Source organism: Sturnira hondurensis, unplaced genomic scaffold (genome assembly GCF_014824575.4).
Source record: "Sturnira hondurensis isolate 20B ecotype Veracruz unplaced genomic scaffold, ASM1482457v3 Scaffold0010448, whole genome shotgun sequence".
In the NCBI taxonomy this organism is placed as follows: domain Eukaryota; kingdom Metazoa; phylum Chordata; class Mammalia; order Chiroptera; family Phyllostomidae; genus Sturnira; species Sturnira hondurensis.
The window spans coordinates 6,854,342-6,925,488 of NW_028083079.1; the positions used below are offsets into that span (position 1 = coordinate 6,854,342).

Here is a 71,147-nt window from a genome sequence, read left to right on the forward strand (position 1 = left end):
CACCCCTCAGCTTTATTGTAGCCCGAGTCCTCATTCTATCTGTAAAAAGTCTCCTATCTCTTGGCTGCCTTACTTCCCCCACCTGGTTCAAGCCTGAAACAATGTCAAAGAGAGGTGCTTCCCTGTGCCAGAATGGGGGTGGGGGGGCATCAAGCCTAAGAAAGAATGCATCAAGTCCTGTGAAACCTGCTTTGCTAAGAATGCCCTCAATTTAAATGTTAAGGCAGTGCCCTGGCAAAACAGCGCATATGCCCCGAGGGCTTCTAGCAGCCCTGCATGCACTACATAAAGGTAAGAGTGAACACGTATTGTTCTGTTCGCTTGATACATTTAACTAACTTAATGCATTTGGGGCAGGTTTAGCACATAAAGAGTGGGCAACGGTAGAGGCAGGAAACCTGTCTAGTTTTTAAAATATCCTTAGGGCAGAGATGGCCCTTTACAAGTCCTTTAAAGTTGCGTTTGCCTTGTTGTGAAATAAGTTCCTCTGAGTATTTATGGTGCCAACACATTTATCCCCGTCAGTCTGATTTCAGCTTCAGCTCAGCACCTCTCAGCTGGGTGGCTTAAACTTTCTGAACGTCACCCGTTCATCTGTAAAAGGGGAATCATCCTCTATTATGAAGACATTATGCCCTGTTGTATATCCAGTGCACCATACTCCATGAGATGGTCACCTTTCATCTGTTTATTACGAACACAGGTGCCTAGACTGCTGGAAATGCAGTCTTTCCTCAGGCTTCCTTGGCCAGATACATTCTCCAAAGGTCAGGACTAATAAGCCCAGACATAGTTAAGGCATTGTTTCTCCCTCTGCCCTGGTGCCCACCCTGGGCTTCAGGAACAAGCTATTTTCTACTGGGTCTCCCACTGGCAGGTCATTAACTACTTTGGCGTATCACTTTGGAAAGCTTTGAAGGAGCATTTGTTTTAAAAGTTTGCAAATAGCAACCATGTTCTATCTTTGTAATAGCAAGCACATTTTTAGAGGGACATGAGGGCTTTTTGTAGTCTAAGAATTTAAAATTCTAGAACTGACGATTCTAAACATCTCTGAGAGAAAACGCACAATCCATGACCAGACCAGACCAGAATATACTGAGAAAATAATTTATTCATTTGTAAGCCAGGACTTTTATTTTCTTTTAATGTTTAAGAATAACTATTCATGAGGTTCTTTGTATAATAAGAGAGGGGACAGGAGAGAAGGAGAGAAACAAGGATGCAAGAAACATCCCAGACTGGGGACAAACCTGCAACCCAGGCATGCACCCTGACCCAGAACCCAACCAGCAACCTTTTGGTTTGCAGGGTGATGCCCAACCCACTGAGCCACATGGCCCAGAGCCATTCATCAGATCTTGAGTTCATTCATTTGGGATTTCAATTTAAGTGAATAAATGAAAAAATCAAGATTCCTTCAAAAGTAAACATCATCCATTTAATCATTCAGGATAGATCACTTCTTTGGTTCAGGATTTAAACCATTAATTTTTCCTACTCCAAAATGTATTCCAGAAAATTTGAGATAAAGAGAAACAAGTCCTAAGTGACATGTGATTTTCTTTTCCTCTAACAAAGTCCACTTTTGGATTTTTGGTTGGTTTTGTTTTGTTGACTGCGGTATTTTTTGGCAAGAAGCGAAGCGTAGGAGGCACAGTGCAATGGCAGTCGAGACGTAGGTTTCCTTTGCTCAGAGAAGCCCTTTGTGCTGTACACCAAGCCAATGCAATGGTTCTTTAAATAAACTGCTTAAAAATGGAAACAAATGACTTAAACTGGAACACAAGAAAATTATAAATATGTAAATATTGCTTCCTAACTTCCTTTACATTGAATTGTGTTACTTTAAATAATATGTAGGATTTCATAACTTCTCTTAGAGAAGGGAATTCAATGGTAAGCTGTTCAGTCATGAGGAATAGGTCTCTTGTCACCATCCCCTCTGCTTCTGATATAAAATCAATTAACCATTTTATTAAATGTGTCTAGTTGTTGTTATACCTCAGTGGCACAGGGGAAAATGAGGTTACTTGATGGGAGGGTTTCTCGTCCAATCCACTCCTGATGTTAGCCCTCCAAGTGGGGCATGATTGGCTGAGGGACCCTGAAGGTTAGGGCAAGTGGCAGCAGGACTTGCTGAGACTGATTGTCGTGAAGCCCAAGTCTGGGAAAATGTAACTCCTTGCAAGCCTCTTCAGTCCACTGTGGGCCTTGGTCTTCTCTAACCCTGTCTTGTCTTCTGGCCAAGAATCCAAAGGTACAAGGTGCAGACTCTGGCAGACTGAATACGACCTGTGAAAACGAGAAGCATCTTCCATGCAAGTCCCCTCCGCTCTAGTTGTCGTGGGATGGGGGAAGCTGTAGACCACCCACACTGCCCCTCCCATCCAGCGCCTGGGCCCATGCAGGCTGTATTTACATGCCAACCAACACATGTCCTCTGCTCCTCTGAGGTGGCATCGCCCAACTGCAATCAGCCTCCCTCTCTTTCCACCCTCTCTTTGCTATTTCACAGCGAACTCACTTTGAGGCTTTGTTTTCACTTTCTTTGGATTCTCTGTGAGTCCAAACATCCACCACCGTGATATCCACTGGGAATCTCAACCAGTCTTTTCCACGGAAGCCAAATATCCTGAGAAAAGGAAAGCACTACAAATGGTCTGAAGCCACCTGCTATGGAACCATTTGAGGATTGCCAAGTAGACGGTGTCTGCACGTCAAGTTCTCCTGCAAAGCAACCTGTGTCACTTTGGGTTCAGCACCCTTTTCTACCGTACGTTATTTGGTACATGTAGAATGTTTCTGGCTTTTTCTTTGCCTATGACAATTTTTTTATTCAACTGGTGGTATTTTTCCCAAACCCAGAATAGGTAAGAAATCATTCAGAATTTACACCTGATTCTCCCATAATACAAAGCTCAAAGTTACAAGGACAAATAGTATGTACTTGCTGGGTTGGTGTTTTTGTTAGTATTTTTTAAAGTTAAAATTGTGTTACTTTTCTGAGGAAGTAGCCAGAATACTCTCCCCAATTCAGGAATCTACTGGCATGACTGAAAGTCAGTTATTATTTCTAACCAAATTATACTCTTTTGTCTGCCAAGAGATCTTGACGGTCTTAATATCTGCAGGCAGGCCTATATGATAATCCCAGCAATACTCTGGGGATAAGATTTTAGTTGGTTTGTTACGAAGGAAATACTTGTTGAGGTGGCTTTCATCATGCCACTTGGCTTCTATGTCGTTTTTCTTGTCCTGGAGGATTCCCCTGAAGCACTCCTGGGTGATGTTCAGGACCTGGATGGGCGTTCCTCCAAAAATGGCTGCATGGTAATAAAAATCCCCCTGGCCATACGGAATGAATGCTGAGGACTCCATCCGCCTCTCATAAGTAAACTCATCAGGATCCGCCTTATAAAACCAGGCCTGTAGCTGAGCCACTGACTGGCCAAGGGTCTCCACCCCAAAGGTGTCTTGGAAGACCTGGTCCACGTCCATGCAGAAGAGGAAGTCGACCTCGTGCTGGATGTGAGACACGATGTGCTCCCCGATGGTCTTCATGCGCATCATGCTGATGTCCTGCCACCTCTTCTCAGGCTTGACCTCAAACACTTTGAAGGAACGCAGAGGACCCAGCTCTATCAAAGGCAGCCTGGAGACATCATCCACCATGATGTAAAATATGACTCTGTGGCCAATCATGAAGTGCCTATTAGCAGATGTTAAGAACTCCTCCAAGTAATGCTCAATGTATCTGAAACAAAGAACGGGATAAATGTAACCTCTGGGACTCGACAGGAGCCTGTGTGCTGCTACTCTCGTCATTCTGTTTGTATTTTGAGGTTTAGGAGTCCTTCCTCATTCCAGAGGCAGTACTCCTGACCGCTGTCTGCTGTTCAGTCACACTACCTTGGGGCGGTGCAGCGACTCATCCAACTGCCGATTTGGGAGAGGCAAGTGTCCGTGAACAGCCCGACCCCTCCCCTCCTCCTGCTCTTAGAAGCTGACTGATTGGAGATAGTATGGGTGCTCTGGACCTAACAGTACATATAGTGGTACAGGCCCTACTCCCATGCCCAGAGCCCTGAAATTTCTAGTGCTATAGTTGCCTGGGTCCCCAAGTCTTTCTAATTCTGTGGTTCAATGTTAGGAGGCCTTGGGCCTGCAGATATAAGCCACACTCTCCAATACCAGCTTCAACTGTAATGAAGACTATGTTTACTATCATCTGCCTTAATTAGCCTTTGGGCAGGCAGAAGGGGTGAAGTTTTTTTTTTTCTCCCCAGCTCCATTGGTCTATAACTGACATATAACATTGTGTAAGTTTAAGGTGTACAAGTGTTGATTTGACACACTCATTATTTTACAAAATGATTCCACCATAGTGTTAGCTAACACCTCCACATGTCACACAATTACAATTTCTTTTTGTGGTAAGAATATTTAAGCTCTACTTTCTTAGCAACTTTCAAGTATATACAGTACAGTATTGTTAACTGTAGTCACCATGCTGTACATTCATTAGATCCCAGAACTCACACATCTTACAACAGGAGATTTATACCCTTTGACTAACCTCGGGGGGCACTAGTTCTTGAGCCTCCTTCAAAAACCCCAGCCTATGCCCCAATGTTGCTACTACCCTACCAGACGCAACCACGATGTGACTCTCGGGGCCTCTGGGGAAGCATTCAGCCTAACCGTCGCCACTCTGGGACCCCGAGAATGGGTAAAAGGACATGGATGCCCTCCTGTACTACAGATCCGCCCTGTGAGCCTCCCACCAGTCACCCCAAATCCCAATCCACTGAATTGGGATTTTGGGTGAAGCAAATAACTGAAGCAAATAACCTTGGATTTAGCCTTAACTACCTTTTCTTAAATTTTTTACAACATTTTTAGGTTCACAGAAAAACTGAGCCAAAAGCACAAAATTCCCATATACTCCCCTGGCTGCCCCTCCCTCCCACATCTTCCTCCACTTCCAACATCCACACCAGGACGGGACGTGTGTTGCAGTCACCGCTCTGAGCCCACAGTTTACATGAAGGTTCACTCTTGGGTTGTACATTCTGTGGGTTTGCACAAATGTATAACAATGTATCTATCATTATGTTATGTATGGCATTATAGAGAATATTACTGCCCCCCAAATCCTGTGTTCCACCAATTCACTCCTTCCCCCACCCCAGCTTCTGGCCACTACTGATCTTTTTACTGTCACCGTAGTTTTGCCTTTTCCAGAATGTCACAGTAAGGAATTATAGAGTAAGCAGCCTTTTCAGACTGGTTTCTTTCACTTAGTACATGAATGTAAGACTCCTCCAAGTCTTGTCATAGCTTAGCTCTTTCCCTTTTGGAATACTGATACTACTGATAATATATCCCTGTCTGGATGAACCACAGTTTATTTATCCATTCACCTACTGAAGGGCATCTTGGCTGCTTCCAACTTCTGGCAATTATGAATAACGCTGATGTAAATATCTGTGTGCAGGTTTTTATGTGGACATGGTTTTCAACTCCTCTGGGTAAATACCAAGGAACACAGTCACTGGAGTGCATGCAAAGAGTACGTGTAGTTTTGTCAGAAACTGCCAAACTGACTTCCAAAGTCTCTGTGCCATTGTGCAGTCCCACAAGCAATGAATGAGAAATCTGGCTACTCCCCAGCACTTAGTGTTGCCACTGTTTTGGGATTTGGGCCATAGTAATAGGGTGTTCAGTGGTTTTTTAGCTATTAGTCTACTAGTCTACTCATTTAAAAAATATCATGTTGATGCCTTCCATAACCCAGCTACGCTCTCTCTTGTGAAGCCATGAAGATCAGAGAGAAGAGGAAGGAGCAGGAAGATGGCTAACCCAGCTCATGCACACCTCGGACTCATGCTCCATGAATGTGGACTGAATTTAATGGGTTGGCACAGCACCAGCCAATCACGATGTCTTGTGAATAGTAGTAACTGGCACTTTTCAGTGTGGTTGCTGCTTTAATTCCCTTTCTTTGCTGCCTAATTAAAGGGGTTTTTAATGGTGGTCCTTGGAAACCTAAAGGTTCACAGTATTGAGTCTTTAAATGGAGAGCAGAGCCTGTATCTGAGCACTATAAAGAAGGGCTTTGATATGACTCTGGCTGATGGCGGGGAAATTCTTTGGTGCTCTGCACCTTTAAGAAGAATCTATAGTGCTTTGAGGCTGAGAGATAATCCTAAGGGGAGGAAGTGAACTACTGTGTGGTTTTTAACATTGTTTAGGGATTAAAGCGCTGAGGTTGCATTGTTATTTGACAGTAAACCAAACGTCCCACCTCCTAGAAAGTCCAAATCCACTCTCCTGAGGATTTATTGCTGCTGATTACAGTCCTCCCCTTCAGAATGCAAAGGGCTTTCACCAGGATATGCCATTTATCCTTTAGTTTTGCAGAGCTGCAACTGTGGACAAAAAAGGGGGTTCTGTGGAATGTAAGCAAGGTGATCTGATCATAAATTCCTAACCAGACAGGTCACGGTGGGCAGTCAGGCCCCAGACACGTAACTTCCTTAGTGAAAGGTTTACTTTCCACTTAAGCTAGTCCTGCCCATTGTTGCTATGCACGTAGGTTGAATACTACCTTTGAAATATGAGAACTACCCTCAAGGGAGCACAAAGTCCTAACTCTCCTGCTCCTTGCCTTCTTCCACAATCTTACACCATATATTGCTGTGTATATGGGCATTTTTTGCCCAATTTTTTGAGGGGAGAAACAAGGATGTGCATTATACATGGGTAGTACAAATTCCGTATGTATATAAATGTTTTTAATTCTTTTATTTATGCTTATGTGTTAAAAGTGTAACTCTAAAAAACAATAACAATATCCATATGTAAAATAATACCCTGGAATATGATAATGGATTTTTGTTTCTAAAAATAAATAAATAACCAATCAAATGAAAAAATTAAAATGAAAGATTTTTATCCTGAAAGTTTGGGCCCAACACATGGGTGCACATCACACACGGGAGAACATGCACAGCAAAATACAGGTAATCTTTCTTATCTGCCCTCATTAATTTCAAATGCAAAAAAGAAAGTGAAAAATTGTCATTCTCCAGAGCATTTGAGGTCTTGCTTCTCAGCAACTGTCATCAGTTTGGGTCAAATAAATTCCTATAAAAATTCTTTGTAGGTTTGGATATTTCTTTCGCTGACATAACTGCTGGCTGAGGTCACTGCAGGACAGTGGCAACATTCGGTTCTCTGGGAAACATCAGGATCAAACCAGTTTGCATCGTGGCTGGCTTGTCCCCTCTCTTGCCAAAGGATCAGGGGAGCTGAGTGAGCACTGGCTCCCACCTCATAACAATATAGATTCTTCCAGTAAAAGTGTCAAAACTCCAGGGTTACCCTTTCCTATTACAGTTGCTTACACAGGTCCTCGGGCTTGGCACAGTTGATGACATTAGGACTGAATCGGTATGGTGCCAGCAATGGCTTCTGAGCCCTGGGTTGGAGGAGGACTTTGGGGAACTGTCAGATCCACACAGCGCTCTCCTTTGGGCCCTACGACGGCGGAGCTCAGATTGACCTTGACCTGCAACCCCTCTCTCTGTCCAAGGCAAAGGGGTCAGCTTCCACAGGGATAGAAGGGCCAGGATGGGGGCAGGGAAGGAATAGGAAAATTAAGCTTTTGCTTTTGTCTTGCAAAAAAAAATAATTCTCCAAAAGAGCAAAATGAGTTGTATTTTAAAACCAAAATTACAAGCTACTAATTTCAAATAAGAACCATTGTAGCTTGGGGAGAAACATTCTAAACAGGGACATGGACACTGAAAGAGGAACCCATCCAACCTCCAGAAGAGGAAGTCCTGGCCAGCCAAATCCCGGGGCCTGAGTCCTCCAGGACTCCGGAGGGCCCCAGGGAAGAGTGGCCAGCCATGCGCTGACGTGGAAACCGCCGCACTTGGGTCCGTCTGGACCAAGCACTTGCTCCACGTCCTCCTGTCTTTGGTCCTGGGTCTTGGGAGTGTAGGAGGAAGGATGCTGCACACGTGGGCTGTCTAACTGCTGGCATTTGGGGAAATTTCCAGAGAAAGCCACAGGGGCAGGCAGTGGTGGCTGTGGGTGAGCTGCAGTCTCCAGGTTCTGTGGGTGTAGCAGACATTTTTACCTGTCCCCTGAGACCCTCCCTTGGAGGTGGGAAGGAGACTCACTGACTTTTGTTTTGTCCTGTTTCGGGGGCCTCAGCAGCAATGAGACTGAAATGGTACCATTGTAACATTCTCCTAATTGATAATTCAGATGAGTCATGAACAGCCTCCATTAGCCCAGGGGGACCCTCACCAACACTTGACAGTTGGAACAAGAAGTCAAGTTCAATTTTAACAGTGACACCTACCTTCCAATAGCAAACACTGTCAAACCCACAGTAATTTTCTGTCTGCCATAGTAGTTTTCTAAGATGGCTCTGTCGTAAGTGCCTTCCCACACAATTGGCGCCTTCCATCCAGTCACTGTCAGCACCTCTGGCCGCTTCCTGGTGACAAAACACAGAGCCCTGTAAGTGGGGACAGCTTTGCTAAGGCGGGGCAGAGCCTGGGGAAACCGGGGGGTCAGCTGGGATTTGTGGTCACTGTCCCTGAATCCCAACTGTAGCTTGATTGCAAACACAAACAGGGGGCTGGGTCCCCATTTGAGAGACGGCATGTTCTGGCAGTGGGACGGGCAGCCCTGGTGCCTCAGAGGGCTGTCTTGGGGGCCCTTCTGGGGATCTTCCCTGTGTATCTCATGCCCTCTTTCCTTTGTCCTACTTTTCTGTTCTCTTTCACCTCCTTTCCTAGCTCCCCAGCCTTTTCCTAAACTGCCAGTGGCATCCTGGGTGTTATTTATCCCTGTGGGTACCATCTGAGCCCAAGAAGGTCCTGACCCTTGGCATGGGGATGAGAGAGTGACACTGAATGGAAAGAGAGAAAATTGTTACAATGCGCCTTTTACCAGAGAAGGATTTTGGAGTTAAGAATCTGGTTAGAGGCCAAAAAGGGCCCAGGACTAGGGGATTCTTGTGTTATCATTGATTTTACACGCAAAGAGTCAGAGTCCCCCAGAAAATACGGGACTCAGCAGAGGCCCCACAGCCAAGGCCAGAACACTCAGCACAGACCCCCTCCTCAGCCCATGGGGCCGCGTCACTAGGGCACAAAGGGAAGCGGGAAATCTTGTTTTCTGCACTCAGAACACTTGAAAGGAACTTGGCAAAGCCAACACAAACACAGGAAGCAACATCAGAGCTACGACAAACGTAAAGGATAATGCAGAGAAGCCGAGCAGCAGCTGGGGCCCAGCACAAGGGGGTGTGTGACTCAGCCCAGCAGGGGTGGTGGGGACTGGCTCTGACTCCCCTTGGCTCAGGAAGTGGCTGCATCTCCCCCAGGGGGAGCCGAGGCTGAGACACAGTCATTTAGATTTAAACCCCAGCTTGCAAAGGCCTGGCCACAGCTAGGCATTTGCTTGCATTTCATCCGCTGCAGGGAGAAGGCCAGTGTTGGGGGCAAGTCCTGGTGGTCCCCTTTGTCAGGTTCAGGTTCCGGGGGGGCTGTGTGCCTGTGGCCCCGGGGAGGCTGCCGGGAAGATGTTAGCACACAGAACATATCAATCAGGCCAATGAGACCTTCCCCTCCCATCACACATGGGTGGAAGGCAGGTTTTCTTTCACTCAGCACAGGCGGCTCTTTCCTCAGTGAGGCTGGGAAAGGCTGGGTCGACCCCGCCTTGCCGCAGCTCTAGCCCCCAGAGAGAAAAAGAGCCTCGAAAACTTGTCTTCACACCTCCTATCCTCCTGTCACCTAGCTCTGCACTCTCATTCCTGAGCCAACTCTGCCCTTCCACCCCAGCCCTGTGCCTCGCTTCCTTCTGCCCCCTGCACAGCCGGAGTCACCTCCAGGGATGGGGGACGCCCTCAGGCTGCTCTCCTGACCCTGTCTTGTGTGGAGTCTCCCGGTGAGACCCAGCTCTGCCCTCACACCCAGGTGTGCTGGCCGCATGGAGGACAGCTCCTTTGGAGGTGCACCAACCTCCCCCAGGCAACCTCGCATCATAGCCCTTTCTCTTTTGATCCTTGCAACAGGCCTGCCACGTCAAGGCTCAGAAAGGATGTTAACTTGCCCAAGGCCACATGGCTGGCCACTGATGACAGTAACACAGTTAGGTACTAACACACACTGAGTACCTCCATCCTGGAGGACCAGGTACCCTGCTAAGGGCTTCACCCCTCAGAAGTGGGGCTCTTTGGGTTCTCCTATCAATGAGGAAACTAGCACAGAGAGATTAAATAATTTGCCTGCGGTCACATAGCCAGGAAGGGGCAAAGCTGGGGCTTGAACCCAGATAAGCTAATTCTGTAGTCTGTGTGCTAAGCCAAGGTCTGGTATCACTTCCTATGTGGACAGTTATGTGCTATGCTGATGCAGCTAGGGTTAAACCCCAGGTCTGTCATTTTTGCCACCTAACTTTGCTACTTTTATTATTTATGAGTTTTATTACTGCAGGATGGTTGCGGGGGAAGGGCAGGGGGCAGAGGATGAGATCAGCTTCCTGGATGAACCTCTGTTTGTATCAAGACAACTTAGTCATCAAAACCCACAAACCTCCCCGCCAAAAAAGAAGGGACAGAGGACAGGCCACATGTGTAAGAGACTTTGCTGCTCTCAACTGCCAGGGATGTTCAAGGCCACCAAGGTGGGGCTCCAAAAGGAGGGAAAAGTGCTGCAGGAAAAGACTCGGAGCTGCCCCCCCAAAACCTCCCTTCTAAGCAGGTCACCCACTGTGTTATGCTGGTCTGTGTGGTTCCACCAGAATAGGTACAAGGCTTCCCACAAGATAAGAGAGGGTCCGGAACCCAAACCCACACCTGCTTGGGATATTGATAGCTTTTTTAATTTATGTACTTATTTATGGGAATGCAGTGGTATCTCTCCAAGGGTTGGGTGGAGGGAGCTTTAAAATTCCGTGAAGTTTGCATTATCCTGTTCCTTGCCTTTGTTGTATCCACATCAGAGATGGGGCATGCATGCCACGCATTGTTTACTGAAATCCTAGGCAGCAGCTGCTGGGGAGGATCCGGCAAAGAGCCTACGGTGAAAGGAGCAAGGGCAGTGGCTGTGAAATGCACGGAAGACGACAGTGTGGGAAGAAGTTTGGAGGAAGAATGAACAGAACACATTAGTGAGTCAGACGGAAGGGCAGATGGTGGAGAAGACCGAATCGGAGAGGTGTCTCAGACTCTGGAGCCTGAGAGGGGAAATCAGAAGAACCAGGGTGGGGTGGGCTCATGCGAGACACGCAGAGACATCAAGCAGGCAGCGAGAGCAGGCCTCGGCTGGAGAGCTCCCCGTGGGAATGATCCGCACGTGGATGGCACCTAACCCTGGGGAAGTGGTGAGAGCACTGGGAGACGGTGCCCACAGACGAGATATGAGGGCGCCGGACTCAACCCGCAGAAGCTCTAGTGAGCGAAGGCTGGGGAGGCGGAGAAGCCCGTCGAGGAGACTAAGAAGGGAGAACGGAAAAGCAGGAGGAAGCCTGCCAGGTTCTGACGTCACAGAATCTGAGCGGGCTTGATGTGGGAATGTGGACACAATATCCTATATGTTTTAGGTAGTCTACAGAAAAGTACACATTTGTGGAAATACATTTAATCGTTCACTCAGTTGGTGATCTGATCACTCACTTACATGAGACATGCACTCCGGGGCCCCAAGAAGGCTTAATTTGGTGTCACTTCCAACCACTACTCAATTCTTTAAATTCAATTCTTTAAATACCTGCTCACCATTGCTTCAGAGAGAAGCCGAGCTATGCATATGGAGAGTGACAGCTGGTGGCTGTCACCTGTCCCTCCTCCTTACCCCCAGCAATTCAGCCCTGACCCCACCACCCAAGTCCCATTCGGGAAAGCACAAGTGTCACAGTAAAATCGCGCCACCCTCCTTGTAAAGGGAGCCTGGTAACCATCTCTGACTCATCAAGCCTGCTCCTTGGAAGGTCTTAAGCCCTTCACCACCCCGCCCCCACCACACACACACATCTAAGGGGCTTATCAAAGCAAGCATACGCTAACATTTCCAGCAATGGTAACATCTCACAGATGGCTACTCTGTTGTCCAACTGATCATATGACACATGGAAACTCCAAATTCCCATCTGCCCTCACTGGCAGGATCCTGTATCCCAAAACAATAAAAGAACTTGCCAGAACATATTCGGTCTTTCCAGAGTCCAAAATCCCTCACGTTGGAATGGAGTGCTTCTCTCCCACCCTCCTACCACCCCTACAGCTGTGTCTCTGACTTCTCCCTCCACCAGTCCTCAACACGCTGACCTCAGGCAGGACTCAGGTCTGTCCCTCTGCCTGGGTGGCCTCATCCAGGCTCACAGATCCCACTGCCACTTGTATTCTGATGACTCCCCACCCTCCATCTTCATATCTGCAGAGCTCAGGCACTGCTAACAGATGGGACTGTTCCCTGCCGGATGTATATGTTAGAACCTAATCCCCATTGTGGGGGTATATCTGGAGGTAAAGCTTTTGTGGTTACTAGGTCATGAGGATGAAGCCCTCATGAGTGGGATTAGTGCCCTTATAAAGGAAATCCCAGAGAGCTCCCTCACCCCTTCCACCATGTGAGGACACAGTGAGAAGATGGCCATGTATGAACTAGGAAGTGGGTCTTCGCCAGACACCAAATCTGTTTGTGCCTTGATCTTGCACTTGCCAACCTCCAGAACTGTGACAGACAAGCTTCTCATAGTTTATAAGCCACCCAGTCTATGGTATTCTGTTAAGACAGGCCAAAGAGACTGAGACAGGTACCCTGTGAATCTCTGTCTAGATGTCCCCCACGGACCTGAATTCACACACATCCCTCACTGGCTCATCACCTCCCCCCGACTCCTGGACCATCTCCCCCTCCAGGCCCTTTCCTGATCAGTGGCACCCCCCACCCCCACACAGCCTCTCGGGCTTCATGGTCATCCAGGACAGCTCCTGCCTCCTTGCTCCCCAAGCCATATCCTTCTAAGTCAGGTTCATTGTACCTTCTTTTACCAGTCTTGGCAAGTGCCACTCTAAGACTGTGACCTTCTTGAACATACCCACATTGGTGAGACTGGAAGACACACAGGTGACCTACAGATGACTGATTCTTCTATTTACTGTGTCTAACTCAATGTCCAGTGCGGAATATGTGACCACGATTCACAGTGGGGAATACACTTGACGTCCCACCCAAACACATGCTTATATACATATGGAAACAAAAATTCCACTGAACAGCACATCCTTACTTCATGTGATACCCTCTGATTTTCTATTTAACTTCAATTTTTTGTAGAAAAGCTGGTGTTAACCCTTTAAGTGAAACATATCAATGATAGTGACCAGTGGTTTGAAAGACACCAGCTGGGCTGTCACAGACATTTGACAAACATCTGTTTACATTTGCTGAATGGGTGCACACACGGTCCCTCAGATTTGGCATCGTCGTTGCCAATTTACAGATGAGTTAACTGAATCTCGGAGAGAACTTTCTTGTTCTGACTCTGGATTCTGTGGCTTGTCACAAGACACCACGGTCTGTAAGACCCCTCCCGGCCAAGTATTTTGTGATTCATCTGCTCCCATTGGCCGGTTGCTGTCCGTCACCATGTTACTGCTCCAGCATTTGAGTCAGAACATCTAGACTCTTAGTTTCTCATTTAATCTGTTGTTAAAGGTCCAGCAGAGGCCAGGACCCCATCTCCCCACTCAGGGATGTTCTCAGTGGCACTGTGGCTGGCACAGTCCCCGCTACCTCCCGCTAAACCGTGGGTTTACTGCACGAGGGCAACGCCCCTTCTTACTGTGGCTTAAACCAGTCCGACAGCTGAAGCTCTTCTTCGTCTTCCTTCTCTTTGTTTTTGTCTTCTTCTTCCTCTCGGTGATCGTGGGTCCTACACACAAAGGGAAAGCAGGCTGAGTACGGCAGGGAGGGCCGTTGACTGTGTGGGGACAGTGGGTGAACACGCGTCTGGAGGCCGGGACACCTGCAGCAAGTGACTGGGTTCATGACACTAGCTGGTTGTTCACAAGGACACGCTGAGGGTGAAATGGCCTTTTTGTCCTCCTTCCAAGTCAGCAGTTAGCAGTTTCATGGCCTAGGGGCCCTCTGATTATTTCGGGGGTTGGGGGAAACTTGATAAAGCAGTTCTCATAAGAACATTTTATCTTATGACAGTCTTTCCTACAATCTGAACTTCAACCCAAGCCCCACTCACCCCCAACTTAAATGGAAAAAAACAAACCAAGAAACCTTTAATGTTCTAGTTCCAACCACGAAGTAGATACCTTGTATGATTTCAATAGGCCAGAGAGATGAATGGCCGGGAAGGTCATGACCATGAACTGTCTCCCTGACTCCGCAAGCGTTCAGTGGGGGAAGCACAGACTTTCGTCTCACCCCGTACCTGTTGTTAAACCAGCTCGGAAACCACCAGCCCTGCTGACTGCCGCTGTCACCAGGCTCTGGGCTTCTACGAAACGAAAGAGATGAAAAACATTTTTAGAAAAGGAGACTGTCCCAAACTGGGGGTTTTCCAAAATTTTTATGACAGAAAATCATTAAAAATTTTATTTTAAACTGCCAGCTGGTAGAACAGACAGGAGTGAAGCTGCTCTGGTGGGAGGAGCAGAGATGGGCCTGACGGTGCCGGGACCCGTGCCTCCCCGGGGCGCCCCGGCCGGCATCCAGGGAGCGAGGCAGGAGGGGAGAGAAGAATGACAGACATTTTCCTCCTCTGAATCTTGATTTTCCTCCTCCAAAAAGTCACATAATAATACTCATATGGGGTAAGGCAAAAGTAGGTTTGCAGTTGTTCATATGGAATATAGTACAATCACTAACAATTAATAATACAAGAACTGTGTTTTGTGTACTCACAATTGTAAACCTTTTGCCCAACCCTATATAATAATAATAATAAACCTACTATGAAGATATCTTTGAAAACTAAAGGAAATAGCATACATAAAAGAGCTTTATAAGTTGAAAATAACTGTAACAAGTTGTGATCTTAATAAAGAAACCAGCGCACCCTTCCAAGAATGATCTCTTCTGCTGAAGGAGGAGCATTCAGGCTGCCACAAAGTCAGCAGCCGCAGCCTCAAGAGATCTGGGGGTCTCTGAGCCAGAAACTCCAAAACCTGTCATCAGAAACCACCTTCCCTCCCCACATGCAGAAGTTTCCACACTTGTTGTGAGAGTCTCCCCAAGGCAGGGGCCTTCCGGAGATGGGGAAAGAGGGGAAACCAAGAGATAAGGCCTTTTGGTTGGACAAATTTGAGTGGTGAGCCATGAACAGGCATAATAAATCTGTTTGAAAGCTCATCTCCTTTCAGAAAGTGTTCAAGATGGTTCACGATGAAGAAAGTATGGTTACAATAAGCAGAGAAACAATACAAGAATACAACGAACAAAAGGGAACAGAGAAACTTTTACTGAGTCATTCAGGTAGGTATTTTCACATGATCTTGGTCATCCCGGCGACACGTGAGAATAAAGGTTTTACCTCTATTTTCATTTGTAGCTAAAATATGGCTGAATGGGCTGGGGAAAACTGCCAAAATCCCATGGCCCTCTGTACACATAAAAGCTCAGATTTAGTGCCAGTGGATAAACTCTATCAGAAACGAAGGCCGAGGAAAGTGGGAGCAGTTAAAGCACAACACTTCGCTCCGAGGTTCCTGGCAACCAAGCCAAAGAAAGAAAAACGAAGGCTTACGTAGCTCTTACTGCCAGTAATAACAGTGACAACAGGCCCACGGGTTCATCAGAGTCCCCAACTCTTTCCATGACCTTTGTCTCCAAGAAATTTCTTGGAAGAATATACAACATATCCTGGGCAGCATAAGGGACACTATCTACCCTGACACTTTTTACTGGGAAGGCAGGAATGTTCTCCAAATGACATCACTCAAGAGATACTCCATGAGAAAAAGCAAGGCGAAACACAGCCATGGTTCTCTAAGGGCTGCCTGGGAGACCAGAGGCACGCCGTCCAGACCCCAGGAAGCCCTACCCTGCCCTCCACCTCCTCCGCCCAGAGCCCGGCCCGCAGGAGGTGCAGGCGTGGCCGGGAGTGGTTGTGGGAGCAGTTCCAGAGCCATCTGAAATTGAAAGCACTTACTTTGAGTGATATATCCACAAGAAAGAGCCTTCTGGGCTAAAAGCAAACAAGAAAGAAAAACATATCGAGTTACTTTTCGTTCTGAGAAAAGCTATTTTTCAACCATTACCAGCTGAGTGGAGAACCTTGTTTTAGCACCTCTTAGGTTTCCACCTTCCTTGAGATACAACCAAGGGTCTTGGGAGACGGGATGCTCTGCTGCAGCCGCTGCAGTAGCTCCCACAGCAAGGAGGTCTGTGGAGACTCAGGTCTTAGTGGGACGGGGACAGCTTTTCACTGTGCCTCCAACAAGACGAGATTCACAGATGGGTCCCCTCCCATGACCTCCTCAGGGTCACCGTGGCTCAGCCAGCCTTCACACAGGACCTACTGTCCCTGAGAAAACAGGACAAGGAATGACTGCAGAGCCTAATGCCGCATCCAGGTCAGAGCTTTCGAGACGCGGTGCTCCTCATCTGGAAACCCGGACGGACGGATGCCTCCTTGCAGGGCTCCTGGAAGAGCTGGAGGCTGTGCACACAGGTCCTGGCGCACGCCGACACTTGGTAACTGGTAGCTGCTGCCGTCACAATCGCCATCGCCATTGTTCTTTCACTACAAATTTCCACCAGCTCTAAAATTCTATGATTTTTTTTCATCCAGCCTCAAACAAAATGCAGTTCTGGATGACATTCTTTCAGGGTGCTCTGCTGAGACCAGTCGACGTGTTCGGTGAGGTTATTTCAAAATCCTTTCTAGCCTAGCACCAACCTGTCTAAGGTTGGTGCTCTCAGCTCACTTCAAATAGCCAATGTACAAGGTGGCAAAGGACCTGCTGCCTTCCAAGCCCCTTGCGGGTATTCAAGCAGATTCCTCACAGTGAGTCATGCTGTGCCCACAGTCTGGGTGCACGGGGTCCTGGAGAGCAGCCAGCACCTGCTCTGGTCCCCGAGCAAAGACAGTGCACCCAGGACTGCAAAGAGACCCTCTCTGTGGAAGGCCAATGCCAAAATGCACATTCGTGCCTTTGGCCCCATACTTTAATTTTGTGAGCCACCCAAAATATGGAAGCACAATTCTGGCTGCAACTCAGAAGACCAAGGTTATCCAGGCAAGCAGTCAGAGCTTGAAGGTTATCCACACAAGCATCCTAACTCAGGGTAGACCCCGCAAAGGGAACTTGTTCTGCTGGATTCTCCCAACTGCCAGAGCTCTTCCTTTAAGTTGCCAAAGTTCCGTCCTGGTCTGCTGTCTAGAGCAGAGGGTAACGGTAATAGCGATGATGAAGATGATGGTGATAAACACGGCAGCTAGCACATCCTGAGTGCTTATTAAGTTCCAGACACTGTCCTAACTGCTTTATAGACAATAACTAATTTAGTCATTCCAGCAATCCTGTGAAGCAGGTACCTAATTATTATCCCCGTGTTTAAAGACAGGGAAGAGGACGAACAGAGTGGCTGTGCAAGTTGCCCAAGGTCACGGAGGAAGTAAGCGGTGCCCAAGGACCAGCCCCAGCAGCCAAGCTCCAGACTCCAGCCAGGATATTTCCTCAGCTCGAGTCCGTGAGGCAGGCTCGAGGTCCCTTCGCCCAACTGGGGTCCATCTACACTCCACACCAAGTACCCCCGTCTTCTCAATCTGGTCACACCAGGGAGCTGTTCTGAAGGAAACGGAAAGACACTCCAGAAGCAGTTATATCTATGCAGTGCCCCGGAGTGGGGGGTGGGGTGGGGTGGGGTAAACAGCTCCCAATTCTGGAGCAATTCTCTTTCTCCTGATGCACCTCAAGGTGCAGTTCCCTTTTTAGTAGCCAAGGTGATCCTGTTGGCTCATCAAGTCTTAGCATTTAAGAATTGGAAGACCCTCAAATGTTAACTCAGGCTGTCACTGTGAACTTGGTGGCTACTTAAGCACTGCACCGCGACAATGTTAATGGTGCCGAGCCAGCCCTCCCTGCCCAGAGGTATACAGTGGACTTTTTGGGTGAACTGCACCAGTGCTGTTTTCAGTCAAAGGCATCGCACGTTTCTGCAGCTGCCTATGGAGACTTCTCTCTATCTGAAGCCTTTCCAGCTGGAACCTGCAAAGCACTGTAGTTCCCAAAAGCACAGAAGCAGCTTTGGGGGAATGCACCCAGAAGCATTTAATTCACTTTGCTTCCAGAATTTAAAAAAGAAAAGTTTTAGCCAGGCACACATAACTCACCGGCGACTTGAGTGTATTTTGCAGCAAAAGTCAACAACTTGAGTTGCTCCTTTAAACTCTGCAAATATCTCAGAATTGCAAAAAATCAGGATGGATTTCTCATGGCATTTGTGTCTGAAACTCCTTAACCTAATTCCTATATCTGGCCATATGAGTAACTTTAAGTTACATTTTGGGCTTAATAAGACCTTACTATTCCTGGATCTAGCCTGCCCGGAACTGCAAGAGCACAAAAATCAAGACCTTAGGAACATGGCAGGAAGACAGGTGACTAGCCAGAAGGTACTTGGGGCTCGGATGCTCTGAAGCAGAGCTCGGCGTTATGCTGAACAAGGAGAATGGGGACAGACTCACAGGTGGAGAGCAGGATGCTGACTAGTGGTCAGCAGAGGTCAGGGGGGTGGAGGGACTGAGCAAAAAGGAAAAAGGACTCACAGACATGGACAACGGTGTGGTGAATGCTGGGGGGAGTGGGTATAAGGGGCCTAACTGGTAATGGAAAAAGAAATTAAGATTTTAAAAAATGAAGACAGTTCAGGGACCAGGGATATGGAAAAGGTGGAATCTCTTCTTTATGGTCTCAGTGACGTCTACTTTTGACGCAGCCTGGTGATTGGCTGACACCAGGAGATCAGAGTAACTTGCATAACATCAGTTCATTGTGGTTCATAATTACCTGTTGATATATTCCCAAAACACAACAATTACAGTTGAGATAACCAGCATTGACAGAACCAGTTTTCCTTTGACATTCATTATTTCCTCCTGGAAAAGAAAAAAAAAAGACGAGGAAAACAGACTCAATAACTCCTGAGTAAGATATGACCTTTAAGGACTGCTGCTACCTATACACCGTCTCTAAAAGGAAATGCTCATAAATGCGTAATTAGACCTAAGGAGTGTGCTCTACCTTAAACTGTACAGGGCTGCAACGGCCAATTAGACCGGTTTGAGGAATCGACAGGGCTCTTGTGTTGGGAATGATGCTAAGGCCACTTTGGGGCTCAGAGGGAAAGTACCCGGATGATCGTGAGGTCTGCCACCGATGGGAGGCATGAGCGAGTAACTGTAAATGGCTCCCAGGACCACCAACTGCTTGAACTCAGATCACCCACCTCTCAGCAAATGACAGAGGGGACCATCCATGTCCCAGCTCTGCTTCCCTTCATACACTGACCACATGGCTGGCGCTCGGAGGGGGAACCACTCGGGCCTTGACAGTCTAGGCTCACCCACTTCCCACCCCACCTGGCTTTTCACCTCCACACCCCCAGCAAGCCAACAACTGGTGTATAGTAAGCACCGGGGTATTTCTCGATTGCTGCATTAATTGTGGTTGAGGGGGAAAGGGCACTGGGTGGGGAACAGCAGGTTGGGGAGTACTTAATTAAGGTGGCCAGGGAAGGCCTCACCGGGGAGGTGACTGCCCAAGGAGTGAAGACAGGATGGAAAGGGGTGAAGAGGGTGCCGTGAGTCGGGATGAGAATACCTCAGAACAGCATTATGACAGCCTGACAGGAGAAAGAGCGTCTCGTGTTTGAAGAAAAGACAAAAGAAAAAGCCCGTGTAAGAAAAAGAGTGACGTTCTTTCCCCTGAGTAGCTGGAACAACGGTGGGGTGGGCAGGGCAGAGAGAGCCTGGGAAAGCATGACAAGGGGGTGGGGACCCACGAAAGCATCTAAAGCTGGGATATCGCCTGATCGGACTACATTCAGAGACCCCAGTGGGTGCTCGGGAGTGCTGGGGCAGGGGGCGAATGTGGGGGCAAGGGCAGACACAGGGGCATGAGGTGGCAGACTGTTCCCATGGCCAAAAAGAAGGGGCGGCCTTGCTGAAAAGGAGGAGAGGAGGTGGAGAGAAGTCAATTAAGTCCTATACTCCGAAGAGAGAACTGAGAGGATCTGGCTGGCAATTCAGACATCAGGGACGAGGGAGAGGGAAGAAGCAAGGTTTCTGCTTAAGCGGGTAGGTTGCAGCATTTCCTCCGGTGGGATGGAGGGGGACCGGGTTTGGGGATGAGAGTCATGAAATCCGTTTGGATGTGTTACTTTCGAGGAGCGTGTGAACATCTAAATGGAGGCGGCAGGTCTGAAGTTCACTGGGAGATGCGGGTGGGTCATGCAACTGGAGGCTTCGTCCACATGGACAGCATTTAAGGTGAGAGAGAGGAATTCCTTCACCCTAGGGCGAGGATGCAGAGGGCGTAAAGGAAGGAAGAGGGCCCTGGGCTGCAGTGACACTCAGGTAAGACAGAGAAGGGGGCGGAGAAGGAGAGGGCCGGGAGGCAGGAGAAAAAGCAGGAGGGTGGACACCCGGAGGCCAAAAGGAGAGAGTGGCCAGCTGTGCCATTCATCAAACATCACGGGNGCAACTGGAGGCTTCGTCCACATGGACAGCATTTAAGGTGAGAGAGAGGAATTCCTTCACCCTAGGGCGAGGATGCAGAGGGCGTAAAGGAAGGAAGAGGGCCCTGGGCTGCAGTGACACTCAGGTAAGACAGAGAAGGGGGCGGAGAAGGAGAGGGCCGGGAGGCAGGAGAAAAAGCAGGAGGGTGGACACCCAGAGGCCAATTCATCAAACATCACGGGCCTTTGTGAAGCCACCTCCTATCCCTGCACCCGGCAGCATCCGCACTCGGCCCAGTCTCCTCCCGGCCGGTCTGAGCTTCCCGAGGGCCGAAGGAGTGTCCTACTCACTCCTGAATCTCCAGGCCCTCTATAAATGCTGGGTGAGCGAATTACATAGATGAAAGTGACACTGAGATTCGTCTTTTCAGGAGAGGGGATATTCTGCAACTCTTCTCAAAGGGGTCCTCCAACGGTTCCAGTCTTGGATTTCATGTGCTACATCCCTTTTATTTTAAATTCAGTGAAAGGACAGTTATCACCATGATGCTCTAGTCCTCCTTGCTTAGAAAGTGCGCCCTGTTCGGAAGCAGAAAAGCCCGGGCGGAACTCAAGGTCACAGCTCCATCAGCGTTCAGATGCGCCCAGGAGCGGGATGTGTAGTGTTCCACAGGTACCCGAAGGCGGGCCTGTTGGGCCCGGTCAACCTCACTCTTGAGCTTCTGCCCGTTGAGGACCTCGGGACCCTGTTGAGGCCCTCGGGAGCAGGCTGGCCTGGGGCCTGTGGCAAAGTCACAAAATGCAACAGCACGCAACTCCACCCCCCTGTTGGAAAAGCCACTTGAAGTCTACATCAAGAGCACCAATGCCGAGTGCGAGAGAAGTCCTGGGTTTCGGAGCAAACAGATCAGGATTGAGACGGCAGCCACCTCTCCATGCAGGAGTCTTCACTCCCGGAGAAGTGAGATAGTGACCAAACCCACGGGCTTTGGGGTGAGGTGGGGGCTGGACCCCCGGCGCTGATGCGCACGAAACCAGGCAACCCTGTGCATGTGGCAGTCCCTCATCCACGTCTCCAGAAAGTTCTGAAAACCAACAGGCCTTCTTGTCATTCAGTTGACCCTGTCGTGAGGCTACTTACAATCCTTATCCCACTTGGTGAGACTGTTTAAACACTTCTTTGCGTAAACACGATGCATATTATCGCTTGGCGCTGCTGCGCTGGGCGTGTTACATAATGTATGATCTACAGTCTACGCCTCCTGCCTTCCAGGCCCCGCGGTTCCAGAAAAGGGGCTGTGGGTTTNCGGCGCTGATGCGCACGAAACCAGGCAACCCTGTGCACGTGGCAGTCCCTCATCCACGTCTCCAGAAAGTTCTGAAAACCAACAGGCCTTCTTGTCATTCAGTTGACCCTGTCGTGAGGCTACTTACAATCCTTATCCCACTTGGTGAGACTGTTTAAACACTTCTTTGCGTAAACACGATGCATATTATCGCTTGGCGCTGCTGCACTGGGCGTGTTACATAATGTATGATCTACAATCCACGCCTCCTGCCTTCCAGGCCCCGCGGTTCCAGAAAAGGGGCTGTGGGTTTGTTTCCTTGTCTCTAAAACGGAGGTAAAAATGTCCATGATCGCATGAGATAAGGTCCATAAAACGCTTGGCACTGGGCCTGGCACCATGTAAATGTGGAAGAACTGCTCGTTCTTATTACTGGTATCCACACGGCGGGCTGTCGGAGGACCCCGTGCTGTGGCACAGTGGCTGGTATTTAGCCAGAGCTCAAAACACATTTAATGGAAAGAAACGAGGGTGCTGGAAGAGTAACACATGAAACAACAAAGTGCAGGAAGATGCAGATTAGGGGCTCTGAAGGTTATCCATCTGCTCCACGCTGCAGCACCACAAAGCTCACGGAAGCGGGAGGAGACTGGTTTTCTTTCTCGCCTCAGGAGACTGAGGCGAGGGCCCTGCTCCATCGCCCTGCTACAAGGCCCTGCTACAACGCCCCGCCGGTGGTGGTGCCAAGGAGGCCACCACGCTGCACAGTGTGGGTTCCAGGCTTCATCAGCCCCACCTGTGGAGAATCAAATGCAACTGAACCCCAGTGGAAAAAATGTTAAATGGAGACACATGCAAACTCTCACCGTAGAAGACATCGAGACTAATGTCAGGAGGAGCCCCAATCACACACATCTCCTAATCGCCGCCCATGCAAAGTGTTCATGATTTTTCATTTCAGAAATTAGCATGAGAAGCAGTTCATGAAGCCCCTTTCTTCCTGGACTTCCCAGATTGCTTGAATGGGCTTTGGCTGTGGCCAGTCGTCACTGTTGTTGGGGACTTAGGATTGGACGCTGTCCACATAAGCCAACATCACGTCCTTTAGCGAAGCACTAGAAATGGGTGTGGACTTGCTTCCTGGGATCTGGAATGCACATCTCCAGACACGGAGGGGTTGGCAGGGTGGCCAACAAGTCTTTTAAAACATTTTTATATTTCTCTTTGGACAAAAATGAGGCATTTGGCAGCCAGCACGGTCTAAAAGTCTTTCTCTTATGTGTTTGTCTCTCAGAATTTTCAAAACTGCAATATTCTGAAGATGGGTGGTTGACTATCTTAGCCACCACTTAGGAAACAGCAGGTTGCTTCTAAATTCTCCATGTAAGGGGCAGAGCACAAAATTAGGACTGCCAAAACACCGACATCCAGACTTAGGTGGGAACCTGTAACTCCGGGTCACCTGGCCCTCAGAGGACTTGGGGAACACAGCCACACCCAGTCCTAGCAGAGCCCTCCCACCATCTCTCAGGCCCCCTTGTCCCAGTGCCCCTGGTTTCTCCCTGAATCCATCCAACCTCCCACATGGGCGGCTCCTGGACCCCTCCCAGAACTCAGCCCCCATCCTGGTTCCCAGACAAAACCACCTGTCACACACCCCTCTCCCAGAACATGTGCTAAAAACCTGGGGGGCGTTTCTAAGGGCAGGGCCACCTTGTAAAGCCTGTTACTTCTCTGCCTTCCCTCCTTCCCTTTCCTCCTCTTCCTTTTCCGCTGTATTTCCCTGGAGTGTCAGACTTTTCCGTGTAGCTCATAAATTAATTCTTCCTCACCTACCCTCAACCTGTCCCATAAAGAATAACACACACACACACACACACACACACACACACACACAACTTTAGTCTGGGCTAAGTGAGGGTATTGCTTCCACACAGAAACCCTCTCTGAGAGGAGTTCTATGGACTGTGGACCTGGCTTTCTCCATCTCATGTCAGGGGAAGATGAGCGTCTGTCTCTGCTGAACAGCAGTGCTCAGAGGCCCTGGAAAAGCCATTAACTCTGAGAGCCGGGATCTGCAGGGGGAAAGCAGTGGCAGAGGAAACCCAACCTTCCTCTCTGCCCCTGATTCCCCGTGCCCCCGCCCCAGCCCCTGGAATCCATCCTCCGCTCCCTGGAGCTGCCCCTGCTTGCTCCAGCCTCAGCTACTCCTGCACGAAGACTCTGAGTGACAAGGACTAGGAGAGACCCTATTGTGAACAGGTAAACGGCAGGGGGGCCACAGAAGCAAACTGGGTATTACAACCCCTGGACAAAACGCCTATCTTCTATCCTCCACACCCTCCATTGCAGTGTTCAGATCCATCATTCCGGGGAGGAATCAGGCCAGCGCTGACTCTTAAAGCAGCAGTCCCAGCCTTGGGCAAGTCCTCTGACTGTGTGAACTCGGTTTACACGCACAAGCACCCCCTCTGGGCACCCTGAAAGTTCAAGAGGAGACCGCATGTATGGAGCACACTGCGCCCGTGGTCAGTAAATGCTCTACAGGTGGCTCTGAAGGCAGAGATGCAGCTTCACCTGGGAGAGGTGTGTGGGTCTCTGGGGGTGGCACTACCCAGACACGAAAGGGAAAGCCCCCTACCACCCCCACTGTGATTTTGTGACAGTCAGCTCCCCTCCCACTGTCCACGGCTCAGGACCCAGCTATGCATCATGGCTGCCCCACTGCCCGGAGCCCGAGCTGGGTGGGGAAGAAGCCAAGGCTGACCAGCCCCACCTTCCACCAGAGCAGCTGTCGCAAACTGGGGCCATGGAGGTCTCTGGCCTTAGTCTCCCCATCCTTTCCATGACAGGCTTTCCTGACTGACCCAGAATGTGCAAGAGAAGTCAGCCACTGGCTGGAAATCTCGTTATATGCTACACAGAGCACATCTTACTGCAACAGCCTCATAGATTCCTTAAAGTGATGATCGAATGAGATTACCCACCAACTGTGATTAAACAACAATTTTAAAAAAAGGTTACCGCCAACACAAGTTGAACGCAGAGGCCTCCTGACCCAGAAGTGAATGAAGCCTGGTGTCAGGCCCCCTTCCAGACTGGGGTCAGGGGTGGGTAAGGGCCAAACGCTTCCCAGAGGTGAGGAGAGGTCCCCTGCTGGGGCAGTCTCTCCAGCCTTGGTGCCTGGACTGGGGCTGCAGGTGGGTCCAAGGGACTGACCCCACTGTCTGCACACCTGCCTGGGTCCCAGTAACAGCCGGCCCTGGGGGGACCTTGCTGCGCACCCAGGGGCCTTCCACTCTGATCCCAAGGAGAAAGAGCTGACCTGGGTGCTGCTCTGCTCCCTGCTCGGGGCTCAGGATGATCAGGGCGCCGCAGCCGGGCACCCATACCCTCCACCCCCACCCCCAAGGCTGGACCAACAGCTGAGTTCCCTGGCGCTCTGGCTGGAGCCGCTGAGCAAGAAACTGCCGGAGGACTTAGAGATGTGCCATCACCAGTAACAAGTTATGAAGCTGAAAGGAACTTTTCTAAACTCTCGGTAATAAGAAGCAACCGCTGATGGACTGTGCTAGGGGCAAAAGTGATCTGACTTTCTTTTGTCTCTATCAAAAATGATACTACAGAGTGCTTGTCAAACAAAGAGGAAACCCAGGGGTATGCTGCAGAAATATGGCAGGCGCATCAGACACCTAAGTTACACCTTTTTTTACAGTATGTTCGCATCATTATGCTTTCTAAATTTGGAGTGTTTGTCAGTTTTTGTTATTTGTTGTGATACGTCTCCTCTCACTGTAAATACAGTTGGCCCTTGAACAAGGCCGGGCTTAGGGGTGCCAGTGCCCCTGCAGTTCGGAATGTGCACACAACTCTGACTCCCCGAAAACTTAACTACTCACAGCCTACTGCTGACAAAGCCTGACCAATAACATAATCAATTACACATATTTGTATGTTATATGCATTATGTACTGCATTCCTACAATAAAGTAAGCGAAGGAAAAGAAAAGTGTTAAGGAAATCATCAGGAAAAAATATATATAGTATTTACTAGAAAAAAATTCACTTATAAGTGGACCTGTGCAATCCAAACTCACATTGATCAAGTACCCATTCCATGCCTAATATTGCGTTTACAACTTTGCATTCTTTTCTAAAGAGGGCCCTGAAAATTGGAAAAGCTTCAGGTCCTAACAACCCCTGGATATTCCCCAAATGAACCAAGCCAGGCCTGGGTTAAACACTTTAACAGGAGTCTCTCAGGCTAAGCCTCACAGCAATCCTGAAGTTGTTCCAGAATTATCCCCACTTTAAAGATACGAACACAGAGGCTCAGGGAGGTCAAGTAACTCGCCTGATATCACACAGCATAAAGTGGCAGAGCCAGGATTCCAGTTCCAGGCATCGGCCTCTGGTGACCACCATTTTTACCACTCTCTGCTCAGAAAACATGAGAGCCTCCCCGTGGACTAATCACTCAGGCGTCTTTGGGACATCCTCTCATTTTGCCTCTCACGATTATCACATAGTGACTGGCTCAAAGCTAGCCAACCTCGGGCTAGCCTCGCTGAGGGGCCGGCTTCCCCTCTGCCCATCTGGCCAGCACTGGCGCTTCTGCCATGCCCAGGCACTTCCTACATGCCTGGTGTGGGTCTTCCTCTCTCCATCTGGTAATCCCTCACCATGGTCAGTGCAGCGGCTTTTTGATGAGGAAACTGAGCTTCAGTGGAGGCTGAGATGGCAGGGCTCACCCAGCAAGGGATGCCAATTTGAAAAGCAGACCCTCTGACTCCCAGGCCCAGCTCCTGGCAGGGGGCTGATGCTGGAGGTAAAGAGGGAGAGTGCTGCTTTACCCAGAAGCCTCTGAATTGGTGCACATAGGCCCTGGCTGGGTAGTTCAGTTGGTGAGAGCGCTGTCCCAATACACCAAGGTTGTGGGTTTGACCCCTAGTCAAGGTATGTACAGGAATCAAGCAATAAATGCATAAGTAAGTGGAACAACAAATTGATGTCTCTCTCTCTCTCACCCTCCCTCTCCCCACACTCTCTAAAATCAATCAATCGATAAATATTTAATAGATAAATTGGTAGACATTACAGAGAAATGCTCCCTATTGGGTGAAAGAAACACCATTCAAGTCCTGGGGGAAAGAAGTGCATGGAAGGCCATTCCCAGCTCTGTTTTTCATTACGAGGGTCAGGGTAAACAGAGCCGGAGGAAGCTAACGAACAAGCGGACAAGTCTCAGACTAAATATGTGGCTAAGCGTCGCTCCTGCCATCACAAACGGAACAACCTGCTCTCTGAGGTACATCTTGTCATGCCTTTTCTTGAGTCCCTTCAGGAAATCTCAAGCCTGGATCCAGCCCAATTTGCCCTGCTGCCTAGACCAGACACTGTGCGAGGGTTTTTCCAAGAGAAATAAAGTAAGGTAAACAAAGGGGCTCCCGCCCAACAGGGCTGCACGTCCACCCACACACGACGTAGCCCCTGGGCCAGACTCACACTGGCCCTGCACCTTCACTCTGAATCCTGCAGACAAAATCCCAGGCCGCAGCCACGGCCCCTGGAGGTACAGCCGGGGGAAGCAAACCCCACAGGCAGCATCCTGCCAGCTTCCGCTTCTAGATCCCATGCCAGGGAGAGGAGGACTTTGGCTTCTTCCAGAACTGGGGGAGGCGGTGGGGGAGGGCAGCAAGAGGCTAAGGGTACAGAGAGGGTCCCCCCCAGGTGGATCCATGCCACAGCCAGCTCGCGGTTCCCCCAATGACCCCGACAGAAGTAAATCATTCCAACATTTCACATACCTCATCGTCTGCTTCTCTCCCCGCAGAGTAAAAGGCAAAACAAAGTTCTGTCCAGATCCGTTCTGCAGGAGGAGGCAGGGCTGGGAGGAAGGGAAGGTGCTGTGGTCCTACTCCTGTCAAAAGAATAAACAGCTGTTTCAGGAACAGGAGGGCAGACAAATCCCAGAGCAGCCAGGGGCTTTGTTCTTTGCAGGCCCTGGGAAAGGGGCTGCTTATCAGGCCTGTTGACTCAGAGCTACACAGGCCAAGGCAGAGATGTTTCCCTCTGGGTCCATGAATGGCCCACCCTCCTTCATCAAGTGAAACTGTAGGTCCAAGCTGGGCCAGCTGTTGGCGAAGGGAAGGCCACCACCCCAAAGAGGGACACACAGCCCACGTCTCCTACTCCTTTTGTGAAAGTGGGAAGTGTTCTGAACCCAAACAACCCCAACTGACTACTACTAGGAACAGCCAATAGAGAAGTAAAAAAAAAAAGTTAAAAATTATAAAATAAAAAAACCTTTTAAACGCAGAGGTTTGGGTGAAGTATAGTGTCCTTAAGACTCTTGTTGAAATGCTACCTAAATGCTCCTCGGAGTGAAGCTTGTCCTCTACATCCTTTTGCCTTTGGAAGTTATTTTGTTTGAGCACTATTTTAATAGAATGTTATGAGATCTCCCACACTGCAAACCAAGCTATAAGAACTTTAAAAGGTCATGAGGCCCAACCTGGCTCTTGGGCTGAATAACACTTAACCCTTCCCACACCCACCCTCTGCTCCCAGAATAGAATTTTCCAGCTGGAAGGGACCTCAGAGCAGTGCACTGTCAAACACCCAACAAAAACTCTTTCAAAAACACATGATGTCATTCCCAGAACTCCACTGAGTGAAACAGAGGCCACGGAGTGCTAGGGCTGAGCCAGGGAGGTGAGGCGCAGAGAGCCCCGCGGCTCATTCCTAGACACCTCACAGGAATGCAGTCCAGAAACCCCAGACTAAGGAGAGGGGACAAACCCAATAGGAAGGTGCCAAGGGCTGCCTCATCAGCATCTTGCTCTTGTTCTCTCCAAAGCAATTTTTTATCCTCGCCCAAGGATGTGTTTAACTGATTTTAGCGAAAGAAGGAGGAGAGACGGAAAGAAACATCGATAGAGAAATAGCTATCAGTTGCCTCCTATACCCACCCCAACTCAACCCAGTACTTAAGTATGTGCCCTGACTAGGGGTCAAACCCGCAACCTTTGGGTGCAGGGGGATGCTCCAACCAACCGAGCCACCCAGCGAGGGCTCCCAAGTCAATTTCACAGCGCCCTCCTCTGGGAGCACAAACCGGTTGGCCATGAACGTCAGGGCCTGGAAGATCTCCCCGACAACTTACTTAATCTCTCCTGCAGCCGTCTACCGATGCTGAACCAACTTCACACCTCCCGACCCATCACTGCACTCTAGTCTCACGGAAAACGCAACCACCTCCCTAACACACACGGGCTGGAACAGTCAGAGGACGCCGAAGCTCCAAAGGACCCGAGGCCCCTTTAGAACATTCTGGGCTTTTCCCGCCCCCACAGGCCCTGCCCCCGCTTCTCCTCCCTCCCCACGCTCCCTACGCTCCCTACGCTCCCGCTCCCGCCTGGCGGCCAAGGCCGCGTATAAGATTGTGGGCGGGAAGGTGGCCTGGAGCTGGGTTGCCCCCCCTCCCCATAGGCGCGCATGCGCGGTTTCTCGGAGCAGTCGGGTGTCTGCGGCCTGAGGCCCGCTTCCCGTGGCCCCCGCGGGCAGCCAGCACACACCCCGCCCGGAGGGTCCCACACGAATGAGGGCTCTGGGGGACAAAGCCTGAGGGCCTCCCGATGGGAGCCGTGCAGTGGCCGGCCTGCGCTGCCTGGACCGGCACAGGAGGTGGAGTGGCGGCGGGGGCATCATGACATCGCCCGGTTGTCACACACGACTGAGCAGATGTCCCGAGACTAGGGCCTTGCACTAAAAAGTCTTTTTATTTTTATTTCTTTTCTTTATTGATTGGTTTTAGAAAGACGGGGGTCAGGGGCGGTGCTGGGGGCGGGGAGAGAGAGAGATCCATGTGGTGTTCCATTCATTGGTTGCTTCTTCTCTGTGCCCAGACTGGGCATCAAACGTGCAACCTTGGTGACGCTCTAACCAACTGAGAAACCCAGCCCAGGCCGAGAGGCCTCGAGCATTAGAGTGTCGGTGATCTGCCCCAGGACCACAGCGTGGAAGACCGTGGAGAAGTCTGCCCAACTGACTGGACCCCGGGCTCTCCGAGGCCCGAGCCACCTCCCACTGGCCCCAGAGAACTCTGAGAAGGTAAATCATCCCACCTGCCCCTGCTGCGTCGCAAAAGAACCGCCGGTGGAACTCACTTTTAGCATTTCAAAGATGGCTGTGCATAGAAGGCAAAAAAATCACTTATGCTCGCATTGATAAATATTAGTCTAAGTTCTTCGTTTTTGTAACATTGACTAAGGCTTTTTTAAACATAATTACAAAAAAAAAAAAAACCCTTAGATCCGTGGTGATCTTGTTGGGATACTACACACAGCGCTGAGCATGAACCAGCCTCTGCTACTAACATCAACAGGGTGACTCTCACACACACATAGCACTGGGTGAAAGAAGCCCTGGATGTTTCCATTTATTTAAAGTTCAAACGTAGGCAGCCCCGTCTGTGGTGCCAGGAGATGGGATGGGGGTGGCAGAGACTGGGAGACAGCCCAGAGGTACTGGGGGGCGCAGTCGTGTTGTTCCGTGAGCTGGGTAGTGGTTCTGCAGGTATGCCCACTTAGTGCAAGCTCATCACCTGTGGGCCTTTTCTGAGCATAAAGAATAAAAACGATAGGGAACCTTCCTGCAGAAAGCTGTGTTCCCTTGGACATGGTTTTCCTGACACTGGCTCCAGGGCCACCACACCATGGATGGCCCTGCCTTTTCCTTCACTCGGGTCCTCTGCCGCAATGCCAGGCACCACCAAACACCTCACTAGGAGGTCAGGGGAGATCTGTTGCATTAAACAATCGGAAATCTGGACCTATCATCACTGGGAAGGGAAAGGCAACAGCGTTTGGAGGCTAAGGAGCTGGTCTAAGGTAAAGTGGTCCCTCTGACAAGTAAGCACTGATCGTGGGTCAGAGGGGCCTCCCACTTCACCATTTACAAAGCAGCCTCTCCTGTCCCTCGGTGATCCTCAGGCTCACCCACGGGTGGTCAGGAACACCGGAGGCTCTGGGAGCCTCAAAGACTTGCTCAAAACCACCAGCTGTGGGTCTGGTATTGCTCTTCCCCTCGGCTGCTTCCAGGGGACGTTCTACAGGTCTGTGGAATCAGAGACTCCAGGCTGTGTAACCACAGCCGGACAAAGCCTGCAGACTGGGAAGTCAGAAAACCGAACTTCTAGAGTATCCAACATGATCTTCCTCTTCCCTAGCACTCCCTCATGCTCAGATTCTCAAAACAAAGGAGCCCATGCTTGTGGCCATTCCTTAACTGAGGTGAAGAACCGCAGCAAGTGAGCTTCGGCCATGCAGTTCTGCTAATCAGAGGAGGTGAGAGACTGCCAGGTAAGTGCATGGTATGGTGCCTGGAAGCACTGACCAATCCCATCATTTGGTGAGTCACTAAGGCCCCTTTCAGTCCTAACAGCCCATGGGTCTGTCAGATAACAGCCAGCATTTGGTGCCTGTCCATCTGCCACACACTGAGTCAGAGGATTGCAAGGCATGGGGGGTTGTAGCCAAGGGGGTTAGGGCCTGGGTGTGCCCTGGCTTTGCGTCCCAGACCACCTCCTAATTGGGAGAAATGAAGGTCAACCCCCCCACCCCCATCCCCCGTACTTACTGCTGTGAGGATATTTCTTAGCAAAGAACACCATAGACCAACAGGTTACAGGCCACCACTTTGTTTAACCCTAAATATGTTTAGGGCACTCACAAAAGACAGTCTGGCCGATGCCTGCATGTGATAGAACACTTTGCTTGGTTTCCTCCTCTGTGTGGGGGATAAACATTACCCCCACCTCCCGAGATGGGCGAGGGGGCTGTAGAGTGTGGTGGGTGCAGGCATACACTCTGGGCCGAGGCTGGTGGGTTTGCATCCTGGCTCTGCCCCTGAGGCTGGGCGATCCTCGGCAGCTTTTCTCCGCCTCTGTCCCTACACCTGCAGCCAGGCACCAGATTGTGGTGGGTCACGGAATGGTCCTCAGCTGAGGAAGTGATGTCAGTAAGCACAGGGACCTCTTTCTTTCCAGCATGGCAAAGGGTTGGGGAGAAGGTGCCAGCTAGAGAGACCCTGGAGAGACCCCAGAGTGCACAGCTGGCAGCGGGAACCCCTTGATGAGACAGAACCGAGGAGAGAAAGGACAGGTGTAGGAGAGCAGCCCTGCAGGGGAGGCTGGAGGGGTGCCCCCCAAACAGGCAGAAGCTTCTCCCCCTTGGGCAAAAGGGAAGGAGACAGGATGGTGGGTTGCTGAGGGGTTTGGGAGAAAAAGCAGGTAGTGGACAAGTTCTAATCCACAGCAGCCGAAGTTTGGAGGACAAAACGGGTGGGCTGTAGGCGCGGCAGACAGACTGGGGGCCGTACAGAATCATCACTGGTGACCTGGAATCCTCACTGTGCTGAGGAATCCTTCCATGACAGTAGGCCAAGGGAATCACACAATTTGCTTTATTACAAGGACTACGTGGCTGCCGGCTGAAGGTGTGTGGGAGAAGAAAAATCTCCAGCCCGGGGGCCAGCCGGCAGGGCTGCTGGCTGGTGTCCAGGTGCAAGAGTGGAGGCCTGAACAAGTGGGTTGAGCTGGAAGACACAGGGGCAGCTGTCTGAGAGAAATGAAGGAGGGGGCATCTTGAGATCGTGGGTTACACGAAATCGCTTCTCATTCATACTTGGCATAAATGTCACCTCTTGGTGAGAACTTCCTGGATTCAAATTGACTTTCCTTTTGTAGTTCAGTTATTCAACTTTTAACTTTCTTTCTCTACCAGAAGGTCAGTGGTGCAGGTGGATACTTTTGTATGCTTTGTACCATGTGAAAGTACCTATTACAGCACCTGGCACTCACACGCCTTTGCAGGCTAAACATATGCCTCCCACAGTGCCTGGCACCCAGGCGGTTCAATACCATGAACCATTTCAAATGGACGGCAGTAACAATAGCAACAATAATAGTGAGCAAGGGGATCAAAGGATTGAGACAGACGGAAGTCCAGTCTGGAGCTACTCAAAGTGCAGACCACGTGTGCGGCGTCCGGGAGCCTGTTAGAAATGCACAGCACTGAGCGCCCCCAGCCTCAGCCAGTCGGGATGCCCAGGGTGGTGCCGGGAATCTGTGTTTGCTGAGGTCTCCAGGTGGTCCCTGCGCTCCTCAAATTTCCCAGACTCTGCCCTGGGCTGGTTCTCAGGCTCCTGGTGGAAGAAGGGGAATAGATGGTGCTGCCGTTGGTGGGAACACGGTGTGGAAGGGGTTGGGAATGGGGGCAGCTGCTGAGTTCCTTCCTAGATGTGTTGAGTTTTAAGAACCTGCTGGAGCCAGTTCGGCAAAGGCGTCTTAGAGAGACAGCCCGGGGTGCCGCCCGATTTGGAAGTTGCCAGCAAGAGGGCAAGAACCGGCAGGTCTGATCTGTGCTTAAAGAGGGCAAGGAGGAGCGTCCTTAACGGGCACCTCCCTGAAACCTGAGTGAGGGTCACAGAAGCAGCAGAGATGGAACTAAAGGGACAAGAGGCTGACAGGGCACATCGTGTGCAGCCGAGTCCAGTCTAGACTCTGAGCTCGCCTGCCGCCCTCCCTACCACAGCACTCCCATGGGACCACCTCGGGTCCCCTGTGCCTCTGGAAGAGAGGAGGAGGCCTGGGCCTGTGCCTGGCAAGGGTGCAACTGGGTGTCTGAGAACTTCAAGGGCTCCCAGGCAAACAGAGGTGTGGCACAGAGAGCTTCTGTTCTCAGCTCTGCCACCAGCTCCAGGCAGCCCCTGCTGCACCTACTGATTCCCACCCCACCCCCCTCTGCTGGATGAAGAAGTTGGGCTAGTGTGTCTTACTCTGCACTGTGTCTCAGTTCTGGGGTTCACATCCCCTTTCCCACCCAGCTACAGACTCTGGGCAAAGACGCCTGAATAGGATTCGTTGGTGGCTTTGGATGGAGGGAAGGCACAGTGGGTAGGGAGCCCCCAGCCAAAAGGAATGCCGAATCCACGGCTTCTCTGTCTTATTGGGCTGCCTTCAGAGCTGCTGAAGGTCAAGTTCTAAAGACGCCTTCTCCCTCAGCCAAAGTGGGAGGCCCAGGCTGGTCCCTGCCCTTCCTCCAGGAGCCTCTAGGGGCCAGCTCCCAGTCCCAGTCTCAGCCTTGTTGCCCATCCCTGGCACCCCCCTGGCTGGCCAATGGCACAGTCTTCTGGGTGACGGGAGAGGAACAAGCACATCCCTCTCGTAGCAGGCATTTAAGCTGCAAGCCCCTCAGGCTTTTACAGCAGTGGTAATCTGCAACTCTCCCAGTGTCCCGCTAGCCAGCCTCCCAAAGGCGGTCACCGCATTTACAGAATCCGTGCCAGACAGCCTCTGCTTAAAGCCTTCTAGTGAAGAGGAACTTGCCACCTCCCTGGGCCCCCCGTTTCATTTCTAGACCATTCTGATTGTAAAACACATCTTTTCAGCGTGGAGCTAAGCTCTGCTTCCCAGAACATTATTAATAATACTGAGCCACCCCAGCCCAGACATCCCTGAACTTTTAAAGTCCCCGTCCCGTAAGAGAAACACACGTGCCCACAAATTCCAAACGCTGCCCCTACAGCTCAGCTACTACCAGCTGCCGGACTTGGCACTGAGCCGGGCTGCTGCGTGGTGTCCCCAGCAGAGGCCACTGCCCCTCCCTCCCCGAGGGCCCCACCTCCTATTCTTTTGTTTCACCAGCCTCCTGGCTTTGCTATTTGTGCTCTGCTTATTTCTAGTAACCCCTCTGGTGTGAAAATCAGGGAGACCATACAAACTGCTTTCCCAAGGGCGGCTCTGGTTTACACCTATTGCAGATCAGCTCACAGGTTACTGACTTGCTGCCCCCTTCGCTCCCAAATGCCTGTCTGGAGAGTGAATCACAGAGCCACTCTGTAGCATAAAGAGGGTTCAGCCCTGGCTGGTGTGGCTCAGTGGGCTGAGCACCAGCCTGTCAACTAAGAGATCACGGTTCGATCCCTGATCAGGACACATGCCTGGGTTGCTGGTCAGGCTCCCATTTGGGGGCATGTGAGGGACAACCCATCGATGTTTCTCTCCCCCCCTCTTTTTCTCTCCCTTCTCTCTCAAAATAAAGTAGATAAGTAAATAAATAAAATCTTTTTAAAAAATAAATTTAAAAAGGGTTCAGTGAAGTCCTCTTCAGGATCCTTTCCTGAGTCTAGGATTCAGAGCTTGGGTTTCCCTCCTCCTGGCCCCTTGGGTACCCATCTCTTGGGTGACTTGCCCAAGGTGACTTAGCTGGGACTGGAGCCGCAAATTCTTCCAACCTCCTCCTGCCCCACAGAAGGTCTGTGAGTCACTGATTCAAAGTTGAAGGGAGTTAGGTGTTCATTTGTTCATTCATTCACTCATTCATTCAATAAATATTTTTTTTAGTGCCAATCCTGGCACTTGCCATGTGCCAGGCACTGTTCAGGCTGGTAGGTCTACAGGGATTAGCCACTATTTCCTCTAAGAGGGAGCTAAGCCCAGAACACAACTTTTATACCACCAAAGGCATGCTGCAGCTGAGGTCAACGTCCTGTGATGGCAATGACAAAGGACGCCCGGACATTCTGGCACTCCCAGAGTCTCTCCTGCAGCTGCTCGGAGGGTACAAGCTCCATCCCTCCTGATGCACTTTTCGTCCTCGCTCCTCCCTACGCCTGTGATGGGAGTGTCCCGGCCCTCGCTGCTTCCTGGTGCAAGCCAGGAGGTCATCAAAGTCTAAGAATTGACTGGAAAATTTTGAGGTTGTTTTGTCTTGTTTTTTTCCCCCCCTCTACTATATTTTCCTAGGTTTCTTGTAATAAGCTGACTTGAACATAAAAGGCCTTTCAAGAATTAGTTGCTAATGATTAGTTTCCAGGAACTCTAGGAATAAACTAAAAAAAACAAACAGAACAACTCTTAATTGAGTCCTCCATGGAGATGGCTTTTCCCCACCTGTTTCGGAAATGGGACAAACCTGGGTTCAAATCCCAGTCCCCCTACTTGCTTGTTGTGTGATCCTGGATAGATGAGCTCATACTTTCTGAGCCTCGTCTTCTTATCTTTGAACCAGGGATAATAATTCCTTACACCTTGGGTTGTTGAAAGGACGGCCAGGAGCACCTGTAAAGTTCCTGGCTCCTAGTAGGCACTTAGAAAAAGGCAACTTGTACTATGAGCACTGTGTGCACCTCATCATGGGGCAGGAGGCAGGAACACACAGAGGTCAGAGCCTGCGTTTGAGACAGGCCTGGGTGTTGATGGAATGCATCACCTTGGGCAATCACTCGAACCTTCCAGGCTCAGTAAAGTGAGAGTAACAATGCCCTCCTGCTAAACTGTTGCAAATGAGATGGCCACATAAAGTGCTTGGCACAGGGCCTGATGCTGGAGCCAGTGGCCCATAAATGGTAGCTACTCAATTCTCATTAATGATTATTCCAGAACTCTCCACCTCGTAGGCTCTGGCACCACCTGCTCTATGTCCCCCGAAGAGTCCACTGTGTTCCCGTGTCCTAAAAACAACAGCTCGCTCCTTGTACAGAGTGTCTCAGAATCCTCCAGCCAGCTGGAGCGTCTGCCGCAGCCCGTGAGGCAGGGTGGGCCCCCTCTCACCATGTGCAGGGGACAAGTCTGGTGACTTGCCCAAGGTGACTTAGCTGGGACTGGAGCCGCAAATTCTTCCAACCTCCTCCTGCCCCACAGAAAGTCTGTGAGTCACTGATTCAAAGTTGAAGGGAGTTAGGTGTTCATTTGTTCATTCATTCACTCATTCATTCAATAAATATTTTTTTTAGTGCCAGTCCTGGCACCTGCCACGTGCCAGGCACTGTTCAGGCTGGTAGGTCTACAGGGATTAGCCACTATTTCCTCTAAGAGGGAGCTAAGCCCAGAACACAACTTTTATACCACCAAAGGCATGCTGCAGCTGAGGTCAACGTCCTGTGATGGCAATGGCAAAGGACGCCCGGACATTCTGGCACTCCCGTACTCTGAGCCCCCTGAATCACACACGCCACCTTGTCCACGAGGCCGGAGGAACATCCTCACTACCCAGGTCCCTTTGTGTTACACATGAGGAAACGGAGGCATGAAGGAAGAGAAATGGCCTGTCCAGGCCACTCAGCAATGACAGGAGGAGCCAGGAGCTGGCACCCAGGTGTATGAATCTCTCTTGAACCAGCTGCCTTTTAACCACAGCACAGGAAATCGATGAGCTCGGGGAAGGGGCTGGGGGCTGCAGGCAACCGTCTCCTTCCTGAGTTTCCGCATCGGGCCCACTTGAAAAAGTCCCAGAAGCATCTGCCGGGGATGGCTTCCCTTGCCCACCACTCTTGAATTATCTGGGGGTGCCACGGGGAGCTTTCTGATGTGGGTATAGAAACGCCACAGAAAAAAAGGTGACCACTGTGTGTGGACTGAAGATAAGCGAAGCGTTCAATGCAGAAAGAACACCCCTCACTCAAACATAAACATAAACTCGCTCACAAATGGACTAAAAACACCTAAATACCTGCCCCCCTTAGGAAGCATCCCATGGGTCTGTTATAGTGTAGTTTGGAAGCCCTGAGTGGACCCCGTTGCCTCTGCCTTCCCCATGGGTTTAGCACCTAGAGCTCTGGGTACCGCCTTCCTCTTTGGCAAGGTTTTGGCAGCTGTAGGTGCCCTATTGTTCCTCTGCTTGGCACTTGGGGCTGAGAGGTAGCTTTGGAGTTTTTCCCCTCTGGGTGTGGTTTCTTGGCACTCACTGTGGAAAGTCTAGAGGCTGCTCTGTTTGTGCGGCCCAGGCTAGTTACGGCAGCAGCTTGCTGAGCTGACATTAGCGTGCTAGGCACAGAGGGGCACATCCTACCTGCCATGCTCCTTACTGCCCTATCAAACTTTTATGGCTCTCCACCTTCAGGGGAGGATGTCATTTCCTGGTGCCCTTGTGGCAGGCCCATGTTACTAGTCTGACCAATGCAAGTGAGCCCGAGCAATGCATTGCCAGTGCAAGACCCTCTAGGGTCCTCTTTCTCTGTGCCATTCAAGAAGGTGACTGCTCCATCAGCTGCCTCCTTGAATGAGGAGCACAGCCCCCAGCTGACCCAAGATGCTCATATTAATTAGAGTAGGAAATAAACCTTTGTGGGTTTGGCCCTTCAGATTTTGGGGTTGTTTGTTACTGCAGCATAACCTGCTCCATCCTGACTGATACACTGCCCATCTCACACAGAGTAGGGTATTCTCTAGATACTAGTCTACCTACTTCCCTGTACAACCTTTACCTTCTTCATCATGTGAGGCCTGCAGGAATAAACACGTAGAAGCAAGAACATTTCTCCAATGTCCTGTATAAATTTTTTCTCCTAAGCCCCAAAGAAGGGTAAACATTCAGCCAAATTTAAAAGGTGTGAGAAGGAAGCTCAGAGTTTTGCTCTCTGTGGCCTCCCTTTTCTATGAAATAAGAAGCAATGTCATGATGAGAGCAAGTAGGGCTAGCAGCTGGAGAGAGGACCCTGACCAGAGATGACACAGTGCCAGGCAGCCCTGCAACCCTGCTGAGGTTGTGACAGAGCCAGCTACACAGTCCCACTCAGCAGCCCAGGGGCAGTGGCAGCAACAGCAGCTTACTGGACTCACTGGCAGTTGGGGACTGACTGGTGTGGGGGTAGACCAGAAAGTCAAGGAGAGGGAAGTGGTTAAACACAGAGAGGGACATGTGATTTAACTGGCTGATGGGAGGGAAGGAGACGGAGCTCACAGCATCCCTGTCAAGTAGATTCTACTATTATCCCCATTCTACAGAGAAGAAAACCGAGGCTCAGAGAAGTGGTATCACTTGCCCGTGCTCAGACAGCCAACGTCAGAGCCACGACTACTCCAAGTCCAGCTGGCACAAAAGCTTAGCCACTCCCCATTTTACAGATGAGGAAGCATCTCGGACTGAGCTGCAATTCTGCTCCCAGTATAAATGTTATAGTAACTATAGTTCAGTATGATTTGTTCCCTCTATAATCCCATTTCTTTTATTTTTTTTCCATTTTGAGACATTCTCCAAAGGGGTGTGTTTCAATCAGAGGCCACAGGGGCTGTCCATAGCACATGCACAATCAAGGTTGGGGACACCAGTGGCGGCAGGCGGCAGGGTTCCAGATTCTGTTCCCCATTTACGCCACAGAATGTAGAGTTGCAGGCTGGTACCAGGTGAGGGGCCCTCTCCCACCTCCATGCTGGGTGGGCATGACTAATAGCTACTTCAGCCCACGTACACAACGTAGGTCCGTAAATATCACGACTGCTCTGACTGCAGCCGTGTGAGCCCATGTGCCACATTCCTCATAACACACAGGCCACTTGTTTCCCCAGTTACCAAACACATTGCGGCCCTCTGTGTGCCAGCCAGAAAAGCATCGGTTGTTGATCACAACCTGGGGTGGGGGACAGCAGGGTCTGCAGTGGCCGCATCTGGGTATGGTGCTGGTTGGCCCTCATCCTGACTGTGCCTCCCTGAACCCTGATTGGCTGACCACTCCCCACTAGACTTGCTTTCTCAGCATCCGCACATTGACTCAGTCCAGGTAGGAGTCACATAATATCCCCTACTGCATATGTTAGAATTTTATAAAGTAAATCCCAGGCATCCACACAGATGCACCAATCACAAACCAGGCAGAGCCCTCTGGATTTCAGACAGCCTGGGCTACTGAGGGACACGGTAGCTGGGGCCAGTGCTCTCTGCTCAGACCAGACGGCTGCTCTGCTTGCCAGCTGGCCAGGGCCCAGGGTGGAGCCTCAGGACAGTGCCGGTCTTGGCACTGCCCCGATGGGCTGTGTGACCTTCTGTAAGTTGTTGATTGTCTGAGCCTTGGCTATCTTATCCTCCAAATATGGGGCTGCACCAGATCGGAGTCCAGTCAATAAACAACCACAAAGCACCCACTGTGTGCTGGCACCACAAGGAAGGCACAGGAGCCTGGCCTCAACACAATCAGCTATCACACACAACAGAAAGAAGTGTTGGGTGGAGCTGAAAGTGCCACGTTGTGCCCTGGGGCCACAAAGGAGGGAGTAGTCAGCGGTCCCGCATGGGGCTGTGCGCCGGCTTCAAAGAGGAAGAGGCTATTTTTGAACTAGGCCTCAAAAGAGTGAGTAGGAGTTCCGTGGGTGGGGTCGCAGGACAAGCACCTGCAAATGCAGAGAGCTGGAATGGCGAGCACCTTGCAGAGCTCGGCTGGGTCTTTCATCACATCCGGTGCTCTGAAGTCCGAAGGAAGAGTTCTGAGAACCTGTGTTTTTAACAAGCTCCGTAAGGGACCCCGGCATGCAGGCCGTAGCTGCTGCATGTGGAGGAAAGAAATGAATGTGTGTACAAAAGTGAACTTGACCCTAGGGAAGTCCCTTTCTCTCTCAAGCTGTCTACCCATCTTGAAAGTGCTGGATCAGCCTGGTGGCTTTCAAGCTGTGTTCCAGAGAAGCCCAGAATGTCACTGGACTTGCCAAACTCCCCCCGTAGAGGAGGGGACAGGCCAAGAGGGCAAGTCTCAGAGCCCCATCCACCCTTCTCAGACCTCCTCTCCTTTTATCTGCTTGTTATTATACTGTGCTTTCGTCTGGTATTTTGTTTGTAGTAAAGTATCCCTGGCTACAAAGAACTTTTAAAACCACTGCCTTGGATGACCCCCAAGAATCCCCAGGGAGAAATTTTTAAATTCCGTGAAGGCAGGAACCTGTTTTTGTTGAGGATTTCTCTAACAAGTATGAACAGAGCATGAGGCTGTTTACCAGAAGCCAATTATTTTATTACCATGATTTAAAATGTTTTGTTGTGGTCCAGAAATCAATGAGCAGAGGGGGGGGGGGGGAATGTGGCATAACAATGCAGTGGATGTGAAGCAACCTTTCAAAAAACAATGCTTTTGAAGAGTAATTAAGAAATGGAAAATTAAGTGAGAAAGTCACACAAAATTGTACCAGACTTTGGTCCCAACTATAGGTGTTACACATCGAAGTTACTAGACCAGGTGGCGGTTCCTCAGACAATTCCACACAGAACGGCCACGAGCTCCAGCGATCCCACTCTGGGTGGAGAGAAAAAAAAACAGAAAAACCCAGAAAAACAAAAAAGGAGAAAAACCAAAGCAGAGACTGGAGGAGGCATTTGTACACCAACATCCAACCTGCATTATTCACAACGGCCAAAAAGATGGAAAACAACTCAGATGTTTATCAAAATAGATAAACAAAATGAGGTACACACATGCAGTGGAATATTATTAAATCTTAAAAAAGAAGGACATTCTGACAAATGTTTTACCATGGAGGAATCTCGAAGACATTATGCAGAGCAGACTAAGCCATCGCGCAGAAGGATACATATCGCGCGATCCTACTTTGATGAGTTACCTGGAGCAGTCAAATTCAGAGACAGAAGAGTGTCGAGATGGTAAATCTTATGTTTCTCTGTACTTTACCACAATAAACTAGATGCATGTGGAACAGCGGTGAATCCCCAGCAATTGGACTGTGGCCAAGCGATCGACTCACCCGTTCCACCTCTCTGCTTTTCCCAAAGAGAATACACCACTTCTAAAACCAAATTCAAACACTGTTCACTCAGATAAATCCAGCGGTTCTCTGACGCGTCCCAGAAATGCATTGTTGTCATTTACATAAATGTAAGCAACACTTTCTGTACTTAACAGGAACCAAGTTCAAGGATGCCAACTAAAGTATGGCCCAAACGACTCAGTCAAAACAAGTGGCAGGCAGAGTGGTCCTCCTTGCTGAGATTAGTTGTTCCTGTCTATATTTAAACAAACTTCAAATAAAAACGGAACCAAAATAAATCTTCTAATAAGCCCCCTGAGAAACTGTCTGGCTTGAAAAAGCTCAAGCCCAAACAGAAGAAAGCAAGCTACCAAAAAGTGGGGAACGGTTCATGTTTTTTTAGGTCATTAACTCACTGCAGCTGGGAAAGTGAATTCGTCAGTGGCTTTCTATTCCCCGGCTTCTGGAAAACGCTCTTGTGTGGAATGAATTCGGAATCCAAAAGGCGGCCCACCATTCACTGCAAGTCCATTTCCAACATGCTCCACCCCAGATAAATGTGGCACAAGTATTTAAAGAATATTGGTTTGGCCCTGGATGATGTGGCTTAGTGGATTAAGTTGCCAGTTTGTCAATCAAAGGGTCACTGGTTCCATCCCCAGTCAGGGCACATGCCCGGGTTGCAGGCCAGGTCCCCAGTAGGTATGTGAGAGGCAACCACACACTGATGTTTCTCTCCCTCTCTTTCCCCTTCCCTTCCCCTCTCTCTAAAAATAAATAAATAAAATCTTTAAAAAAAGGGGGGGAGGTTATTGGTTTGTAGGGCAGCCAGGGTGTCTGCCCTCCGTCGTTAGCCACATGAGGTCCCTTTGCTCACGGCTGGCTCAAGGACACACAGACCAGAAGGTAGCCTCCAGGGTAAGAATGCTGCAGCCGCACCCAGGCGTGGCCCCTCGCTGCCCGTGTGACCTCAGGCAGTCCTTTGGGGCCTCAGTGTCCTCTCCGAACCAATGGGAAGAAGGGCAAGCAGGGTTGTCCTTGCCGGATTGTTGTGAGGGTGAAATGATGCTGCCCGAGTAAAAGTGTCTACTAAGGTGTTGGATGCACAGTAGGTACACATAAACTTCCTTCTTTGTTTCCTAGATGTTCACTGTCCAAGATTCCTTTGTGTCTTGGTGGGGCGCTGGAGGGTGTTGGCAGGTACCAAGTGTCCGGATGCAGGATTAGGGTGATTCACTGGAATGGAGAGAGGGTCCGTCAGACCTCTGGCCCCAGCGGAGGCACAGGAGGGGAGCCCAACAGCCCCACGGCCGACTGGCAGGCCCAGGGCCCTTTCACAGGCAACCTGGGTGAGATTCAAGAGCAGGAAGATGGGCCCACTTCACAAACGAAGAAACAGAGGCTCAGAGGGGCTAAGTGTCGTATTCAAGGTCACACAGTTAGGAAACAGTCAGTTTTAGGGTTTTCTAAAACTCCCTTGGCGTGGGCCAGCGAGATCTCCCAGTCACGCTGGCTCTGCCACCAGTTCCTTTATTTAGTTAGTTGTTTACCTCCTGCCTCTTTCCTTCAAAAACAATAGGTTTCCAATGTCATCTACAAAATGAGGCTCTTCCTGCCTGAAGACCTTTGCATGTGTCCTTTCCTCTTCCGGGGACACATTTGCCTACCCCCCTTACAGCCACTCACCTGCCTTTCAGTTTCAGCCACAGTCACTTCCTAAGTGACTTAGGACCCCATATTCTTCTAATTCTCCTGGGTAACACTTGTTTTTGTCCGGTAGGGCACTGACTGCTCTCTGGACACACATGTCCGATGATCTGAGTCACAGAATCCACATATTCGTTGTGTGTTGATTGAATAAATGATTCAAAGCTCGGCTTCGTGGTCTTCAGGACCTTGCCCTCCCCTATCTACCATCACCCCGTTCTCTAAGGTTCTCATCTCTGAAACATGGGAGGCATGGGTAGGCTGGGGCGCCTGTTAGATTTCTGCCAGCTCACATAGTCTGTGACTCTATCAACTCAAAAAAAAAAAAAAAAGATCAACAACACAGAAAACAAACCAAAACAAAACCATGGTGATTCTGGCATGCTTGGGAGCTGACAGGTTTTTGCATTCTCTGGGCCTCAGTTTCCCTATCTACAAAACACTTAAGCACACTCTTCTAGGCTCTTTCCATCTCTAACAACTGTAATTCCCCAAAGAAGGGCTCTGACTTCCCCTTGCCCCTCACCTCAAGCTCTACCTCGGTACAGGCGCACAAAGAAAAAAGGTGACGCCCAGGAGCACCGTAGCAGCTAGTTTCTGTGCAGCATGGATGGCTGAGGGCAGAACAGAGTTTCTGAACTTTGCAGCCAAAGCCAGGACTCTGTCCCCAAGACCCTTCTCAAACGGTATGGGGGGAGGGACCTTGTTGGTAGCTGCTGGGCCTCCCAGGCCACACCACCCTGGTGTATTCCCAGAAGGCCCCACAGCAGATGCAGAAGGTAAGCGGTCTTGGGGATGGTACCATGTGACTTTACTCTGATGCTTGACTGAAGGTGGCAAAACCCCAAGACGGAGCAGAAGGTGCAGTGCAGGACTCCCGGGCCCCAGCAAGGTCCTGTGTGACCTTATAGGAGCTCCCATACCTCCCTGGGCCTGGGTTTCCCAGGAGGCTCCAGCTGGGGCTGTGCCAGCTGCCTGCTCATTCGGATGTTTTTCTCTCTGAAGGGAGCATAGGGCCATGATCAAGGGCACCGTCTCCTTGCTCGTTTCTGAGTCCCAAATCTTTCGCTCACCCCCGTGGCCTGGGAAATCTCTGAATCTTTCTGTGCTTCGCTATCCTCCTTTGCAACACTGGGGTTTCTGGGTGATGAAAAGGCGGGGTCCCTATCGAGCTCCCAGAACAGTGTCTGGAGTTCAGTGAATGCCCAGGAGGCGTGAGCTGCTATTGTGTTATAATTACTCTTGGTTCTGCACAGTACGTCCAAGCCCCATCCCTCGGAGGAAGCAAAGCATGAGCTTCAGTATGAGCCAAGCATGGCAGGAAACAGGAACTATAGGGGAAGGCAGAAAACCCTGGGATGCTGCCCCAGAACAGACGGATTTAGGGGCAGCTGTGGCCTCAGGCTGCCAGGCCCCGGAGCCTCTGGCTGCACTCAGGCTCAGTTCTGCAGGGATGGTCCTGGCCCATCCCCAGTTCGCCCTGGAGAGGACGCCCCTTCGGAGAGGAGAGCATTGAGACCCTGAAGATGCTGGACTTAGTCATCTCAGACACAACAGGTGGTTCTGTCTGATGGGACTGTTGGCTTCTCACCTCTGGGGAGCTGGAGGTGTGGGCATCACCCCTTCCCTTGGGCCCCAATGGGAGGGTCTGGATCCCTGTCCAGACTGCGAAGGCCAGAGACTTCCAATGCCAGCTTCTGCCAGGCCAGCCATTGGGAGAAGGGAAGGAGCAGTGAAGATGTGCCCAAGGGCATGCCTCCCAACAGGTGCTATAGACAGATGCTGTCTGCTTCTCCACGAGGAGGCCTAGAAATCCATAGTAATTCATTTTTATTATATTTTATCAAATATCAGTCCACGGAGGATTGGAAAGAAAGGAGAAAAAAGTCTTCAGACTTTTACCACACAGTCTTCAGACATTGTTCTGCCCTCTGGGGCCACCCCATTTGGCTTCAGTGAGCTCCACGTTCAAGGCCGAGGTGTGGGTCCCTGACTCACTAGAATGATTCCCCCAGCAGGCAGAACTCCCTCCTGGACCCTAGGAGCACATCACCCAGTGGCAAATGCATTGGGCCTCGCAATGTCTGCCGCCACTGAAGAGGCAGGGAGGGCCTGGCTTTAGCTGGGCACAGCCCAGAAGGCTGGGCAGGGAACAGGCATGGACATTCAGGGAAGCTACCTGCCTTCAGTGTTAAGAGCTGTCCACAGAGGGAAAGAATAAAACTGAAGAACCGGTGCACTATCTCCGGCTTTGAAGAGGCTCAAGTGCGGATCTGTTTCGGCCCGCTGTGAGGGGCTCTGTCAGGCGTAGAGACTTTTCATAGCTGACCGGGACTGGGGGGGGTCTCTGCTCAAACCCTTTTCTTTTACAAATGAAGAAAAACCTCAAAGCAAGTGCACCTTAGAACGCAGACAGGTTTGAAACCTTGAAGGCTCCCGGCCTTCCCTCCATTCATTCAGTTAATCCACGGTTCCTGAGGGCCTACTGTGTGTACGAGTGTTCTAAGCCCTGGGATGTGGCACTGAACCAAACACGGAAGGTCTCTGTTCTCACAGAGCTCACATTCTAGCTGGTAAATAAATAAAATTAAAATTTAACAAATAGTTAAATAAGGAAATAATTTGAGGCAGTAAAAGGGGCTATAAAGCAAATCAGAGACACTGACACATCGGGGTGGCTGGGGCGAGGTGGGGCGCTGCTGTTCTGGGGTGGCCTACGTGGGCTGGCGCTGGCTCACGCTGGCTTTGCCAGAGCCATTGGTAAATTTTCAGGAATTTGGCAAGCAAGTCATTAAACAGGGCCATTATTAAAAATTAAATTATCTAAACTTACACAGCCATTATTAAAAATTAAACTTACAGCCCTGGCTGGTGTGGCTCAGTGGTGTGAGTGCCAGACTGTGAAGCAAAGGGTCTCGGGTTTGAGTCCCAGTCAGGGCACGTGCCTGGGTTGTGGGCTGGGTCCCCAGTGGGGGGCATGTGAGGGGCAGCCACATGTTGATGTTTCTCTCCCTCTCTTTCCCCCTCCCTTCCCCTCTCTCTAAAAATAAATAAATCTAAAAAAAAAATTAAAGTTACAACTAAATGAATTCTGTTAAGAAGAAAATCATCAAAACTCATCGCTTCCTAATCATTTCACAAAACGGTCAACTCTCAAGGTTGCAAAACTCTACTGTATCCAGACCGACTGGAAAATAAACAGTACACTCCCAGTTCCTCAAGTGGTGGCTGGAGACTGGTCACGGTGGAAATATTTATATTGTGAAAAGCGACACCTACCACCTACCAGGACTTTCACTTTTTGAAGAGCTGGTCATGAAACGTTGAGCAGGCCTCCCACGGCTCGGGCTCAAACCCAGGCCCCCGTGTTTAGCTCACCCTTGCCTTCCGGCCAGAGGGTGTGGTGGTGCAGCCCGACTCTCTGGGGACGTGTGTGGGGACCTGGCCTCCCGTCACGTGAGTGCGAACTTTCCTCTTCCTTTTTTAATGCTTCCACTGTGAGAAAGCAAGTCTGGGATCTCCAAACAGATCTGTCTCTTCCTGCAAGAGAACTCTCTTCAACGCTATCGTCAAGTGTCTGTAAGACAGTGATTCATTCATATATTTATTCTTGATAAATTAAATCCTGTGGTGAGTGGCCACGCATTAAAAAATTTAAAGGGACCCTAAAGAGAATCTCTTTATAAATGTGTGTGGTCACTTCTGAATTCCTCTGGATTCCCACAGGCTGAGTTTCCTTCCTTCAAGGCATAACTGTTTGGCTAGCAGCTGAGTTACTATTGTTTCTCCAAAGGTACTGTTATTTCCACTACTACTACTGATGACAGTAGTGCCATTTATTAGTACCACATGTCAAGCACTAGGCAGTTTTATTATTTCTAAAATTCAGGAGACTTCCACCAAGATGGAGGCATAGGTGGAAACACTGTGCCTTCTCCCACAACCAAGTTTGAATACAACAAAGGTTTGGAGAAACAAAGACACAACCAAAGGACAGAAAATTGAATTATACGGAAGTCCGACTACATCTAACCATTCAACAGGGACGGTAAGAGGGGCGGAGCCAGCAGCGAGCAGGGTCGGGCAGGACAGGGCCCCCGACCCAGGCGCGCAGGCAGACGGGAACCAGTTGGGGTGCGGGGCAGACCGCGGGCGCATATTCGCGCACAGTGAGACAGACCACGCAGGCCCCAGGGGGCGAGGGCTGACGGCGGTGGCACACTCGCGTGCAGTGGGACGAAACGCGTGGGCCCGGTGACGGCAGCAACTGCGGCACCGGTGAGGGCCGGGGCGGCAGGCGGCGGACAGGACACCATAGTCCCTCTTTGACCCCGCCCCCACATACAGCGTCACAACCCAGCGACTTAGTTGCCCTGCAAGACCAGTGAGAGCCATTGTCCCTCTTTGACCCCGCCCCCACCTACAACGTCACAACCCAGCGACTGAGTTGCCCTGTTCTAGTGAACACTTTAGGGCTCTGATCCTGCTATGGAACAGGCACGAACAACCCGAAAGATGGCACAAGAAGAACTCAAAGTCCCAGAGCCAATAACTCTAAGCGACCGAGAAATTGCCAGCCTCTCAGAAGCACAATTCAGGACACTATTTATCAGGATGCTCACAGAACTGGTTGATTATAGTCACAAATTAGAGGAACAAAGTTACAAATTAGAGGAACGTGTGAGGGCTGGACTGATTGAAATGAAGGGAGATGCACAGGAAACCAATAGTGATGGAAAGGAAACGGGGACACAAATCAATGGAATGGACCAGAAGGAAGAACAAAACATCCCACCAGAAAGGAATGAAGAAATGAGAATTCAAAAAAATGAGGAGAGGCTTAGGAACCTCCAGGACATCTTTAAACGTTCCAACATCCGAATTATAGGGGTACCAGAAGGGGGAAAGAAACAGCCACGAGTGGAAAACGTATTTGAACAAATAATAAAGGAGAACTTCCCCAGTCTGGCAAAGGAAATAGACTTCCAGGAAATCCAGGAAGCTCAGAGAGTGCCAAAGAAGTTGGACCCAAGAAGGAACACACCAAGGCACATCATAATTACATTAGCCAAGACCAAAATGAAGGAGAGAATCCTAGAAGCAGCAAGAGATAAGGGGACAGTCACCTACAAAGGAGTACCCATCAGACTGTCAGCGGATTTCTCAAAAGAGACCTTACAGGCAAGAAGGGGCTGGAAAGAAGTATTCCAAGTCATGAAATCCAAAGACCTACAGCCAAGATTGCTTTATCCAGCAAAACTTTCATTTAGAATGGAAGGACAGATAAAGTGCTTCTCAGTTAAGGTCAAGTTCAAGGAGTTCATCATCACCAAGCCCTTATTATATGAAATGCTAAAGGGACTTACATAAGAAAAAGAAGATGAAAAATATTAACAGTGAAAGGACAGCAAACACACAGCTATTAACAACCACACCTAAAACAAAAGCAAACCAAGAAGACAGCTAGATCAGGAGTGGAACCATAGAAATGAAGAACACATGGAGGGTTAGAAACAGGGGGGTGGGAGGGGGAGAAGAGGGGAGAAGGCACAGAAAATAGCATAGATGGTAGGCAGAAAATAGATAGGGGGGAGGGCGAGAATAGTGGGAGAAATATAGAATCCAAAGAACTTGAGACACGTGGTTATAAACTAAGGGGGGGAGAATGGTGGGGGAGGGAGGGTGTGGGTGGAGGGGATTGAAGGGGGGGAATAGAACAACTGTAATGGTATAATCAATAAAATATATTTAAAAAAAATAAAAAAATAAAATTCACAGCAACCCATTTTACACATGAGAATATTGAGGTTCAGTGGTTCAATAACTTGACTAAGACCAGGCTGCCCCTGCAAGAGGTCCCTGGAAGGCTTTTCCCTTTTGCACTCAGCCCTGGGACTCCTTACACCTGTAGGATTGTGTGGCACCACAGGCTCCCCCATTTCCGGTGGCTTTGGTGGACTTTGTGACTGCTGAGTTTGGTGGCAGGAGCCCCCACCCCCCTACCCCCACCCAGAGCAGAGCGAACCGAGCCGACATGGAATGTAGGACAGTGACTCAAGTTTGGCCAGTTAGCAGCTTTGCATCCTACAACAGTGGCAAGACCCTGGCCAGTGTGGCTCAGTTGGTTGGGTGTCGCCCCCTAAAGCAGCCAGTTCCTGGTCAGGGCGTGTGCTTGGGCTATGGGTTCAGTACCAGGTCAGGGTGCACTCAAGAAGCAACCCATCCATGTTTCTCTCCCTTTCTCTCTCCTTTCTCCTCTCTCTAAAATTACAATAAACAAAATCTTTAAAAAAATTTAAAAAGTGGCATGAAGACAAGGGCACCCAAACTAGGACGGAATTAAAAGCATTTATTAACTACATTAACTAATCCCAAGACCTGGCCTTTCTCTCTCTCTGCAGCCTCTTCCAACCACGGTTCTTCGCTCCCTCTGGCTGACTTCTATCTGAGCGGCGACAGGCAGGGTCCCTGTCATGGACTGGGCATGGATCTGTGCCCCAGTGAATTCTCCAAAGCTGCCCCCACCTTCCAAACCACCTTTCCTCCCCCCGAACCCCACCCAAGTTTACAAGCCACACTATGGAGTCAGAACGGGCTCTCCCGCCTCAGGTCTGCCACTGTAGTCTGCAAAGACTTTGCAGACCTCACAGGGTTTTTGTGAGGCTCCAGCAAGACGGACCTATGACTTCCCTTTCCAAACTGTCCACTAGTATAGGGAACTCGAATAATAATTTTATCATTCTTTTTCAGTTTCCCCCAGCTTCTTGCTGTCAGCCCATAGCCCCCAGTCCATCTCTCCCAGGGCCCATTTTTTCTACCCAACCTCGAGACACCATTCCACCCTCCTGACCACATCTGCCCGGAAGCCTCCCCTTCCCCCCTCTTCCCAGTCGTGTTCTCTCTGGGCTCTCCTCCGCCACCTAGATCCCTCCCTCTCCAGCAAGGACCTGACCCAAGTGGCAACTTCATGGTTTTCCCTTCCATTCACATCTGCCAAGATCACGTGGGCTCAGAGAAAAACCACAGGAAGCTCTCGCCAACCACCCAATTCCCTCTAAGTGCTTGTGTGGGGTTTCTGGGTCCTCAGAAATGCGAGCCCCAAGCCTCCGATCTGCACCCTGCTGCCATCAACATCTGTCCTTTATAAGAGGCTATTCAGGGTGAAGATAGTGTAACGACCCCAGGAGCTCAAGTCTGGGCAAGTGGCGCAGCTGGTCTGCATGGCGCGCAGCCGAGCTCCGTGGCCTCCACAGCGGAATTAGGCAAACAGAACAGACCAGCTCTCGGGCTGGAGATTTAGATGACATATTTTTACTTCCTCTTTTTAGAAGTAAAGGGCTTTCATTTTTCAGTAATTTTTCTTATTTTTGCAGGGGGCTTTATTGAATTTACTGAATTTATTGGGGTGACATCGGTTAACACAATTATATAGGTTTCGGGTGTACAGTTCTAGACTGCATCGTCTGTATATTGTACTGTGCATTCACCACCCCAAGTCAAGTTTCCTTCCATCCCCGTTTAGCCCCCCTTTACCCTCTTCTACCTCCCCCCACGTCCCCTTTCCCCCTGGTAATCACCATGCTGTTGTCTGTGTCTATGCGTTTTCTTTGTTTTTTGCTTAATCCCTTCACCTTTTTCACCCAGCCCCACAAATCTCCAACTGCAGGACTTTTAGCAATAATTCTGGATTGAGTATACTCAATGATGACCCCCTTGCTTTCAATCCACGGACCAAATAGACATCACTCTGACTTGCCCAACTAACCCACCGAGGCTGCCTCTCTCGGAAGTGAAAGTAAAGCTCCCGCCAGCAGCCCTTTCAGCCTAGGCTGGAAGTGGGGTGCCTTGCCCCAGGTCTGACAGCCGCTAACGGATGCAAACCCAGGCAGCGGCCCCCAGAGCACACTTACCCCCCAGAGCAGGTCACATGAAGAGTGCTGTGGTCCTGAGCAGTGTCCCCTCTGGCTCCAGCAGCTCACAGTGGAGGAGGGAAGAAGCACCGACACCCCACAGAATCTGACTGGGGCGGTGTACTGGAGTATGCCCAGGGAGCTGGGGGAGGGGAGGAGGGGGACGTACCTCATTCACAGGAGGCAAGATGAGAGATCGGTTTCACAGAGAGGAGGATGATGAAGCGAGCTCTCCAAGGATAAACAGGAACAGCAGGTGGGTTGGAGAAAGGTGAGGAGAGCATTCCAAGCAGAAGGAGGGGTGTGGGGGCGCGCGGGGGGGGGGGCAGAGCCATAAACCAGGAGAGGGGTTCAAGAATTACAGTAGTTCCCTGAGGCTGAAGCAGAAATTCTAAGGAAAGAGGTGATGAGGTTGATAAGAAGTTTAGAGAACAGCGCATTCAAGACCTTAAATTCACCTGAGGGAATATATGCTTTATCCTGAGGAGGCTTACAAACACTGAAAAACCCTATCAGTTGGCTGGGAAGAAGGATTGGGTAATGAGACTACTGCAAGGCCTAAGGCTGGAGTGGGGAATGGGGGAGGCAAAGAGCAAGGGTCTGGGATGGAGAGGAGTACGCCCCAAGTAAGCGGGGGGGGGGGGGGGGGGTTTGTACTCANGGGGGGGGGGGGGGGGGGGATGTGAAAGTGAAATTACTATTTGAAGAGTTGATAAAGAGGTAGGATTAACCAAACCACAGCATAGATTTTACGACTCAGGTGCAAGAGGGCAGGGCAGGCAGGTGACTCCCAGGCAAAGGGACCATGTGTGCAAAGGGCACTGCCATACTTGATTAAAGAACAACTGTACCAACTTGTAGTCTGTACAATGGAGGTTGGTTTAGAGAGAGAATTTGGGGACCTGTATCAGGGAGTTACTGACAGATCTATGTGGTTAACTGGGTTATTGTTCCCAAGTGTCATTCCCTGCCAATAGGCAGAGCATATAGCTCTGCCCCATGGATTATGGACTTGGTCAAATGACTGGCTTTGACCAGTGGAATGTGGGTGTATGTGATAGTGTGGAGGCCCCAGTTCAGAGTGAAGGCTTTAAAGGCATCACGTCGCCTCTTTCCTCCACCTCTCACCACGGAAGTAACATGTACTGGAGAGAAGTAGCTCCTACAGCCTGAATCTTGGGAGGAGATAAATGGAGCAGAACCACAGAAACCGTGCAGCTGCAACTGCCCTACAACTGTCTTGCAATGTGAACAATGATTAAACCTTTGTGGTCACCAGTTAAGACCTGGGGGGGGGGGGGTGTTTGTTATGCAGCACAGCTGCACCAAGAGCTAACTGATACACACTATCTGTGTGAGATAAGGGAACAGAAGGTGAAGAACCTTACTTTTCATGATTAGGAGTTATGCACATGGAAAGTCAATAGAGAAACGTGCAGTTGATGAACTTCCTCACCTCCAAATCTCAGAGGTGGAGACAACCATCCTCCTTTCAGAGCCGACCCTCCCCATTTCCTCCTGCTCCTCTAACACAGTGCTCTATTGGCCACCCCGCCCCTTTCCTGCACCAGATCCTTCCCTGGAGCCCATATCTCACTGGTCTTATCTATCCTGAAATTACTTCCTTCTTCTCGTCTTCCTACAACTGTATAGCTCAGCTTGGTCTTCTCACTGACCTTCTCAAACTTCGGGAAGGAGTTGAATATACTCGCCATCTCCATTTTTTCCCTCTCACCTGTCAGCAATCTAGCTGGCCTGCCCCACGTTCCAGTGAAAGGGCTTTCAGTATATACTTCAGTAATCTCCAAATTGCCCAATGCACTTTCCAGTCCTTATCCTCCGATTCTGCGCCATACCATTTAGCGTGGAGGTAAATTCATTATCTCCCAGCCCCACACATTCCTCTTTACGTATCCTCTCAGCTAGCGGAACCATTCTTCACCCAGCGACCCATGGCAGAAAGCCAACGCAAGATAATGAATTCTGTTCCAGACTTGCCAAGTTTGCAGTGCCTTTGAGACATCCAAAGAGAGATGCACAAAATAGCAGTTAATCCGGTGAGCTGGGGCCCCCCCGAAACAGAGAGCTGGAGATAAAGACGATTGTTAGAGAGGTAGCATTTAAAGCCGTGAGTCTGGATGAACTTGCCTCGTTTACAGAGTCCAAATACCAGGCCTTTAAATCTCAGGTGATACACAGAGAGCTCTCCTGAGTCAGAAATCCCTCCTCCCAAGGTCACTTCTCCAACCATCATTCGATTCCTTCCCTCCTGGGTCATGGCTCCTATTGACCTCCCCACCATCATTTCAGTTCATATTCTGTATCCTGCTGTTGTCCTCACCAGTGACTCCTAAAATTCCATCACAAAATAAAAGGTATGAGCTACCACTGCCCAATCACTGAAATAGCTAAAATCAAAAAGACCGACAGCACCAGTTCTTGTCAAGGATGCGGAATAATCACGAAGCTAATACACTGCTGTGTTAGGTAAACTGGTGTAACCTGTGACCCAACAGCTTTATCTTAGGTGAAAACAAATGTCTAAAGAAGAAATCTAGATGGAGAGCAGTTAACAGCTAGTGGGGGAGGTTAGGGGGAGGGGGGATTGAGCAAAACGGAGAAAGGACTCATGGACATGGACAATAGTGAGGTGACTGCTGGATGGAGGCAGGTATAAGGGGACTAAAATACAATAAAAAATAATTTTTTTTGAAAAAAGAATTCTGTAAGAAATAACAGCCAGCCCTAGCTGCTGTGGTTCAGTGGATTGAGCACAGGCCTGCGAACCAAGGCATCATGGGTTCAATTCCCAGTCGGGGCACACGCCAGGGCTGCAGGCCAGGTCCCCATTAGGGGACGCATGAGAGGCAACCACACATTGATGTGTCTTTCCCTGTCTCCCTCCCTTCCCCTCTCTCTAAAAATAAACAGATAAAACTCTTTTTAAAAAAAGAAAGAAAAAGAAAGAACAGCCAAAACTGAGAGTAACCCAAATGTCCATTAACAAGAGAGTGAATAAGCAAATCATGGTATATCCATGCAACGGAATACTACTCAGCAATAAAAAGGAAGCAACTACTCATGTATGCAGCAACACGGCTCAATTGGAAAGACACAATGGCCAGTGCAATAGTGTCTTTCACTGAGCCAGACATGAAAGAGCTATATGGCATGATTCCACGTATGTGAAGTCCAAGAGCAGGCAAAATTAATAAATCGTGAGAAAATCAGTAAGTGGTTACCTTGACGGGCAGAAGGAAAATTGAAAGTGGGAACTTTCTAGGATGTTGTCATATTTTACATCTTTTTTTTGAGTGGTGGTTACACAGGTGTAAAGAACTGTCAAAACGTTTAAACACAACACTTAAGATTTGTGGATTTTATTGTATATCAATTACACTTTCAAAATTTGAAAGGCACATACTTTTAACGTATCCGTAAAATAAACAGGAAAGTGAAAGTACAGGGCCAAACACGTTCGTTTCAAACAAAATTGTATTTATGCTATGAATTCACCTGGATGAGTGCCAGTCCCTCACACTCAATGCTGCGCCGCCGCCCCCACCCCCACCCCCCGCCAGTCATTCTCCCTCCCTTTGCTCTGATCTTAAGGACATCTGTCCATTAACCATTTTCTAGCCACCACGAGATGATTCAATGGTAAGAGCACACGGCTTAGAACCAGACGGAGCTGCATTCAAACCCAGCTTCATGTAAGAGCTGAGGAGTGAGCCTTCACTTCCTCAACTGTGGAAAGCGTTAATGACACCCACCCCACCCTGAGGGGCTGCACTAAGACACAGCCCTGTGCTGATCAGCTGCTGGGCAACCTCATTCTGTCTTACTTCAGCCTGTGGAACCAGCTCACATGTGAATATCCCCTAAAGTCCTGCAAAAGCTCAGAGGCTGAGACTCACAGAAGGGTAAGGAGGTGGGGACCCTGGGGCCCTGGAGTTAGGGTCTAAGTGGATTGGGGCTGAGCTGGAGAAATGACTGCTTCACACCACAGTGGCCAGAGAAAGGTACCCGTGGCCTACAGGTTTTAGGAGGTAAGATTTGGCTACTAAAGGATCTTGCCCAGATCACTCTGCACCCTCCTGGCTCAGTTTCTGCAGGCTGGGTCTGAGAAATTTGGTATTAAACATGCCCCCCCTGTGCCGCACCACCCCCCCCACCCCCACCCGGCCTGTGGGGCTGGGTTGATTGGGTGAGCTCCAGTAGACCAAAAGTTCCTGAGTTCCATTCTGGTCTGGGCACATGGTTTCAGGTTCGGTCCCCAGTTGGGGCGCCTGCAAGAGGCACTTTGCAACAGATGGACATTTCTCTCTCACACTGCTGTTTCTCTCCCTTTCTCCCTCCCTTCCCCTCTTTCTGGAATCAGCAAAAGAAAAAAATGTTAAAAACAACCACCACCACCTCTGGGAGTTACCAGCATACAGAAGAGATAAAGGCAGAACTGAACGGGTTCTCCACTGTGTTGGCCCTTGAGCCAGGATCCCTGGGGCATAATTTGAAATCCCCTGGACCCAGTAAACCCTAGGGACTCTTTCCCTGCTTCCAACCTGCCTTATTCAGCCAATAACACCTGTTACTTCGAACAGTAACTGGGATCTGCACCTGCCCCCCCCCATCTGGTAAGGGAGGCAAGGTATACCCCAGAGATAACTCCGAACAAGGGCTTAGTGTAGCCAAAGAAGCACGGACGTGCACAGGAGCAACTATATCCTCTCCCTGGCGCCCCTCCACACAGGAGCCCCTCCACACTCGGCTCGTTCCTGACTCGGAGCAGCATTCCTTTTCCGAGTCGAGTCGTGGAAACTCAGGCAGTGTCTGGGAACGTGTCTCCGAGCCAGGAGGCGGCAAGGCCAATGGTTCCCTCCTGCAGCTCCTGCCTCCTGAGACACACCCAGGTGAATGAATACTCGGGACCCTGAAAGAGGGCAAAAGACAAGCGAAGCCACTAAAGCAGCCGCCTGGGTCCGGGTTCCTCCTGAGGGGAGGGGCGGCGCTGACACCCCCCGCACGGCCCTCCTCCTTCCCCGCGGGCCAGCGGGAAGATCGGGGAATCTCTGGTCGCTCGTCTTTCCCCCCGCCTGACATTTTTCCCCCCACTGTTTTTTGGCCGCCTTTCAAGAGTTTGTGTAATCATTCCGTTTAGCTGTTTTTCTGCCTTTTTCTAACGTGGAGTGGTGTCCCTTTCTTTACAGAGTTAAATGGGCCCTTTCACATGCCATCACCCCAAAGAAGCATGCCCTTTGCTGCAGAAGTTACAAAGCCCGAAACTTTCCGCATGCCAAGTTTTTGGCTTGGTGTTGGGCTCTGCGAGCGCTCACTTCTTTCCCTGCGTCCGTGCACCCCTCGCTCTACGCCCGGGCTCCCCTTCCCAAGAGACAGCCTCTTCCCATCCAGTCCTGGGCGAGAGCCATGCTTCCTTCCTGTCCCGGAGACGGGGACAGGCTGCTCAGTGCTTTTGAGACTTCTTCGGTGGTCTTACCCCAGCTCCCTGAGCCTCCTCTCTTCCGCCCTCTCGCCGCGGACCCGAGGCGGAGGCCTCCGCCCGCAGCCCCTCAGGCCCCGGTCTGGAAGGCTGAGCCGAGACAGCGACAGGGACCGGATGGGGACAGTGATGGGGTCCGCTTGGGAAGGCAGAGACGAGAACAAAAGCAGGGGCGCAGGGCAGAAATCGGGCAGGGCGGGAGCGGTAGCCCTTTTCTCCCCACTTCTCCCGCGCCCCAGCCCACAACCCGGGAGTCCGGCCCTGCTCGCGGCCTCGGGGACCTCGGGCGGCGCCCTGCGGGACCCACCTGATCCGCAGAAGCTGGGTGAGCTCGGGAACGGACCGCGCCTCCGCGGCGCCCTCGGCTGTCCAGACGGGCGCTCGGCTTCACGCCGCCTCGGGCGGAGCCGGCCGAGTGTGCAGCCTGCGCTCCGGCCGCACGCCCGGCGCTCCCTGGGGCAGCGGGGAGAGCGCAGCGGGCAGGAGCGCGGGGCCGCGGCGAGCGCTCGGCGGCGGCGGGGCACTCGGGGCGAGGCGCCGCCCGCGGCTATTTATGCAAAGCGGATCCCGCCCCGGACACAGCGCAGGGGCCCGCCGCGTCCGGGCTCGAAGGCCAGTGCGTGCGCGTCCGGTGGCCCGGAGGCTCAGAGAGTGTTTGTTTCATTTCACTCAGGCAGAAAAAAGCCTGAAATCAGCAAAAAAAGAGAAAAGAAAATCCCTGGTGACGGTGGCTGGCTGGGCCTTTGCCACCCCGGGCCGGCACGTGGTGAGGGTGGGGGTGGGGGACCCGGCGTCAGAGGGGGTGGGGTCTGTCACCCTGCTCTTTAAGGAGTGGCCTCGGCGCCCCGGCGCCCCGCCGCACGGTGGGGAAGCGGCGAGCCTGGGAGGTCCGAGCCACCATTGTTTCCTGGGGAAGGGAGCGCCTAGACTCCGCAGCGACAGGCCGGAGGGCTCTCGCGGTTCTAGCCCTTCCCTCCCCCCAAGGCCAAGTCCTGAGCGCGGGGAGTGAGGGTTTGTCCTCCCGCACCTGGTGCGGGTCCTGTGCACCGACGTAGCGACCTTTGAACCCACAGTGTCTTAAACTGGGCTCTCCACATCCCCTGGGGTTCTCCGCTGGAACTGTTTAGAAGGGGCCCCAGCGGGGTGTCTGCGTTGGTTAGAGCATCTTTCTGCGGTGCCAAGCGAACGGTTAAAGCAGCGCCGTTGGCTGCTCAGGCCTATAACTTCGTTAGGCAGGACTGCCATTTTACTCGTCTGAGCTTCTGTCGCAGTACTGGAAGTAAGTGGGCGGCAAGATCGAACCAATACTGACAGCCCCCACGGCCGCAGGCAGAAGATAGCATTGCGGTCTCGGGTTACCTCGCCCCAACAGCCCAGGGGCCACAGAGCAGCACCCCACTCTTTTTTAATCCAATTATAATCCGTGGAAAAACTCAGCCCCTCAACCCCTCCGGGTCAGTGTATCTGTCCACACCACGTGGCTCTCCTTTCTTGGAGAGTAAATGAAACTTTACTCTCTACACTTTCTTCTCTTTGTGAATTCTTTCCCGGCAACCGGCGCCCACCACCCTAACACCGAGGTTGCGGGCTAGGGAAGAGCGCATACAAGAATCAGCCAATGCATGCCCAAGTAAGTAGAACAACAAAGCAGTGTCTCCTCCTTCTTGTCTCTCTCTCTCTCAAAGTAATTCTCTCTCTCTCAAAGTAATGCATAAACGATTTCATTTCTTTTAAATTTATTTATTTATCTTTAGAGGGGAAGGAGTGAGGGAGAGAAACATCAATGTATGGTTGCCTTTTAGTGTGTCCCCTGCTGGGAGTTGGCCTGCAGGGAACTGACCTGCAACCCAGGCATGTGCCCTGACTGGGAATCGAACCGCGATATTCTGGTTTGCAGGCCCGCACTCAATCCACTGAGCTACACCAGCCAGGACGATTTCATTTTTAAAAAGTTGTTTAGAAAGGAACCAAGAAGCAGTCTGTTGCAGAGTGTGTGCCTCTGCGCCCAGTAGGACAGCGATGCACTTCCGGTGAGCTGCCTTGGGCACCTCAGGCCTCCCGGGTTTGTGTGGATGGGGAGGGGCCACGTGACAAGCTGGGGGAGGCCCACCTGGTGGCCCTCCAAACTCGGAGACATAAGTAACCACATAGGATGATTGGAAATTAAAACTTTCTAACTAAAAGCAGTTCATGGCGGGTAGTCTAATCCTAGGTAAATATTTTTCTCTAACAAAGGTCAATCTTTACCTTCACTGAGCTTATTTGAAGAGTTGGAGAGGGAGGGATCTGAGGTGGCGGAGGAGAGCCCAGAGAGAACACGTCTGGGAAGTGGGGGGAAGGGGAGGCTTCCGGGCACATGTGGTCAGGAGGGTGGAATGGTGTCTCGAGGTTGGGTAGAAAAAATGGGCCCTGGGAGAGATGGACTGGGGGCTATGGGCTGACAGCAAGAAGCTGGGGGAAACTGAAAAAGAATGATAAAATTATTATTCAAGTTCCCTATACTAGTGGACAGTTTGGAAAGGGAGGTCATAGGTCCGTCTTGCTGGAGCCTCACAAAAACCCTGTGAGGTCTGCAAACTGGGAATTATTTTACATATGGGAAAACCCAGGCCTAGAGATTTACTGTTTTGGTCAAAGCCTTTGCAGAATACAGTGGCAGACCTGAGGTGGGAGAGCCCGTTCTGACTTCATAGTGTGGCTTGGAAACTTGGGTGGGGTTCGGGGGGAGGGAAGGTGGTTTCGAGGGTGGGGGCAGCTTTGGAGAATTCACTGGGGCAGGTCCATGCCCAGTCCATGACAGGGACCCTGCCTGTCCCCTGAGCCTGTGTCTTTCTGTTTTTTAGGGGTTTTTTGCATCTACATAACATACCTGATAACAGTAACTTTAGAATATCAAAGTAATTTCTCTTTTTTTTGGACCCCTTAAAGAATAACCAGAGAGCACAAATCCCCTGGTTGTTATTGTTACCACGTTAATTGTTAACTATTAACTATCCTGTACTCACAGATGGAAAAGAAGTACGTGTCTCCTTTTACTTCTCATCCAGTCCCAGAGATTCCTCCTTCTTTGCTTTCTCCCGCCTCCCTAAAGTATGGCCAACGAATTTCCCTTAAACCCCCTCACACCTCCTCCTTTGATTGTAATGTATAAAATAAGCTGCAAAATGCCATTCTCTGGAGGTTTCCTCAATCTGTTGAGGTTTTGCTTCCCAGCAGTTGTCATCAGTTTGGCTTAAACTCATAACAGTTCTTACCAGTTTGGATGGTTCGTTTACAAGTTGACACTTGTAAGGACAAAAAGTCATCTCAGTCCCAACCTTGGGTTCAGGATCCTCTATTGTACCAGTGAAAACTCAAAACTTCCTCTTGCCAAGATCATTTCCATTGTACATCAATTTCAGAGGCTAGGAGATTAGCTTCTTAAATATTTTAGTGCCTTGGACATGTAATTTGACACCATGAAAAGTGACACAGAGCACAGACCGCAGGAAAAACTACTGGTTTCATGCTAATGAGAAGAGTGAAGGTCTGGTTAAATACTTGAAGGATGCACCCGAGGCCAGGGTGTCATCTGGGGCTTGGGAGAATGGTTTCCTGATGGGTCCAGTGGAGTGAAGTGGTGGGAGAATTGCATTATCAGGCCCACATGGTGCCTCAGGAATGAGCCTTGGGGAGCACAATGGGTCCTTTGCCAGAGCATAAATTGTGCCTTTACTGTCTTTGGTGGACACGCTTGTAGTGCTTCACTGGTAGTGAGCATCGCAGTAAACCTACACTGAGCAATGTCATACCGAGGGCTGTGTTTCCCACTTTTCATTACCGAACTTGAGAATGCATTGTTGAAACTGCCTGGCACATCAAACTGAGTTATAAACGAGTTTTCATGTTTTAAGAAAACAATGACCAACTCTGACGGTGGCTCGAGTAATGTCACTCCTGATCCAAATCAAATAGGACGAGGCGGGAAACATAAAACTCTGCTCCCGTTAAACCCGGTGTCAGGGTCTTGATTGCAGCAACACAGGATCAGCCACATTAATTTGATGTTGTTCATTTGGATTTTATTGGTGTTGTGGTTATGTTTGTATTAGAAGATTTGTTTCGGTTTTATGGTTGGTTTATAGAACTCTTAAGTGTGAAGACTTCATGCTTAATTTTCGGCTTATGTCTATGTCAATAACACTAAAATAAAAATAATTGAAGTCAACACTGTGTCTGGACCGTTTTGTTTTGCGAGGAGCCATTTGGGTTACAAAATCTAACTAGAAATTCTACTGAGTGAACGAACTAGAAAACACCTTAATTACGTCATGTATATTATGTTATGTTATGTGATGTAATTATATATACATTGGGTTTGGTGTTAGGAGTTAAAGACCTAAGACCTAAGACGAGTTCATGTTCTTTTCTGAGACTCACTGGTCTCTAATGCGAAACGGGGATAAGATGACTAGTTTGTGGGAACCGTAAGGTCAGGATGGGTAACTGGTGGTGAAAAGCTGCGGGCGTGTGAGGCTGAATACCCATGGAGGGGAAGGGCAGGTCAGGAAACACAGGCAGCTCTGACCACTGGGTGGGCTTTGCTCCAAGAACTTCACACACCCCTGAGTTCAACTTCGAGCTCGAAACAGCCCTGTCACGTCCCCACTCCCTAGGAAAGGACGCCGAGGTGTGCCAAGTAAGTCATTTTGTTTAGCATCTCTGCAGGTATGGCCAGCGTGCTCCTGGGCCAGAACTCCCTCCCTGTACTTCTTTCATTCTTTTAACAAGTATTTGTTGGGATCCTGCCACCTGTCAGCTGGGTTCAACACGGAGAGTGTTATACCCCTGGAGGAGTCTGCAGCCCAGACGTTAAACCAAGAACCACCTAATCAATGATTTCCGGACAATGGAGCAGGGTTTTGAGGGAGAAATGGGAGGAATACAGGGTGCAGAGGACCCTGAGACAGGAAGGAGGACTTCACTAGGTGAAGAATTGGGGGAAAGTGACCCAACCAGAGCCACGTGCAAAAGTCTTGGTGTGTGTGTCTTTGAGAGAGCCCGAGAGCTAGACAGCTTCAACATTGTAAAAGTAGCAGTTCTCCTCAAATCAACCCAAAACTCAAAACAAAGCCCAAAAGAGTTTTTGTGGAACTTGATGAGCTGCTCCTAAAATTCACATGAAAGAGCAAGCAAAGGGTCCAATTTAATCAAGACGGTTTTGACAAAGCAGGGAGAGGAGACTGGGCGTTGGCCCCCCCAGCTCTCAGGACACACCACGAAGCTCTAATGATGACTGCAGCACAGCATCGGGGCCGGGTGGATTAGCAGACCCAGGGAGCAGAACGCGGAGCCTAGAGAGAGCCCCACACCTGAGTGGAAAGTCAGGGTCAGACAGATGAGAACAGACTGTTCAGCAAGCATTGCTGCACTGCAAAGAATTGGGCAAACAAAAGCTTGTGTGGAGATGTCCGTAGGGTCACTGGTGACAATAGCAAAAAAAATGGGACTGACCCAAATTTTCATGAATCGATGAACGGAGAAGCAAAATGTGGCACGGCCGCACAGTGGAATATTATTTGGCACAAAAGGGAATGAAATACTGACTCGATGACACACACTACCACATGGATGAACCTTGAAAACGTCATGCTAAGTGAAAGGATGCCAGACACAAAAGGCTACATATTATATGATTCTGTTTGCATGAAATAGCCAAAATAGGCGAAGTCACAGAGACAGAAAGCAGCTAAGTAGCTGCCAGAGACAGGGTGGGGGGGGGAGTGGGAGGGGCTGCCTCGGTGCAGCATTTCTGGGGGCTGATGGGCAACGCCCTGGAGCCAGGTAGGCACAATGGCCGAACAACCTGAAGGTACTAATTGCCACTGAAACGTACATTTAAAAGTGGCTTAGCCATTTTCAATGTAAATTTTATGTTATATGAACTTCACCATAGTTTTTAAAAAGGTGTCTCTGTGAAATTGACTGTCCATACAAAAAAATAAAATAAAATTAGTTTCCTAATACATATCCATACACACACACATATACACAGCCCCCGCATAATAGATGGGCAAATGACCTAAAGATGAAGAAAGTATTAGCAAATTTAGGGGAAATATTACGTCAGAATAATTAAGGTTTGTTGAAATACATGCGCCACTCTGACCATAAGGAAAAATACGGATATTTTTAACTGCATAAAGATGCAAAATACATAGGAAAGATACTGCAACAAATTAATTGACAAAACAGAGATTGGGAGAAGATACTTGCAACCTAAATAACTAACAAAGGATTGATACCTAGAATATACAAGGAATTACTGCAAACACAGAGGCCAAGACAAGTACTCTTCAATTTCCACACCTGACTCAAGTCCTGCGTGAAACATCCCTGGGTCAAAGTCACTGTGAAAAGTACATTGTTGGGCCACCTGGCCTGGTGTCGGGAGCTGTAAACCGCCCCATGGCTAAGGCTGAGTGAGCGACCTTCGGACCTGAAGCCACTAAGGAGGCAAAGCTTATCTCCCTGGCAAGAGCGCCACTTCCGCTCCTTTTTCCGTAACTGGCCTCCAATGTTTGATCTGTTAGCCAATGACAGGTAAGATTTCCCAAGGGGGGAACAACCTAAGACAGGCACGATCACATGGAGGCCCCAGGGAAGGACTTGGGTGGCTATGGAGAAAAGGGGTGATGGACCCTCGCCCCTCGGCTTTGATGGGGAAGCCTCAGTCCTCAGTCTGTCTGCGAGAAGTCTCCGAGAATTCCTTGGCTATCTGCCTCCTCTGCCTGACTTAAGCCTGAAAACAATGGCTGAGGGTGGTGCAGCCCTGTGCTGGGAATGGCAGGCTCCCTGGGTGATTAGGCCTGAGAAATGATGTGTAAAATTCTGTGGAGCCTGCTTTGCTAAGAATGCTCTTAGTTAAATGATAAAGGACTGGGCAGAAAATGAGTTTGTTTTCCCAAAGTTTTGTAGTCTTTTAGCTAATAGACCCTGACTTAGAAGAAGCCCTAATAGTTCTTCGTATGCTATCTACTGTTTACTGCCTGACGATGATTAATAAGTTATACCTGAACTCCTGCACACACACACAAAAAAAACCAATAAAAGCCTGTCTAGGCAAGGGTTGGTGCACTCTCCCTTTGAGAGAGTTGCCGGGCTGCTCCAAGGCGCTCCCCACCTTGAGGGAGTAGCCGTGCCGTCCCTTTTCCTCCACAAGACTCGGTAGTCCTTGTGAATTTGTCTCATGTCTCATCCATGATGCCGCGGGCACTGCAGGCTGGTGTCCGAGTCAGTACATGTGTTAGCCGAATGGAGAAACGGATGCCTAGATAGGTGGATGAAAAACACACAATGAGATTCCTTATATGCTGCCTCTACTAGACGGTGAGCTGGCCTCCTTCCTCTGGCCCCGTCCTCCTGTCTCACTAACGTCCCTTTCTTCCTCAGGGGCTCCCTGTCAGAAGCACGGAGGCGAGGTGACTTCTGGCAGGCAGGGTTTGGAAGGCAAACCCAGAAGGCCCTTGGCAGGGAGAATTGCCTCCTTGAGGCCTTGGGAAGGGAAATATCAACAAGGGTGGGCTGGACTGGGGTGGGGACGGTGGGCCAAGGTTTCCAGAGTTTGCTGAGCCCTTTGCACAGGGACACCAGATCAGGGAGATTTGAGTCCTGCCCTGGAGCTCCTAAGATGGCGAGTCATGCCCCTCACTTCTTCCCCATGAGGAACTGAGATTCAGACGTGGGTGTGAGTTTCTTAGAATCACCAACTAGGAATTTTCCAAGCTGGGTTTCATTCATCCTCAACTCCCCCACGTGTTTCTTAGCCCTAGATAAGTGAGGAAATCCCCAGGTCCAGAGAGCAGGAAGGTGTTTTAAAGTAGTGACCAGAAGGGGTACAGTGAGTCAGAAAAAACAGAAGGTGAGTGTAAGGGCTGAGTCTTGGAGGAAGTGGGCTGAGCCGAGAGCACCGAGGTGGAGGCAGCAGGCAGGGCGAGCTGTGCCTGCAAAGGCACAGAGGACCAGACAGATGAGGTCCCCACAGGAGGCCCTGGCCATCAGCCCCGGGGCTCAGGGGCCAAGCTGGAGTCAGGACAGAGAGGCTTTGAAGGGGAAGACCGGGATCGGCATTCTTTCCGCAGAAGGATTCTGGGAAGGATTGGGGGAAGGGAGAATAGCGTGGTGGAAGTTGTGCTTGAAGGGTTTACGCCTGCCCCTGCTCTCCCAGTCACCACTAAAACATGAAGTCTGTGGATGAAAAGGAATTCTACGAGAAGGACCTTCATTATATGACCTCTCATAAATTCCTGCGTGGGCAGGCCATGGTGGGTAGCCATGCCCCGGGCCACATAGCTTCTTAATTAAAAGATTTAACTTGGCTGTAACAAACACTGTCCATTGTTCCTAGATGAGCACGCCTTTGAAATAACCACCCTCAGGAAAGCACATAATCTTGTAAACTATCCTGTAATCCCATCCCTGCTGTGTTTTCTCCCACCTTCAGGTAATCTTCCTTAGTCCCCTTCCTCAATTTCAAATGCATAAAGGAAAACCCAAACTCCATTCTCCAGATCATTTGAGACCCTGCTTCCTGGCAGTTTGGCTTAAATAAACTCTTATAATAAAAATACTTTAGAGCTTTGGACATTCTTGTGACCACAAGTCAAATGGAAGGAAATAAAGTAGGGAGGAGAGGAAGGGGAGAGCGAAAGATAGGAAGAAAGGAAGGGAAGAAAAAAGGAAGGGAGGGAGGGAGAAGAGAAGGAAGGGAGGAGAAGCTTTCTGATTTGGGGCGGGCCTGGGAGAATTGCCTGCATTCCAGCTGAACCATCAATAAAATGGGAGGAATTGACGAGCTCAGGAGACATGAGGCTGACTTGGCTCTTTAGAGGCCCATCAACTTCTCTGTCCGTTATTGAACCAAGGGAACGCTGTTAAAATCATTTCCAGGGAAGGACATATTTTTCACTTGATTTTGCAATTGGAAGTCAGTTGTTTTCTAACGGTGGTAAATTCCACCTCTGCCATTTACATATATCTAGTTGGAAAAGGCAGAAAAGTCTTTTGATGCTGTCGGGTCCATTTTTTAAAATCTGTCCATGCTCCCAGGGCCAAAGAATTCTACCAGCTGAAATACGATTTTATCTACCCAACCCGACTTACATTCCAGCAGTATTAAAGTATTCTCCCGATCTTCAAACGAGGCCACAGAGGTCATCCACTTGGGAGGAGCATTCTTGTTCCAGGAGAATGTCTTATCTGTTTTTCAAATTAAATACAAAAATAAGAGAAAAACACAACTTAAAAAAGCTTATGTGCTGGGTCTTCTCAAGGGTTCAAAGGCGAACTTCTGGGCATTAGAAACAAAATTTGTCATAGAGCAAGCCAGGCTGGGCTTCAGTTTTGTCCCTGTGATTCCACAAGTTGTGTGCCCTTAAGGGGGAAAAGTCACTTGAGGTGATGTCAGTTATCTTTAAAATGGGGATAATTATCTTGGCCTCTCAGGGATTTGTAAGAACTAAAGAAATGAGATAGCTTGCCCTTGCAAAGGGGGCTCTGAATGCAATGGACACTCAATCAATGTGAGCTCCTATCATCCATTATGTAAACAGTTTCTTGGAATCCTTTAGTCACTAAATTTAACAGGAATGGGTGGGGCCCTCCTACCTGGCCCCACCCAATCCCCAGTTCCTGGTTAACCCTTCCTCACCCTGAAAGTCTCAGCCCAGGTCTCTCTCTGCCTACTGATAGGGAAACTCAAGAGTTAAAGATTGTATCTCTGGCTGCTGTGGCTCAGTGGGTTGAGCCTAGTCCTGCAAACAGAAGGGTCCCCAGTTCAGTTCCCGGCCAGGGTACAAGCTGGGGTTGTAGGCCAGTTCCCCAGTTTGGGGTGTGCAAAGTCAGCCATTCGATGTTTCTCTTGCACATCAATGTTTCCCTTCCTCTCTTTCTCCCTCCCTTCCCCTCTCTCTAAAAACAAATAAATAAAATCTTTAGAGAGAGAGAGGGAAAGAGTTACAGATTTTAGTTATGGTTGCTAGGCTTAGGTGATTAGTGCTTGTGGAAAGTTTGTTATTCCAGGAACTGGAGTGCATGACTGCCCGACTCGAGGATGTCGTCAGGGAATTCAACCTCTGTGCTCCAGGGGGCCGCGAGTGCCGGAGACCTTGTCTGAGTTGCTGACCATAGATAAAGAAGAACCAGCAGATCACTGCTGGACTGGAACGCTTACCTGATCAACCTTTTCTCCAGCCCCTTACCTATCCTTTCTCCTCCTTACAAAAAGGTGGGCTTGAGATGAGATGCTTAGGCGCTTTGGGAGAGTGCATAACCGGCTGTCTTCTCAGATCCCCAGCAAGAAAGTGCCCATAAAGATTCAATCCTTGTCTCTACTTAACGGTTCTGGTAGAGACAAACAGCATCAAGGCTGGCTTTCCCAGTTTCACTACCACCCTTCTCTGCCCCCCCCCCCCCACCCCGGGCTCCAGCCACACTGTCCTTCAAAAAGGCCCAAGCACAATCCAGACACAGCCCTTTGCATCCACAATCACTTCCCTACTTCTGGTAAGCATGTAACTCTTAGATATTTTTTATTCAAGACAAAACTAAGAAAACTTCTTTCAACTAAGAAAGTGCATTAAAATCTGTGTCCTGGCCCTGGCCAGGTCGCTCAGTTGGTTAGAGCATCGTCCCAGTATTCCAAGGTTGTGGGTTCAATCCCAACCAGAGCACATACAAGACTCAACCAATGAATGCATCAGTCAGTGGACCAGCAAATCAGTGTTCCTCTCTCCCTCTCTCCTTTCCTTTCTCCCTCTCGAGTCAATAAATAAAATGTAAAAATAAATAAATAAAATCTATCTCCTGGTTTACGATCTACGGGACTGTCAAACAAACAAACAAACAACAACAAAAACCATGTGCTGGGAACCTGATGTGTTTTTCTGCTTCCTGACCCCATTGAGAGGTTCCTGCTTGGAGCCTTTCCACCCCGGGGCTGTGTGTCCGTCCCACCAGGCAGACTCACAGCCTGGTGCTTCATCTTCTACCTCACCACCCACTGCCCCCGCAGGCTCCCACACCTGGCTCTCTGCAAGTATCCCACATGCAGGCCCCATGTTACCCCATTTTTGAAGGCAGATGTCCCAGGCTAGAGGACCCCAGAGTTAGCACTTGTAGCCCCAGCAAAGAGAGAAACTCCTGAATTCTAACAAAGCTGGGCCCCCATCTTGGTTTGATGTTGCTAGCTGGGGTCATCAGGTGGGGTGCGGCCCCTTTCAGAACCTCTTCGTTTGTGTAACGAGGCATCCTTCCTCAGAGGGTCTGATGGGAAGGGGTGAGTGAGGCCCGTGGCAGTAGATCACAGCTCTGATCATTATCAGGACCCCGAGGAACAAACCTCAAATGGGGGGATGTCAGGGAGTAGAAGAGGCAATTAGGAAGATGGAGAGGGTGGGTGAGCATGCTTGGGCTATCCCAAATCTTAACTGTAGGCAACAGCCAACTTCCGGCACTCAGGAACCCAGACCTGCACCTCTCTCTGCGCAGCGGGTGGGGGACAGCCTCCATCCTGAACACTCACTATGGTGGCTGGTCTCTCCTCACACAGCGCACTGCCCGCACTGGGGCCTGCATGAAACTGAACTGCTGTACCGGCCGTGGGTCGTTTCTACGGGGCGTCAAGGCTTTGGTCCATCCTGTAGTCGATTATAACCATGACTTTCTCTCTCTGTAATGTGGGCACAGTTCACTGAGTGCCAGCTACGTGCCAGACCCTACGCCTGAGATACAAGTTCACCTGCCTGTGTGCAGTCGGTGGGCCATCTGCATGTTAACACCATTTGACCTCTCTCTTCCTTGGGTCCAGTTTCTTTTTTAGGAGAGGAGGGGAACCAGCACTGTGTGGGATGCTACCAAGCGTTCAACTTTGTGTTATAAGCTTAACGAGTAGCATTTCGTGTCAATTCCCTGGCTGTCTTGGCTTCTTCAGCCCAGTCAAACCAGACTTAGCCATGTTCCCTTCTCTTTTGAAGAGTCCTGGTTTGATTGAACGTCAGCGTCAGAAAGCCCCCTGGGAGAAACGTTGCTGCCATCTTGCTGTGTGGCCTGCGTAAGTCCCTTCCCCTGAGTTCCAGACTTCCTATCTCTTCAGTGACCCAGCAGATGGGAGAGCCTCCCCAGCCCCTCTCTGCTCTGATGTCTTGCCTCTGGGGCATCTATGAGTCAGTCTTCTCCAAGTTTGCCAGACATTAGTACTAGTTATATGACCTCAAGTGAGTGATGTCACTTCTTTGTGCTTCAGCTGCCTCATCTGAGAGTAATAATTTACTAAAAGTTTAGAAAGCAGCTTGGCGTGAAGTAGGGCCTGTATGGGAGCAGTTGGCCTCCTCACGACCACCAACACCGTCACTATCACCATCAGCACCAGCACCAGCGCCGCCCCACCTCCACCATCCGCATCATCCGGCCCATCAGGATGCTGGCTGATGTGGCTGCTGTGGGGAAAGCTGCTCAGAACAGGATTGATAGACGCCTGGATACAGCCCTTGCTCAGGCGAGTTTCTGTTTCTCCCCCCACCCCCACCCCAGCTTCAATCTTTTCTTTTTAGGGTAAGTGCATTGGGCCTGATAGTTAGGGCAAGGGGTGCACCTTATGGCCAAGGACTAGACCCTTTCCTTGTTCCTCTACCTTTCTAACTAAATTCTTTAAACTGTGCATCCCGGGACAGATTTTAGTCTTTGTTTTTAGGAGGCCATCAGAGCCCAGCTCTGTCCTCAGCCAAAGGCAGTTGGGTTCTTCCGAACAAGAGAAAAAGAGCTGGAGCGATGCGAAGGAAGAAAGAAATCCAGGTCCATGCGATTTGTAAGTTGAATTTCTTTTTATTTTATGTATGTACATATGTATGTATGTATGTGTGTATGTATGTATTTTAGAGAGTGGAAAGGAAGGAGAGAGGGAGAAAAACATCAATGTGTAATTGCCTCTCATGCGCCCCCTACTGGGGACCTGGCCTGCCTGCAACCCAGGCGTGTGCCCTGACTGGGAACTGAACCAGCAACCCTGTAAAGAAGTCCACAGGCTGGCACTCAATCCACTGAGCCACAGCAGCCAGGGCTGCAAGGTGAATTTCTTATCAATGTAACACTGGCATTGTAGCCCCCCCCCCCCAAGGAACATAGGAGACAGACTGGAGAGGAGAGAAGGGGATAACATGGGAAGAGAGAGCAGGAATGGGAGAAAGGATGTGGGAGGGTCTCCACAAAGAGGCCACCAAGGCAAGACTCTAGAAACAACACCCTCCATCTTCTCTGTTTACTGGAAATCAAACTGTGTGTGGTCAATTATATCTCAGTAAAGCTGGGGGGAAATCCAAAACTAGGTGTGTGCCTGGAAGGCAGTTGTATTCATTTGCTGCCTGACTGTGTGTGTGCACAACTGCATGTGTGTCTGTCTTTGTGACTGTGAGTGTGCTGGAGTGTGCATCTATGTGCACATGCCTATGTTTGAACACTGTAGGTCCATGTGTAGGCAGTGCCTGGCACATATTAGGTGCTCCATATGTATGTGCGTATGCTTGCGAGAATCTATATAGTCATGCATGTGTGTGGCCAAGTGCACATTCCTGTGTGTTTACAAGTATCTGAATGTGCCTGTTTGTTCTCTGTGGTGTGGGTGAAGCCCAGATGCATATTGGTGTCTGGGTATGTGTCATAACTGAGTGTCCCCACACATAAATGTGAAGGTACATTTGAAATGTGATCGCATCTTTCAGTATGTGAGGCTGCAGGTTGTGAGCTTGCCTGCAAGGGCGATAAATGAGCATGGCTCTAGTGTGTGCTGTGAGGGCATGTGTGTGCATGCATGTGCGAATGTGTGTTTGTGATGAGGGTATGTGTGTGCATCATATGTATGTGAATTTACGCTGTCAGGATGTGTACCTGCATGTGTGCATGCACAAGCATATGTATTGTGAGGGTATGCTATGAAGGTGTGTGCATGTGTGTGCGTATGCGTGTGAGGGCGTGTGCTTCTGGGCACCTTTGTGTGCAAGGAGCCTGGTAGCCCTGGGTTTATTTTCCCTTCCCCAAGTCAGGAAGTGCCTGTGGGTTTGTATGATTGGTTGGTTCCCTTTTCACTTCAATGAGGGCCACTAGGGCCCCTGGCAGCCTGTGAGCAGTTCCCACCCCCTCAGTTAACTCTGCTCCCTTTATGGGAACCAGGAGGGTGAGTCTGAAAGAGCTCAGCTAAAACTGGCCCCCTGGCTCCAACGCTGTGGGAGGAAGCACCAAGGCTCTGGCCCCGCTGTGGGAGCCCCTGTTCTGCCTCCCTCCTGTTGCACCCCCAGGCCTCAGCCGGGCAGCACGACAGGATCCCTTCCCGGCCAGGTAAGCCACAGCACCTGCAGCAGCCATGGATAGGGCAGGAGATCTGGAGGCCGACAACCTGAGTGCCAGTGCCACACCTATCCTGGGTGAACTGGGAGCCTTCGAACGGGTAGCTGGAGCTCT

General features: G+C 50.1%; 1 protein-coding gene across 1 annotated transcript; it reads right to left on the reverse strand.

Moving 5' to 3' along the window:
• Positions 1–1,130: 1,130 nt before the first annotated feature.
• GGTA1 (glycoprotein alpha-galactosyltransferase 1 (inactive)) lies at positions 1,131–57,189 on the reverse strand. The gene is made up of 8 exons (XM_037059190.1): positions 56,968–57,189; positions 27,826–27,938; positions 19,064–19,152; positions 16,201–16,236; positions 14,482–14,547; positions 13,879–13,968; positions 8,381–8,518; positions 1,131–3,757 (listed from the first exon to the last, which is right to left on the reverse strand). The coding sequence occupies exons 3-8, from the start codon at positions 19,141–19,143 to the stop codon at positions 3,064–3,066; spliced, it is 1,104 nt and encodes a 367-aa protein (XP_036915085.1). The 5' UTR covers positions 19,144–19,152; positions 27,826–27,938; positions 56,968–57,189; the 3' UTR covers positions 1,131–3,063.
• Between the last annotated feature and the right edge of the window lie 13,958 nt (positions 57,190–71,147).

Bases quoted from the DNA above. Each gene is read 5' to 3' on its own strand.
- GGTA1 (XM_037059190.1), bottom strand. From the start codon at position 19,143: ATGAATGTCAAAGGAAAACTGGTTCTGTCAATGCTGGTTATCTCAACT. The intron at 14,548-16,200 runs GTAAGTGCTTTC...TTCGTTTCGTAG, and splicing joins TTGTGGATATATCACTCAAA to AAGCCCAGAGCCTGGTGACA. The intron at 8,519-13,878 runs GTAAGAAGGGGC...TTTTGTCACCAG, and splicing joins TCGGACTGGTTTAAGCCACA to GAAGCGGCCAGAGGTGCTGA.